The sequence below is a fragment of the Humulus lupulus genome, chromosome 6 (genome assembly GCF_963169125.1).
Source record: "Humulus lupulus chromosome 6, drHumLupu1.1, whole genome shotgun sequence".
Taxonomy (NCBI): Eukaryota; Viridiplantae; Streptophyta; class Magnoliopsida; order Rosales; family Cannabaceae; genus Humulus; species Humulus lupulus.
The window spans coordinates 99,866,277-99,938,365 of record NC_084798.1 but is presented as its reverse complement, the minus strand read 5'-3'; the positions used below and the strand labels follow the sequence as shown (position 1 = coordinate 99,938,365).

General features: G+C 41.6%; 2 protein-coding genes and 1 non-coding gene across 3 annotated transcripts; 2 read left to right on the top strand and 1 right to left on the bottom strand.

Annotated features, from left to right (window-relative positions):
- The first annotated feature begins 29,088 nt into the window (after nt 1-29,088).
- On the top strand, nt 29,089-30,687 carry LOC133785345 (uncharacterized). The gene is made up of 3 exons (XM_062224594.1): nt 29,089-29,605; nt 29,651-30,135; nt 30,259-30,687. The coding sequence occupies exons 1-3, from the start codon at nt 29,089-29,091 to the stop codon at nt 30,685-30,687; spliced, it is 1,431 nt and encodes a 476-aa protein (XP_062080578.1).
- LOC133787739 (small nucleolar RNA R71) lies at nt 29,656-29,762 on the bottom strand. Its single transcript, XR_009872741.1, has one exon. It is a non-coding gene; the product is annotated as a small nucleolar RNA R71 (small nucleolar RNA).
- Nucleotides 30,688-32,367: 1,680 nt separating the features above from the next.
- On the top strand, nt 32,368-36,417 carry LOC133785344 (uncharacterized). The gene is made up of 4 exons (XM_062224593.1): nt 32,368-32,694; nt 32,776-32,871; nt 32,961-33,554; nt 35,770-36,417. Exons 1-4 carry the CDS (start codon nt 32,368-32,370, stop codon nt 36,415-36,417), a joined length of 1,665 nt encoding a protein of 554 aa, XP_062080577.1.
- The last annotated feature ends 35,672 nt before the right edge of the window (nt 36,418-72,089 follow it).

Genomic DNA, 72,089 nt, shown 5'->3' with positions numbered 1-72,089 from the left:
ATTTTAACGAATAAAATGGGACTTTTAAAGAACCCTTAAGAACATATGGCTTTTCATTTATGGTTATTAAACACTTCATGGGTTATTTGAATTATGGAATAATTTTGAACAAACTTTGAATGTTATGGTTTAATAATTTTTTCTCTTGCAAACTCTAAATGGTGTGGATGTGGAATGTATGATAATTTTCACAAATATCTATCAAACCATTATGCGATTCATCCTCTCTTATGATTTTCTTTTGGTGCCTTAGAATCTCGTAATGTCAACAAGAGGAAGGGGAGGCAAGGGAAGAGGAGGAGGCCTAGGAAAGGGTGTGTCCACAAGATCTAAAGCCACAAAAATTCCTGCTGTAGGAATACCATCAACCCAACAAGCAGCCCCAGCTGCACCAACTGAGGATTTGGCAGCAAAGATAGAAAGGTTGAGGGAGAATCTAAGGAAGATTGATGAGGAGTTGGTTCAGGCCAGGCAAGTACCCTAAGTGCCCCAAGTACCAGTGGCACAACCTGAGCCTCTAGTACCACCACTTGCACCACTGCCTATGGCTTATGGAATTGAGCCAGTTTATGAGCGTTTCAGTAAGCAAGCCCCACCTACCTTCGAAGGGAACGTTGATCCTATAGTGGCAGAGGATTAGTTGAGATCAATTGAGGCCATCTTTGATCACATGGAGTTGAATGATCACCATAGAAATTCATGTGCAACCTACTTACTCAAGTTGGATGCAAGGATATGGTGGGTTGTGGTTAAACAGACTCATGACAAGAATACTATGACCTGGGTAAACTTTGTTCATGCATTTGGCAAAAAGTACTACAGTGCGGCTGTATCAACAACAAAGGTGGACGAGTTCATGACTTTGGTTCAGGGGAACCTCTCTGTCATTGACTATGCGAAGAAGTTCAATAGGTTGGCTAAATATTCTCCTGAAGTTGTACCAACTGAAGCCCTATGAATCTGAAGGTTTATGAGAGGACTCAGGCCAATGATTGCTAGGAACGTTAAGATGACCAGTGATGAGGTGGTCAATTATGCTAGCTAATGAAGGGAAAAACAGTGGCACCAAAAAGAGGCCTAGACCCCCGACCACAAAGAACAAAAATCACAACAGGCATAACCACCACAACAACCACAATACTCACAATAATGATCGAAACTGCAGGAATCACCAAAGTAACAAAGTTGAGCACCCCAGCTGTCTGAAATGCTCGCGACGACATATGGGAGAATGTCAGGCCAGTACCAACAAATGTTACAAGTGCGATCGGGCAGGACATCTGAGAAAAGATTGCCACAATGGAAAGATGGACATAATAGTAACAGCAACCTAGTGCCAGCAAGGGATTTTGCTTTGACTTAACAAGAAGTAACCAACAATAACACCGTGGTCACAAGTTAGCTCCCTATTTTTGGTATGATGCGTAGAGTCCTTATTGATTCTGGAGCGACTCACTCTTATATTGCTATGTATATGATTGTGTTGGTTTTTATTGATCAAATCAAACAACAATCATATTGTCAGATTAATCCCATAAGATTTCTAGATCTACTTCTTCACACTCATATATATATTGAATCAAGGACAAGAATAGAAAAATTACCTCAGGTCCTTCCAAGCTGCTATCTTTTCGTATGGCTGAATCCTTGAGATCTCACACCAAGATCTTCCAAAATGTTCTCAGTCACACAAAGAACGAGTGTGGGCTCGCTATACAAATAATAGGCAATAAACTATTTATAAGATGTTCTCAACACATGAGATCTGATAAAGTTTGGACCTAGGTTTTGTGAAGAACAATGACCTTTGTTTTTGTCACTGTTCTCTTTCTCTGAGAGAATCCTAGATATTTTTCTATCCCTGAAAACTTACGACTGTGAAAACTGATATCCAATATTTAATAATATCCAATATATTAAAATATTTGTTATTTTAAACAAATTCAAAATAACTGATCAGTTATCAGATTTTTGTTTAAATAATAATATTTTAATCATATTAAAATATCTCATTATTTATTTAATATTTAAATAACTAAAATTGTGGAATCAAGAGATGCAGTCCATCTCTTATGCGTGTAGCACAGTGCCTGTGCACGGTGCCACACGTGTACCACATGCATGTGCAGGCATGTAATTTTTCCCAATTTTTATTATTATTTAAATACCAATAATCCCAAAAATAAATTAATTCAAAATTAATTATATTTTTGTTAAATCAAATAATTAATTAATTAATTAATTACACATAATTAAACAATAATTATGTTTGATACATAGAAAAATATTTTACTTATCACATAAGTCCTTTTTGCCCATTTTTGTATTTGCCTTTGACAGTGATTGTTTGAGCCATTTTGGGGACCATGGACCTATAACATTAAGCTCCAATAAATTAAAACTAAATAATTAAACTCTTTAATTATAATAGTTAATTTATTATTTCTGATATTACTCCACTATAAATTCATAATTGCACTCTTTATGTTATAGATATACTTTTACAGAAATCTTTTTCTTAAGTCGTCCATTGATATAACCATCTTACAATAGTTCAACCCTCTAATTAATTAGTTCATAAATTAGAATGGAAGAATTACCATTTTACCTTTCTAATTTACTTCTTATTCCTTAAGTACCATTAATTCACTAGTGAATAATTAATCTATAATCTAATTATAGATTTGAGCTCAAAATCATTCAGTTCCAGAATTAACCCTTAAGGGAACTAATATACGATCCGTTAGGAAAGATTAGATTCTGTATTGTTGATACATGTTCCCAGCCATCCATGATATTAAATCTCCAAAACAAAAGTCATTAGCCTCATTCTTTGAAGAGACCTTAACGAATGAATCAAAAGATTTAATAAACATGAACAGGAGTTCATGAACACTCAGGATTTAGGTTGATCTATAAATGATCATCAGTTATGATATGAATTACAAGTCTTTATTGTTAAATGGTTTTTGGATAAAGACTTTAATTCATATCGGTCCATGTCATATATAATCATATTATATAAAGCACCTTTACCAAGATGTCTTACCACATCAATAATCCGAATCTAGATTATTTGTATCATTATGATACTCAGTAAACTGTACTTACAACTCCAATTAAAGAATTCTATAACTTTAATTTGTTGTTGTTGACTATTTTTATTCATTCATGTGATCTTAATTCTCTCGTACTAATACAAGATCACATCCTCAATAATGAATATGGAATTTTTTTGATATTTACAAAATTATTCAAACAATAATTTAACAATCTAAATATGAAAATAATAATAAACCATTGTATTTATTTATTCACAGAAAAAACAAATGTCTTTACATGCTTTTAGGACACACTCCTAACAGATTGATAGATTGGGTATGCCTTATAAACTGATTGAGCATAGTTTTAGTACAATGTTACCACCAGGAAACATGAGGTGGTTACATTCAGCACCTATAGCAATAGAGGGCAGGGAGTCCCCGACAGATCTTATAGAATTAAACATACCACACTATGATGCCATACTTGGCATGAAATGGTTATCCAAACATGGAGAAACGATTGACTGTCGGGAAAAGACCATGGAGTTCAGACCAGAAGAAGGAGAACTATTTTCTTTTAAGGGAGAAGTAGCGGGTTTTCGTACACCATAATATCGGCACTGGAAGCACGGAATATTATGCAGCATGGGTGTTCGACATATCTAGCTAGTGTGGTGGATAAATCTAAGGAGACAGAGTTGAAACTAGAGAATGTTCATATCATTTGTGAGTTTTCGGAAGTGTTTCACGAGGAATTACCAGGTTTACCCCTGGACAGAGAAATCGAATTCATGATCAAACTTGCACCTGAAAAAACACAAATATTAAAGCACCCTATCAAATGGCACCTGTAGAGTTGAAGGAACTCAAGACCCAGCTACAGGAGTTGTTTGATAAGGGGTTCATAAGACCTACTCATTCGCCATGGGGGGCACCAATCCTATTTGTGAAAAAGAAGGACGAGAGCATGAGAATGTGCATCGATTACCGATAACTCAATAAGGTCACCATTAAGAACAAATATCCTTTGCCTAGGATAGATGACCACTTTGATCAAATGCAAGGGGCAACAGTATTCTCAAAGACTAATTTGTGATCCGAGTACCATCATTTGAAAGTAAAGGAGGGAGACATTCCAAAGACGACCTTCAGAACTCGCTACGGGCACTATGAGTTCCTAGTTATGTCTGTTGGACTCACTATTTCCCCAACAACATTCATGGACATGATGAATAGGGTATTTAAGGACTATTTGGTTAAGTTTTTAGTAGTGTTTATAAACGATATCCTTATCTACTCGAAGACCAAGGAGGAGCACTTGAGGTTGACCCTAAAGACACTACGAGAATATTAGTTATACGCTAAGTTCTCTAAGTGTGAGTTTTGGTCGGAACAAGTAACTTCTCTAGGGCATATAGTATCCAAGAATGGAATAGTAGTGGATCCGTCAAAGATCGAGGCCATTAGAGACTGGCCTCAGCTGAAGAATTCCTTAGAGGTTCGAAGCTTCTTAGGGTTAGCAAGTTATTATTGAAAGTTTGTCTAGGCATTTTCAAAGATTGTCACACCCTTGACCAACTTGACCCACAAACACCAAAATCCACATGGACCGAGAAATGTGAAAAAAGCTTTCAGACTATGAAGGATAAGTTGATCTCTGCACCTATCCTTTGTGTTCCCATAGAGGGAAGAAAATTTATGGTGTATTGCGACACATCAAAGAACGACTTAAGGTGTGTGTTGATTGAGGATGGGAAGGTGGTAGCTTATGCTTCCAGAAAACTCAAGGACTATGAGAAACGGTATCCCACTCATGATCTTGAGTTAGCAGCAGTGGTGTTCGCACTAAAGATATGGAGACATCGCTTTTATGGGGATAAATGCAAAATTTATACCGACCACAAAAGTCTGAAATAATTCTTCACTCAGAAAGAACTGAATATGAGACAGTTGAGGTGGTTAAAACTAGTGAAAGACTACGATCGTGAAATCCTATACCACCCAGGCAAGGCCAATGTGGTTGCAGATGCATTAAGTAGGCGTGGACATGGGAGTGTCTCAGCTATGAGCACAATAGAGGTGCCTCTGCAGAAGGAGATTATAAACACTATATTGAGTTTGTGACAAGAGGCCTAGCAAAACTCACGTAACAATCCTCCCTACTGAAAAAAAAATTAGAGCAGGATAGGAAGTGGATGAAGCCCTAATGAAGCAAGAGGCTTTGGTATAGGAAAGTGGTAGTGGTGACTTCACTATGTCCAACGGTGGATTGCTGCGATATAAGGATAGGATTTGTGTGCCTAATAATGATGACATTAAGGAAAGTATTATGAAGGAGGCGCATACAACACCCTATTCCTTACATCCAGTGTCGACAAAGAAGTGCCAAGACCTTAAGGCGTTGTATTGGTGGCCTAGAATGAAGGACATTGCTGAATTTGTTGCTAGATGTTTGTCATGCCAGCAAGTCAAGGTAGAACACCAAAGGGCAGCAGGGTTACTTCAACCACTTTACGTTCCAAAATGGAAATGGGAAGATATAGCAATGGAATTTGTGGTAGGACTACCTAGGACCAAAAGACAACATGATTCTGCTTGGGTAATAGTGGATAGGCTCACTAAGTCAGCCCATTTTCTACAAGTTAAGACCACCTACTCGGCGGACCAATATGCAGAATTGTATGTGAGTGAGATAGTGAGACATCATGGGGTTCAAAAGTCGATTATTTATGATCAAGGATCAGTACTCACATCGAACTTTTGGAAGGGATTACAGAAAGCTATGGATACAAGGTTAAAGTTCGATACCGCATTCCTCCCCAGAACGATGGGCAGTCTGAGAGGACTATACAAATTCTAGAGGACATGTTGAGATGCTGTGCTTTGGACCTTTTAGAATCTTGGAGTCGATACCTACCTCTGATGGAGTTCTCCTATAATAATAGTTATCACTCAACTATTGGGATGGTTCCCTATGAGAAGGGGCGTGTAAGAGAGTGGGAAATGAGGGGTTTTCTTTCTTATTTGGTTTGGTCTTAGATTAATTGGATTGGATGACCATTAGATAAAATAGGAAAAGAGTTGTCATCTTTATGCACTCTTTATTTTCCTATTTTAAGAAAAAAATTAAATATAAAATAAGTAAATGAAAATAATTAAAAAGAGGAAACTTACCTATTTCCATTAGGAATAGTATTTTCTAGGATTGATTTAAAAGAAAGGAAAGAAAAGAAAGAGAGCATTTGATCTCTTGTGACTGACGTCCTAGAGAGAGAGGATAGAGAGTGAGCATGAGATAGAGAGAGAAAGAGAGAAAGAAAGAAGAAAAGAAGGAGGAGAAAGAAAAAGAGAATGAAGGATTCAGTCCTAGGGTATGTATATTTTTTTTTTTGAATTTATGGTTTGTAGATCCTCTCTACTTTTTGTTTCTTGAGTTTTGGTGAGTTATTAGTTGTGGTTTGGTAGTGTTCTTCTTTTCTTCATGTGGGTTCGAAACCCTAGGGCTTGAACAAGTGGTGGCTATAATTTTTTGGTTGGTCACTTTTGTGTTCTTGATTTTACAATCAAGAGACGTAATGAGATTTCTCTTCCTTTTGTTGTTATGATTTCTTGGGTTGTATTGGATGATTGATATTTTGGCTTTGAAGCATGAAGGGTTGGCCTAGGCCTGTGGCACTATGATTTCATGTGGTTTTCGTGTTAGACATCATTTTATTATTAGTCATGGGAAAAAAATTATGGTTAATCTATGAAATGGTTTTGTTTTTATTTGTATAAGATGAGATTTGATGCAAGATAAGGGTTACAAGCTTTACTATGGTATCGGTATTGGATTCGGCCTAAGGGAATTTTTAGGTTTATGATGGTTTGTGATTTTGAATATGGATTGATGTTGGCTATGAAACTATGTTGATCTCTTGTTATACGAATTGTTTAATCTTAGGATCTTGAGCATGGTGATATTTAATTTTGATCCACCAAATATGATGATCTTGGTATTTTATGTTTATGACCATGAGGTTTCGGCTTATAGGGTATTGATGCATGATTGTGTTTTTTTTTATTTTTCTTGTCACTTATACTTGTTAGGAGCATGCTAGGTTAATTGGTTAAATGAAGAGTTTGTCTTGAATCTTTCATAAATGATAAATTAGTGATACATGAAGGTTACGGTTGAGTTTCTTGAAAAACATGAATTAAAAAGATGAATTATGCTTGATGATTTTTGTGTATAATTGGTGAGTAAATTGGTAAGATAATGACTTAAATGAACAAGTGATGTCTCTAATCATATTTTGATTTTATGTAAATAAAAGGGTATTTTTATTTCACATTTAAATGGAGTTTTTATCAAATTAACACATGCTGATTTTATGAAGAAAATGTGATTTTAATCTATGTTTGTGATTTTTGAATGAAATATTAGTTGCTGAATTTTTTATTTAAAATTAAAAAATCTCTTTTAAATGAGATAAACAATGTTAGTATATTAAATTAATTTTTGCCCTAAGTTATGTATATGTAAAAATGATATTTTTTATGTAAACATAAATTTCCACAATATTATTTAAGTGCTTTTTATTTAAATGAGAAAATGTTTGGGCTTAATTTCACTTATGATTTTTAAACAAAATAAAGATTGCCGAAAGTTTATGTTATTAAGTTAAACTAAGTATTTTGTCTTAAATAAAATAAAAGAAAAATATATTTTTCCCTCACTTTAAATTATAATTTCTCTCACTTAATCTTGTAATTTTTATTAATTTCGAAAAATGTTATTTTCTAAAAGAAACATGAAATTTTATAAGCATTTCTAAATGACTGTAAGTTTTGTTATTTTCTAAGAAATTTAAAATAATAAATGAGGGTATTATTTTATGAGAAATGTAGAAAGGTTAGATAAATTAATTTTATGAATTAAAATAATGTGTTAAGTAGTTTAATCAAACCTTGGGATTTATGGACATAAAAAATGGTAAAGAGAATATGTTGTTGAATTTTATTTGAAATGATTAAAAATGTAGTTGCCAAAAAAAAATTTAGTTATTAATTTTTTTTTGTTTTATTTTATTTGATTGTTAAGTGTTGTGAATTATTTTATTTAATTGTTTGTTTGTTTAAATTAATTGTTAGAATTGTTTGGTAGAATTTTGTGAATTTAATTGTTAAATGTTATTTATTTATTTATTTTTAAAATCTAATTAATTGATTTTTGGTTGAATGCACTAAGGTGCATGGTAGGTAGTGATGCACCATAGTTATTGAGTGTGTGCATGTGAATGGTTACATGGTGAACATGTGTAGAATTTTCTACACACTTGTAGTTTCCTTTTATTTAGATTTAATTATTTATTTGAAAAAAAAATAAGGAATGGGAAAGGGGTTGGGACGTGTGGAGTATAGTGGGAAAGAGAAAATTATTTTCCTATTTTATTTGGGTGAATATTGGTTAAATAGAAGAGATGTTGTCATCTTTATTCCATACCAATTAAAAATAAAATCAATTAAAGAAGAAATAAGAGAAAATAATTAGGAATAGGAAACTTACCATTTGGTGTATTAGGTTATTTTGGACCACTTTAGAATAAAAAGGGAAGAGAGAAAATAGAGAGCATTATGCTCTTGGGCTGCTGAAACTAGAGAGAAGAAGAGAGAGAGAGAGAGAGAGAAAGGCGTGAGCTAGAGAGAGAAGGAGAAGAAGAAGAAGGGATCAATTTTAGGGTATGGCTCTTGATTTGGTTTTATGATTTGTTTTTCTTTTAATTCAAGTATGTTGATTAGAGTTGTTTTTAATTGTTGGTGTTCTTCTTCTTCTCCATCTTGAATTTTCGAAAAACCCTAGGGTTTGAACAAGGTGGTGGTTCTAGTTTGGGTTCTTGATTTCTATCAAGAGAGGTATTGAATTTCCTCCCTAAATCTTTTGGTTATTGATATTTTATGTTGATATTTTGGAGAGATTATGGCTGAAAGTGGGTTTGTGTTTTGGGTAGGATATTATGTTTGTGTTGATTGATATTGAGGGATGTTTTCAAGGAAATCATGTTTTGAAATAAAGCTAGTGTTTTGTTTATTTTTGGTCTTGATGAATGTGTTGTATTATGGTTATGATGGCTTGAAGGGAAGCATGTTAGGTGGTCATATATTTTGGATTCAAGAGCATGAAATCTCATATAGATCTCACCTAAAGCATGTGTAGATAATACTTGTGAAGTTTTGATTATGTTTCTTTTGATGTTTCTATGATTTTGGTCATGTTATTTGGAAAATAGAAACATGCTATGTTTAATGTAAAGGCATATATGATATTGGTGTTTTATGTTATTAATGCATGTGTTGTCTTTATTATTTTGTTGGGTGGCATGTTAGCTGTTATCTTTTGAATTATTTGAATGATAGAAGCATGTTAAGGTTTGTGATTAATTGTGTTAATTAAACATGCATGATTAATATATGAATTTGGTAAAACATGGTGAAAGTGATAAATATTATGATTTGAAGTACTTGCTGATTTTGTGTATAAAAGGTATCAAAATGATGAGAAAAAGTATTTTTGAATGCTTTAAGTAAATTTTGCAAGTGCTTTGATGTTTTAAGAAGTTAAATGGGAGATTTTAAGATGCCTTGAAATGATATTTTTGTGCAAATAATTACCTACAGTTTTTTTTTTATATTTTGATGAAAATATGAGTTTTTAAAAATAAAAATGGTGATTTTGAGGATATATTTAGTTGCTTTAATTTTAATAAAAAAATGTGAGGTTGTATTTTTAAATAAAAGAAATTTTGTGTGTATGTTGAAATAAATCAATACCCTAACCCATGAAATTATTTAAAGTAATGTTTTTAATATAACCATGAGTGTTCATTTTAATAGATATGATTTTTCATTATTTCAATTAAGAAAAATGTTGAATTTAATTCACTTGTGATTTTTAAATAATTAAAATCATGGCTGAAAGTTTGGTTAAATATTTATAAAAGTAATTATTGGATTTTCACATATGAATTTATTCCACTTAACATTAAGTCTTAAAATAATACAAGTAAAAAAAATATTTTTCCTCACCTAACAATTATATTTTTCTCACATCAAATTTTTAAATTTGATAATTGGATTATAATGTTATTTTCTAAGTAAACATGTTAAATTATAAGTATTTTACATAATTTTTAGTCTTTGTTATTTTATGGAATTTAAAAGTAAATAATGAGATTATTATATTTTAAATAGTTAAATAAATTATTGTATGAAATAAAAATAATGTCCTAAAGGGTTTAATCAACTTAGTGATTTTAAGAAGATAAATAATGGTAATCAAAGCATGTTACAAATTCATTATTTTTAAAACGATAGAAATAAAGCGCGTAGAAATTATTATTTTTAACGCCGCTTTATAATAACGTTCTCACATATGCATGTCGCATGCTAATACACTTTTACGTTCAAAAGTATGCCTTATATGCAACCATATGATTTTTATAGAAAGACCATGTATGTAATATAGGTATAATTTGCATTATTCTTTTGATGACATTATGTGTAATTATGTCTAGTTTGGATGTTGTGAGTAGTTATCACCATGTGTGCATGGCCCATGCACACATGGGTTATATGGGTGGGCAAGATAGAGTTTTATGCGATGCTAAATGATGTTATTTGGTTATGGTATAGGCTCGTTGTGACGTTGTCATTTTTGCTTTGCTTGGACCTGAGGTAAGGAAGTTAGATAGAAATTTTGTTTGTCTATCCTGTGAATGGTAAGATTGGCTTATATGAATAAGAATGTTATGATTGATGATACTTTCGTGATATGAATTATGAAATGTTATATTGTGCTGATATGACTGGATTTTACGTCATTTGAATGTTGTATGTTATGAATGGTTGTAGCGTGATGAACACGACTCAACAATAAAGGGGTTGCTAAGGAAGTGAAGACGTAACCCGAGTTACTAAGGATATGAAGACGTAACTCAAAGGGCGGACGTGCCGAGGTTATTCAAGGACTAGAGATCTTGTTTACCTCAAGAGGTGACGTGGACAAGTTAGCGGGCTATGTTCACAAAGATATGATGTTATGATGATGATGATGACGACTTTGTATATGATGCCAATGTTGTGATAATTATGTTTATGTTTATGATAATGATGCTATAATATATGACGATGTATGAATGTAAATATGTTTTGTTGTGTTTTACTTATGTGTTATTTGTACTTCCTTACTGGACTTTTAGCTCACCCCCTTACTTTCTCTTCCAGGTAGCAAATAGGTTTCTGTATGGCACGCGTGGTGATGTGGGGAGTTCTATCGTCATGGTGTGTATGGCGTGAGAGCATCCTATGGACGAGAAACGATAAGTTTAAACGCCATTTTTCTAAAAATAATGTTATGTTTATTTTGACATTCAGAACTTATTAGTGAGACTTGAACTTTGGTTATTTTTAAGAATATTGCATGAAAACTACTATTTTTCTTTTTAAACTATTGGGCCCAACTTGCATGTTTTAGAAAGTAACTACTGGAATTTTACAATAAGTGACTTTTTCTCCTATAAATTCATGAGTATGCAAATGTTTTACAAAGTATTAGATTATGGCGTTTTACAAAAAATGAGCAAGTAAGAATTGTCGTTTTAAACGTCACTTTTTAACAACTCTCGCACGTTTGCATGCCACATGCAAATGTACTTTTACATTCAAATATATGCCTTTTATTCAAACATATAATTTTTACTTTGCAACCATGAAGGCATAATAGGTAGAATTAGCATTATTATTTTGTGATTTTATGTGAAAATTTGTATGTTTGGAATTATTTGTTAACTGGCACCATATGTGCATGGCCCATGCACACATGGGGTATATGTGTTGGGCAAGAGTATTGACATGTGATTCTAAGAGGCAATGTTTGATTATGATCATAGGCTCATTGTGAAGTTTTTCTCATTTTTCTTTGCTCAGACCTGAGGTAAGATTGGTCTATTATGAGTGTACGCCTTAAATACCCACGAGTTATTAGCAAGCTGGAAAAGGGCATAATTCAATCCGCCACGTGGAAATCGTCTACTCGGAGCTGCTGTTACGAGTCTCCACCTCTTTAGCCCGAGCTAATCAAAGAGTTAGCAAGTACACTCGAAGGCAACAGGTCAGCAGTATGGATATCATGAGCTAGAGCTACATCGAGCTCGAGGTGCGGCATAGATCTGACACCCCCAACCATTTGTGAAGTCAACCACGCAATGTAAACGTGCGCATATCAGACATCACGTGTCTACTCCATTCCTGAATTCTCGGACACGCAGCATAAACGTGCGTGTTCAGGCACCCCACGACTTGTTTGGGCCATGCGGCCCATTATCCCCCTTACCTATTGATTAGACAATACTTCATTGTCAGGTTTTAGGAATTAATCATAAGTGTCAAAGAGATGACAAGATGGGTTAGAAGGTCACGGGATGACCCCCTTTACCAACACCCAGATATCCTCTCCCTATAAATATGGAGACCCTGGGCGTTGCAAGGGGTTGGCGTTTTGATTGTAAAGACACACTCTGTAAGGAATACTCGAGAAATATCAATAATATAGACTGGTGGACTAGAGGGATTTAAACCTTCGAACCACCTAAAAGGAAAGGAGTGATAACCTTCCCACCATACTAATTTCGCCAGTTTGGAATATAAATATTTACATATTACAGTTCACTATTCAGCACTAATCCATCCCGTTTATTTGTATAATTATCTGTTGGAGAAGAACCGCGTCAACAATTTGGTGTTTTCGTTCAGAGGATTTAGATTGGTGCTATTGTAGAAACCTGGCCATGGTGGTTACTCGTTCGAGGCATGGTAATGAAGCAGATCAACATGATGGGCAAGAGGCCCACCATGCCGCCATGTCCAATGAACTAAACCCCGAGGTTCAGCAGGGACCGGGAAAGCAGCCAATGGGCCAGGGCGACATCGGAAGTTTGGCTCCCCGGCCGCCTAATCCGAACTCGAATTTCTACACGGCGATAGAGATGGAAAACGCACTGTTGAGAAGTCAGCTGTCAAAAGCAAACAAGCAAATCAAAGAGGTCTTGGCCCGATTACCCCCTCTTACAACCGACGCTAAAGTCGGAAAGAGACATAGTGGGACTCATAAGTCCTGTCGAGATAACCGATCCAGGCCCATCCGGTCGGTCAGAACCTCGACTCCGAATTCTACTCCCACGTCGCACCACCACCAGGAAATTGTGTTTGAGGAACTTCCTAGGGTTGATCCGCAATTCAGCCGATCGGTCTGGACCTCAACTCCTTGCTCGATTCCACCATCGAGCACACCCAGAAGGACCCAAGGCATCTCGCGGACGAGATCTGGGGACGGCTCGCGACGACAGCCAGCCCCGGCCAGCTGTTCTGTACCACGATCAGACCGCCGAGCGCAGGACGCGGGGAATGGTAAAGCGGACCGGTCGCGAACTAGCTTAGTCTGCCCAGACGAGACTAGGATCGCATCACCAGTTAGGCATCCCCTGTCACCAATAAGATACCCATCTCCTCCCCATCCAGTCCGAGACATTCCGGCTCATGAGAGCAGCAGGAGAAATTCTCCTTCCATCGGTCCTTCGCGTCGCAGCCGAGTGCACGGGGAAATCCCGGATCCTCACCCTCAGCGGCGGGCTCCGAGTTTTTCAAACGGGAGTTACTGGACCAGGAGTCATCGAAGTGGCATGTCCGACGAAGACCTGCGCCACTGTTTGAGTTCGGCTCAAAGCCCTCGGGCCACCCCAAGGGCTGACCTTTGAGATTGCCTAAACTCTCAGAGAGGAGATCCAGCTAGAAATGGTAGTCGTGCTCACCAAGAGGAGGGTCTGTCGGAAGTACGTGACAGTGGGAATGTCCTGCCTAACTTAGCTCAAGCTTGGAGGGACAATAACCCACCTAACGCTTACAATGGAACTGGAGCTGTTGAACAACCCCAGAACAACCAAGGAAGTAAGGACCAAACCCTAGAGCATCTAGCTCAAATGGAGGAGTTAATGAAGAAGCTCTTATCGGAAAAGGAAAAAGATGAGTACGACTCGGGGGACGAACTCGAGCTCTTCGCCCCCAGCATAGCAGCCACGACATATCCACCTGGTTTTCGTATGCCCCACTTGTCAAAATTCGATGGAGACGGAGATCCGCTGGATCATTTGGGTATGTTCAACACCTTGATGATGGCCCACAACATCGGTCCCGAGCTAAGGTGTTTGTTATTTCCTTCCACCTTGATTGGGCCGGCTAGGCAATGGTTTAAGCAGAATAAAAAGCAGTCCATCAGCTCGTGGAAAACCTTTTATGCCGACTTCAAGAGGGCTTTCCGAGCTTCTCAGGCTACCCGCGTCAAAGCCGACACCCTAGCAAACGTAAAGCAGCAGCCTGAGGAACCTTTGAAAGCTTACCTGAGCAGATTCGCAAATGTCGAGGCTCGAACCAGGGACGCAGATGATAGTTCCAAGCTTATGGCCTTGAGGACTGGGATCCTCGTTGGAGGCGGACTCTGGAAAGAGATACAGAGAAAAGGTGTTAGTACCATCAACAAATTCCTAAATAAGGCCCAGGGATGGATAAACCTGGAGGAGGCGCGAGCATCGGTCGCGGGAACCAGCCAAGCCCCTCATCAGCCCGCTGGAGTGGGAATGGATGTTGTGAAAACGACTCAAACCATTACACAGAATAACCAATTGGGTTGAGGCAAGAGAAAAAGGAGCAGCGAAAGCGGCCAGCACAACCCAAAGAAGAACAAGCCCGTGGAAAAATTTAAGCCAGTCTACGCGACTTACACCGAGCTCACAAACACTAGGGAGAACATTTTCCTAGCAAACTCTGCCCACCTTCCCTGGAAGAAGCCGAAACCTTTGAAGCACCAGAAGGCGAAGCGGGACCCCTCCAAGTTTTGTCGATTTCACAATGACATTGGCCACAACACTGACGATTGTAGGCATTTGAAGGATGAGATCGAGACTCTCATCAGAGCCGGACCCTTGGCTCAATATGCGTGGAATAGAGTTCCAGCCGGTCAACCGGCTCCAGAAGCTCCAGTAAGTCAGCCTGGGCCCCAGATAAATCATGACACCCCTCCTCCTATGATAGGAGGAGAGATATCCATGATCTCTTGAGGCCCCCAGATGGTCCGCACAAGCAGGGGCGCCCAGAAAAGATATGTCAATGAGTTGAAGGCTCATAACGAAGTGGAGTTCGTTCCAGAGCAGCATCTGCCTAAACAAAAATGACTGGAGAGGCAACCAATCATATTCACCGAGGAAGATGCTAGTCATGTCATAGCCGCCCAGCTCTCCAACCGGAGAGTTAGGAGGATACTGGTTGATAATGGGAGTTCGGTGAACCTGCTGTTCCGGTCTACGCTGGAAAAGATGGGCTTATTTGTCACCAAGTTGAAAGCCACCTCCATGATATTATATGGATTTTCCGGAGAAGGGTCGGCAGCAATAGGAACAATCGAGCTAGTGATTACCTTGGGAGAGGGACCCCGGACTGTCTCAAAACTCCTCGAGATTGTGGTCATCGATTGTCCCGCTGCATACAATGCTATTCTGGGCCGGCCTACATTGATAGAATTTGAAGCCATAGCCTCCATCCGCCACCTCGCACTAAAATTCCCCTCTTCCTCGGGGATATGCACGGTCCGAGGTGATCAGCTCGCTGCCAGGGAATGCTATAGCATTTCCATGAAGGTAAAATCAAGACCCGGGCAGCAGATGATGACCATCCAGGGCGGGAGTGAGGAATCTCAGGAAATTGTACCTATTCCTGAGATAGAAAAACCTTAGAATGCCAGAGGGGAGAGTATCATCTTAAATAATGATATCGACCCCAGAATAGGCGAGGATAGATCCGAGCTCCAGGCCATCAAAGAGCTCGAGGAGGTGAATATCGACCCACAAGACCCCTCGAAGGTGGTAAAGCTCAGGAAAAACCTATGTAGCGAAAGGAAGGCGGAGCTGATTAGTTTTCTACAAGAAAATCTAGATGTGTTCGCCTGGTCTCATGGAGACATGGTAGGGATCAGCCCGAGCATCATCATGCACACCCTCCACTTGGATAAAAACGCGCCTGCAAAGTCCCAGAAACAAAGGCGCACTAGGAACTACCTGAGCTGAGGCCCTAGAGGAGGAGGTAGCCCGACTCTTAAAGTGCGGCTTTATCCATGAGGAAAAGTTCCCGATCTGGGTCGCCAATCCTGTGTTAGTCCCAAAGCCCAATGGGAAATGGCAGACATGCATCGACTTTTCTGATCTAAACAAAGCCTGCCCCAAAGATTGCTTCCCTTTGCCAAGGATTGACCAATTGGTAGATGCCACGGCGGGGCGCGAGCTCATGTCTTTTATGGATGCATACTCAGGCTATAACCAGATCGCCATGAATCCGGCAGATTAGGAACACACTAGCTTCATGACCCCAACTAACGTTTATTGTCACAAGGTCATGCCTTTCGGGCTGAAAAACGCAGGAGCTACGTACCAGAGGTCGTGAAAGAAGGAACCTTTAAGCTAGCTCGGCTTAATGGAGAAGTAGTCCCACGGACTTGGAACGCGATACACCTGAAGAAATATTATCAGTAATACTTTTGTAAGGCTTAATTAGAAAATCCACCCTTTGTTTATTAAGTAATGAGAGATAGTTTTTTTGCGTTGTCGTATATGTTTGTGGATGTAATGTTAAAAAAAAAGGGGGGGGGGGGGGGGGGGGCATATATCCTGGATACAACTAGGTCCAAAACTTTTAAGTTGATTCAAATATATTAATTAATGTTTTTCTTAAAAAGCACGAGATATCAGTAAAGGATTAACGTGAACTAAGTTTTCAAAGTTAATGTCCTGGATACGACCAGGTCCTAAAACTTAGAAGTTGATTCAAATTGATTAATCGATGTTTTTCTTAAAAAGCACGAGATATCAATAAAGGATTAACGCAAACTAAGTTTTTAAAGTTAATGACCTGGATACGACCAGGTCCTAAAACTTAGAAGTTGATTAAAATTGATTAATCGATGTTTTTCTTAAAAAGAATGAGATATCAATAAAGGATTAATGCGAACTAAGTTTTTAAAGTTAATGTCCTGGATACGACCAGGTCCTAAAACTTGGAAGTTGATTCAAATTGATTAATCGATGTTTTTCTTAAAAAGCACGAGATATCAGTAAAGGATTAACGCGAACTAAGTTTTTAAAGTTAATGTCCTGGATACGACCAGGTCCTAAAACTTAGAAGTTGATTCAAATTGATTAATCGATGTTTTTCTTAAAAAGCACGAGATATCAGTAAAGGATTAACGCGAACTAAGTTTTTAAAGTTAATGTCCTGGATACGACCAGGTCCTAAAACTTAGAAGTTGATTCAAATTGATTAATCGATGTTTTTCTTAAAAAGCACGAGATATCAATAAAGGATTAACGCGAACTAAGTTTTTAAAGTTAATGTCCTGGATACGACCAGGTCCTAGAACTTAGAAGTTAGGTTTAAATTGATTGACCGATATTTTTCTAAAAAAGAAAAGAGCACGAGATATCAATAAAAACACTAACAGAAACTAAGTTCTTACCAATCGCGTTGGAAATGAGTAACAATAAAGGTAAAAAACAGATTAAAGTGAAATCTGGGGAAACAAATTGTCTCCAGGAGAAAAAACCTCGTGGTAGAAGATTACAAATAAAAAATAAAAAAGAGAAAAGGATCAAAAGTCCTAGGCCCCTTCAGGCCGCTCTGACGAAGTCACCCCTTCGGCATCCTGCTCGGCTGTAGCGGAAGTCTCCCCAGTCTCAGAGGGGACCTCCTGTTGAAGTAGAGCCTTAAAATTCTCGAGGAAGGGCTCCCACACCTCCGGTGCCAGGAAGGAAAAATCACCATCCTGGTTGAAGGCCCAGCAGTGATAAAGCATGGCCTCCATGGAGGAGATGGAAGATGCCCTCTCTGCCACAAGGGCGGCCTTAGCCCGGTTTGCCTCCAGATCCGCCTGCGCAGCAACCAAGGCGACCTGCGTGACCTTCTCGCTTTCCCTGGCAGCCGTCAGGGCAGCCTTGGCATCTCGCTCTTGTTGTTGAGCAGATGCGAGAGCGACCTAAGCAGTCTGGAACTCACCCCTGACCTCGTCAAACCTGGCCTTGGACCGAGCTATGCTTCGGTGTAGAGCCAAAGCCGCCTGCAAGGTCAAAAGATGATAAGGCATGTGCTTTAGAAAAAGCAAAGAGAACCATTGATTAAGCAAACTTACCATGAGGGTCATCCCCATTGAAGACTCCATAACGTTCTCGGGGCTCCTCGTCTCAATCTCCCGCAAGTCCCTTGGGGTGGCATTGTAGCAATTATCCACCATATAGGTCGCGGTTTCATAAACCGTCCCTCAAAAGGCCTCAGGATTTTTTCCAGGGCCTAAGAGTTGACCGGGATGCGCACAGTGGGAGTCGGGGCTGGCAAGGTCCCAGTTGGTACCTCCAGTTCGCGGTTAGAGACTGGAGGTCACGGGGGAAGTGGGGAAGTGGGGGCATCTTCTCTGCGGCGGGAGGATCCTAGCCCTTCCCCTTGGCGGGAGACTTGGAGATGATCCCGGGAGGGGGAGTTTTCTTGGTCAGTCGGGGCTTCTTTACCAATGGTCCAGACAACCCGAAGGGAGGATTCCCCCCCTGGAAAATGGATCGCAGGATGTTGTCCCCAGGCTGTGACATCTCCTCGCCTAAAACAAAGACAAGGAAGCATTAGTATCCATGTAAAAATACTTGATCGCAAAAAATCTAAAGAATGTATTGAAAAAGTCCTACCCTCCGAGTTAGAGGAGGAATCTATTGCACGACCTCCGGCCGCGGAGCTTTTACGGGGGAGTCTAAGATTATAACTTCATGAATGAGAGGGGGCTCTGGTTCCGGATCCGCCTCAGGACTGGACTCCTCTACATACTGCCTAAGCCTCGGAGCTACTACACCCTCCAGAAGTGAGGGTCATGACCTAAGGTTGGTCCCATTCTCCTCAAAAGGGGCTGACCTAAAAGCCACGGTATTGTCTACTACTATAGTGCCCCTAGGGCGGCCCATGTCATGGTGCAACACTAGTTGATCAGCGCACTCGAGTAGAGTTGTGTTATGGTTTGGCTCATTTTGATGACGATGTACGAGTTGGCTGGGGTTAAACCTAGCAAGCCGTAGGTCTGTGACAACCCTGTCTAAGTCCTTAAACAAGTATGGGTTACCTTGGCCAGAGGGGCCAGCTGCTGCCCCGGACTGGATCCACTTCGGATCGACCCCTGGGCGATCTCAAGAGCCCGCTTCCGACGCACGAGTAGCACCTCGTCCTGCTCGTCATCATCCTCAGCACCCCTCTCGGGGATGGGCACCATTTCGCGAGATGCTGGGACGGTCCGCGTCCTCCTCAAGGCCAGGGTCTGGCCCAGAGAAATTAACTTACATGCCAGCATCGTCTCATCAGACATGAGCTGGCGGTAGTCTTTTTCGCTTGGAGGGAGCATCGCCAAAGTTTCATATTGACCCCCGAGGGTCACTGATTTATCCGTCCTCGCAAAAATAGATGCACGATGGTATTCAAGTTGATACGCATGGAAAGAAACAAGTCAGCGACAATTTTGCGAGCTGAGGATAGAAAGAACTTACGAGAACGATTGAAGTAGTGGTGTTCGCAGTTGCGAAACCCCGTCGACGTAAAGAACTGGTCCTTGAAGTCGTTGGGGTGGCTGAGCAGCTCGATGACTGCGGCAGAGTTGGGAAAACGGGTCAAGTAATAGAACTCGTCGCCTCACCCCCATTGATCCGGGCTGGCTTTGAGGTAGAAGAAATAGAGAATTTTCGCCGGTGTAGGGACCTCCCATTCCTGCTTCAGGAACAGATACCTCAGCCCCACTAACAGGCGGTAGGAGTTAAGGGGGAGTTGAAAGGGGGCCACCTTCACGAAGTTTAGGAAGTCTGTGAAGTACTGGTCCAGAGGAAGAAAGGCCCCAGCCTTGAGGTGTTCGTCGCTCCAGGCCGCGAACTCCTCGTCGAGCGGTGTTCAGCTCCGCTCGCCCTCGAGGGGAGGTCGGGCAACAAGAGGGCCTGTCCCTATTTCGATGTTGTGGGATAGTAGGATCTTGTTGACCTTCCCCTGAGTTGTAAACTTCAAGACAATCTTCTCGGCCTCAAAGAAGGCGTCAAGTCCCACCTCGACCTCTTTCTCCACGGTGGGACCGAAGTGGGGGATAGGGGATTCCGCTACCACCTCCTTCCCCTTGCTGGCCTGCTAAGATGACGAGTCGGCGTCGCTCTTTTTGGGCATATTCTTCCTGGGTCCCATCTGGTCGCCTAACGAACAAAGATGAAGAAATTTTAGAAAGGCGACCTAAAAATAGGAAAGGGAATCTAGCGTGAGAAATGATTTTCCTTACACGGGCTGAGGTAATCTCAGCCCGCGCTGCGTGAGGCCACGCGGTTCTATGAACACGCGCCTGTGTTCCCAACGGGTCCCCGATTGCTCGGGATCCGTGTGTCAGGAGGGTCAGGATAATGCTTGCCTTGGAGGGAAAGTTTCAAAAAGAAAAACCGACTGGGAAGTGTGACCCCTAAGCTACCCGGTTTTGCACCCCAGAAACCTATCACCTTCCCCTCTCCCAACAGGCATTCCAAAAACTTACCCAAAAAAGTCACCCCAGAATTATCTTGTCCTATGCATCACATTCCTGAGCATATTCTCATATGATCAATACCCCTAGGATAAAAACCTACGCACAAAACACCAGCCAAAAATAAAAAACAACCTACAGTGTGTGACTAAGAAAGAAGTTTACCTAAATAAGAGAAACGGAAACATCTAAACGTACAACAGGCAGAGGACTTACAGAGCTTTTGCTGTGTGAAAATCGCAAAAGGCGTAGGAGTAGTCCTGGTAGAGCCTTTAGAGCTGGATTCATGAAGAAACTTTTGTGTCTTGAACATAGAGACCTCTGGAACGATAACCGGAAGGAAAAAGGCTTCTGAGGCTAAGAATAGAGAAGATGAGGAAAAAATTTCAAATAAAGGGCTGCACATGCGAAAGATGGCCAGCCTTATATATACGTAAAAGGAAAAGGAGCAAGGACCGTTCAATGGCCTTAATGCGAGATACAAGGGTCAAAACTCGAAAGACGAAACGACGACCAAAGATAGGCTAGGCCATTTAATGCGATTCTCGGAAGCCGGACCGTCGCCAACCACGATGCTCCACGTGTCTGGTACCAGCGCAATGGGCAGGACATGAAGAGTCGAAAAAGAAGCCTAAACGCCCCCACTGTGGCCACATATGACGTCACGTGTCACGAACAGGGACTTGTGGGGCAAATGTATGCCCTAAATACCCACGAGTTATTAGCGAGCTGGAAAAGGGCATAAGTCAATCCGCCACATGGAAACCGTCTACCCGGAGCTGCTGTTATGAGTCTCCACCTCTTTAGCCCAAGCTAATCAAAGAGTTAGTTAGTATACTCGAAGGCAACGGGTCAGCTGTATGGATATCACGAGCTGGAGCTTCATCGAGCTCGAGGTACGACATAGATCTGATGCCCCCAACCATTTGTGAAGTCAACCACGCAATTTAAACATGCGCATATCAGACATCACATGTCTACTCCATTCCTGAATTCTCGGACACGCAGCATAAACGTGCGTGTTCAGGCACCCAACGACTGGTTTGGGCCATGCGGCCCATTATCCCCCTTACCTATTGATTAGACAATACTTCATTGTCAGGTTTTAGGAATTAATCATAAGTGTCACAGAGATGACGAGATGGGTAAGAAGGTCACAGGATGACCCCCTTTACCAACACCCAGATATCCTCTCCCTATAAATATGGAGACCCTGGGCGTTGCAAGGGGTTGGCGTTTTGATTGTAAAGAAACACTTTGTAAGGAATACTCGAGAAATATCAATAATATAGACTGGTGGACTAGAGGGAATTTAACCTTCGAACAACCTAAAAGGAAAGGAGTGATAACCTTCCCACCATACTAATTTCGCCAGTTGGGAATATAAATATTTACATATTACGGTTCACTATTCAGCACTAATCCATCCCGTTTATTTGTATAATTATCTGTTGGCGAAGAACCGCGTCAACAATGAGAATAAAGGTATGCTATGTATGATGAAAGACCATGAGATATGAAGTATGGAATTCTATCTTGAAATGCTATAATGAATATGAGTGCAACATGTGTTCTCCTTTGTGTTGTTTTGAAATGGATTTTATGTGTTTGTATGTTGTATGAAAAAGCAAATGGTTGTTAGCGTGTTGAACGCGTCACAAAAAAAGGGTTACTAAGAATATGACGGAACCCGAATTACTAAGGATATGATGTAACTCATAGGGCAGATGCAGCGATGGTATTCAAGGACCAGAGCCTCCTGTTTACCTCACAGAGGATGTCTTTCCAGTTTTATGCTTTTACTGGTTACCTCAAGATGTGGCATGGACATTAGTGGCATCATGTTCACAAAGAATATGATGATGATGTTTGATTATGATGTATGATGATGACATTTAATTGTGATGTATGATGATGTATGGTTATGACGCATGATTACGATATGTTATGAGCTTTACGATATGAATATGTTCTTATTGTGTTTTCCTTGAATGTTGTTGTATTTGTTTGTACTTCCTTACTGGATGTTTAGCTTACCCCCTTACTTTCCCTGTTTCAGGTAATAAATAGTGTTTCTCTTTGGCACGCACTATGATGTGAGTAGTTTTGACGTCTGGGTGTGTATGGCGTGGGGGTATCATATGAACGAATAAACGATCAACTTAAGAGACATATTTTAAAGAATGATGTTATGGAACTTAATGTTTTTTTTAAAACTTATCAGTGGGACTTAAACTTTAATTGTTTTAAATGTTGCATAAGTACACTTATTTTAAAAAAAAAAACTATTGGGCCAAACTTGCATTTTTTCTCAATGCCCCCACTGGATTTCATATGTTAAGTAGTATTCTTCTATTATTTATGAGTATTTAGATGTTTTACAAAGTAGTAGATTAAGGCGTTTTACAAATACAAGATCATATTTTCTTGAATGAATTGGGAATTTTCTTGATATTATTATATAATTAATTCAAACAATAATTATAATATTCAAATATAATAAAATTATACTTTTATTTAAAACCAATAAAAAGTCTTTACATGCTTTCAGGGCACTAATCCTAACAATCTCCCGCTTGCCATCAAAGCAAGTGAGGAATCTCGCTTAATTTCATATTGCGCACGTGACCTATGAATGACTTTGCAGGAAGTGAGTTGGTTAACGGGTCAGCCAGGTTCTGTTCCAACATTATCTTCATAATAGTCACATCACCTCGGTGTAGAATCTCTCTTACTAGTTGGTATTTCCTTTCTTTATGCCTCCCTCTCTTGTGGCTTCTAGGTTCTTTGGAATTAGCTTCTGCTCCACTGTTGTCACAGTACAAGACTAATGGCTTATCCATAAATGGAACAACATCCAGATTAGTGTAGAACATCCTAAACCAACCCCCCCCCCCCTTAGCTGCTTCACAAGTCGCTATGTATTCGGTTTCCATGGTTGAATCAGCTATGCTGGATTATTGTAACGACCCAAATTTACTAATAAGGCTTAAGGGCCTTGATTAGTGTGTCGAGAGGGCATAATTGGAATATATATGTGATTTAATGATTAAAAGCATGTTATATGGCTATTTGAAAATTTGAGATGCATGACTATGTGTATTAGTATGCATGTAGGCCCTGATTAGGTTAGAAAGGGCATAATTATAATTTTGCTCAGTTGAGGGCATAACTGTATATATATGTGATAATTGTTGAGACCACATTATTATGTGGATATATTTGTGATCTGTGATTCGAGACGATCCTAGTGAGCAGGTTAGCGAAAAAGTCACAGTGGGGATTTATACCCGGCCCGGGGTGAGCCTGGGAGTGTAAATGGGAATTTAGAGAATATATTGCGGTTAATTTTGACATTGAGGAATATAATTGGCGATTAATTAAGTATCGGGAAGTAAGCGGTAAATATTAGAGACACTTGAGGAATTAGCGGGAATTGGGTGAAATAACCAAAATACCCCTAGGTGGATTAAAAGAGTTAGAATTAAAGGGGAGGGTATTGTGGTCATTTGGGCTTATAGAGGATAGGCATAACTGAGGCTTGATGCTTAGTGGAGTTTGTAGAAGGAAATAGAAGTCTGAAGGAAAGAAAAGGAAAGAAAAGAAAGAGAAAGAAGGGAAAGAAAAGCAAGGTCAGTTTAGGCTCCTCTCCACTATTTTTCTTGAGGTTTCCTGGAGCAAAGCTCAGAGGAGGGCTAGATCAAGCTGAGCAATTAGGTTTCTGAGTTAAGCTTTAGGAATTGGCATAGCAACTCATTCAGTGGAGGTAAGATTTTGAGGTTTCTTCAGTTTCTGGTTCTTGGTATAGTTGTGGTTTTGAGCTGAGTTTTGATGGGGAATTCTAGGGAATTCAAGCTAAGGGTTTGAGGAGGAGGAAGCCAAGGAAGAGTAGAGGATATCCTAACATCAACTTTCCAATCAAAGGTGTGCGCTAAGGCTCAAGGGGGATCGTGCTCAAGGATCAAAGTGAACAATGCTAGCGAATTTAAAGGTAAGAAAACTGCACCCGGTTATATGTTTGTGATGGGACTAAGTGCTCCCGATATCTGTATAATGTAAATGATGGTATTATGCCATGGGACATGTGATAAATGGCCTAAGGGTGCCGTATAAAATATTTGCGCACAGAGCGCGGCTTGGCCACTGGTAGCCAAGGACAACTTAATATTCACTGAGCTCGGTTTAAGCGGGCCGGAGTCAGTGGAATAAACACAAGGTGCAGCCTAAGGGCGCTAACCCTAGTTATCATCTGTGAATTAATTATTGATATGTTTGGTATGCTGAATACTTGGTTATCATAAATGCTTAAACTGTTGAGAACATGGTTATGTGATATGAGATATTGGATTGTCTGTTGATTGTTTATGCTCTGTTATTGTGTTTTCTTACTAGGCCTTGGCTCACGGGTGCTATGTGGTGCAGGTAAAGGCAAAGGCAAGTTGGACCAGTCCTGAGATGGAGAGCTGCGGGGCTGAATGTACATAGTCAACTGTTCGGTCGCCACTGCTGAGGAGCGGATCAGGACAAGGAATGCCTGTCAGTCTGTTTTGCCTTAGAATGTCTAATTACAGTATTTAAACCTTTAATCATTGTAAATGGTTTTATCTTATTATTTTTGGGATCCCGTGTAAACAGAAAACGTTTATTTATAAGAAATGTGGCTTTTGAGACGAAAACCTTTTAACCTTAGTTCCACAATAGTTTCAATAACACGTTTTCAACGAAACGACTTGATTAGCAAGTCTAGCACTTTTATAAACACACAGTGTAACGGTCTTGGCTATCCAGGGCATTACAATTTTATTCTTCTTCAGACAAAAGCTCCTCCACCAATAGTGAGCACTAACCCAGATGTCAATTTTCGATTGTCTTTGTCTGATTGGAAATCAGGATTAGTGTATCCAGTAGGGTTTAGCTCACCCCATGAATATACCAGCATATAGTCTTTCGTTCTCCTAGTATACTTGAGAATGTGCTTTACTTCAATCCAGTGTTCCAAACTAGGATTTGATTGATAATGACTTACAATCCCAACTGTATAACATATGTCGGGCCCAGTACACAACATAGCGTACATCAGACTCCCAACTGCTGAAGCATAGGGATACTTTCTCATATCCTCTTCCTCCTGAGGTGTCTTGGGATATTGTTCCTTGGAGAGAGCGATTCTATGTCTGGTCGATAATTGATCTTTCTTGGAATTATCCATAGAGAATCTTTCAAGCACCCTATCTATATAATTAGCCAGAGAAAGTGCCAAGAGCTTGTTCTTCCTATCCCTAGGGATTTGTATTCGCAGAACATGGCTTGCCTCGCTCGAATCTTTCATTTGAAACTTTTCAGTTAACCACTTCTTTACGTTTGACAATATCTCTATATTGTTCCCAATGAGAAAAATGTCATCGATGTAAAGAACTAAGAAAACCACCAGCTTTTCTTTGATGTATTTATACACACACGCTTCGTCGACATTTTGTTCGAAGCCATATGTTTTAATTGTTTCATCATAAGCGATATTCCAAGATCTAGATGCTTGCTTTAATCCATTAATGGATTTTAGCAACTTGCACACCTTTTGATCTTCCCCTTTCTTAATGAACCCTACTAGTTGTACCATATAGATACTTTCATCAAGATAACCATTTAGAAATGTTGTCTTGACATCCATTTTCCATATCTCATAATCATTGGCAGCCGCTATGGATAAGTGGATATGAATGGATTTGAGCATGGGCACAGGTGAAAATGTTTCTTCATAATCAACACCTTCTCTCTGAGTGTAACCTTTGGCTACAAGCCTTAATTTTAAAGTCTCTACTTTCCAATCTTCACCCATTTTCTTCTTGTATATCCACTTACACCTTATGGGACTAACATCTTCAGGTGGATCCAAAAGATCCTAGATAGAATTAGAATACATCGATTCTATTTCTTGGTTCATGGCTTCTTGCCATTTCTCCTTTTCTGGAACATCCATTTCCTCTTTAAAGGTTAAATGATCGTCCTTGTATCTATCAAAAACAAAGACATGTGCCGCATGTTCGTAGAAAACATGTTTTCTCACAATCCTCCCACTACGACGTTGCACTGGGGTTTCTTTTCCAGGAATCATGGTTTCCTTAATTTGTCATTTATCATTTAATGATGAAGATGATTATGATGGAATCATATAAGCTGTGAGTTCCTCCAATACTACCTTGCTCCGCGGTTTATAGTTATTCGTATAGTCATGTTCAAGGAAGGTCGCATTTGTGGAAACAAATACCTTTTGATCCTTGGGACTATAGAAATAACCACCTCTTGTTTTTGGAGCATAGCCAACAAAAATGCACACTTCCGACCTTGATTCAAGTTTCCCCGATTTAGGTCTAAGAACATGAGCAGGACAGGCCCAAATGCAGAAATAGTGCAAACTAGGTTTGTTTCCATTCCACAGTTCCAGTGACGTTCTACTACTGGTCACAGATGGGCTACATTCAAAATGTACGTCGTCGTTTGAAGTGCATATCCCCAGAATGAGAGAGGAAGTGAAGAGTATCTTAACATAAACCTAACCATGTCCAACAAGATCATGTTTCTTCTTTTAGAAACACCATTTTGTTGTGGCATTCCTGGTGCTGTGAGTTGGGATAGAATACCATGTTCCAGCAAGAAATCTTTGAATTATGATTCCATATATTCTCCACCTCAATCAGATCAAAATTTCTTTAGAGTCTTACCTAATTGCTTATCAGCCTCAGCTTTGAATTCTTGAAACTTACCAAAGGTTTCAGATTTCCTAAGCATTAAGTAAGTATGACTATATCTAGAGTAATTGATAAGGACATTTTTGTATTAATATTTGTTAAGTTTTTCTATGCTTGGATGGTGTTATGATAGAATTTTTAATAGTTTTAACTTAGTTTCGTGATTCTACAACATATTTTCTACATTGCATTTTATGATGATAAATCTGACATTTTGATGGCAAGTGTAGTTAAAATAAAGTTTTAGGAGTATTCCAAGCTTTCGGGATTGAAATGTTGAAGTGGCGGCAACGTACAAGCTATCTAAGATCAAGAATTGAAGAAATTGAAGGTATGCTGCGGCTCATAACTCAGGCTGCAACACTTTAAATGGAATTGGAGTTTCAGAATTTTTTTTCCAAACAGGCCGCTGCTCAGTTTTTTCAGCCCGTTGCCTAAGTGACCAATTTATGCAAAGATTTTGTTCTAGGACGCAGCTCACATTTTCAGGCCGCGGCTTGCGACGTCGTTTTCATATTTTTTATTACTTTTTAATTAGAATTTAATTGAGACTATAAAGGATTGTTAGGGTTAATTTTAGAGAGGATTTTTATGACAATTTAGGAGAGAAAAAGACTCAGAAAAGGCTGAAGAGAAGATTACAAGACGACATTACTTTTGTTCATCAATCTAGTTTCTTTTCTTCCCTTAATCTCTTTAATCTTAATTATAATTATGTTTGTGATTATGATTACTATTATGGAGTAGGTTCTTTTTAGGTTAAGGGTTAATTCAAAACCCAAGACATGAATTCTTGATTGTTGATAATGAATATTATTCTTTAATTTCTCTCAATATTAAATTGTTTCTATTTTTCTAATTGAATGTTATGAATTGTGTGATTTCTTGTTAGGTGGCCAACTAATTAAGGCTTTACAGTATTCAATTGTCATCTTAGAATTACTACTCACCTAATAGTTTAGGATTCTAAGTGTATGTGATAAATTGCAATTGATAGTTATGTCAAAAGAATTGTTGATTGTGATGAAAAATAGAACATAGGTTAAATGAATTATATGCTTCATTAATTATTGCCTATATTAACTTATTTGCATAGGAATTTATGCTTTATCTAAGTTAAATAGATTGTATGCATCATAGATTTATTGCTTAGATAAAAGAGTTAATTATTGAGCGCTTCACCTTTATTACTTATAATAGGGAGACTGAGATAATTGTCTGCTTCAGCATTATCTGCGGGGTTAATAGTTTAATTGTGAAATTGGAATAATATTTATTATTAGTGATTATGAATGATTGTTAAGGGTGGAGATTAACCTTTAACTGTTTCTTAATATCGTAATATCAATCTTTATTTGCTTTCTAGTTTATGTTATTTAATTTTGAGTTAAAAATTAAAATCCCCTTATAAGTTTTAGTGTTAATTATTGAATAATAAAGTGAACGATAGTCCTCGTGGGTTCGACCTGTGCTTGCTATTATACTGAAATAATTAGAAGTATTGAAAGAAAAATCATTGTTAAATTTGTTGTGGTATACGACAGCCATCAAATTTTTGGCGCCGTTGCCAGGGGCTATTGTTATTCTCTTTATTATTCAAATTTATTTATTTGTGACTAATTAGTTTTTACTGTGGAATTGTCAGGTGTATATGTCTGGTAAAGACGATACCCAAGAAAGGTTATTTGGGCATAAACAATATCTTGAGTCATCGTCAGCTTCTCGTTCTTCAAGGACTATCACCGATAATCCACTCTTTCAACGTCTTGCTCCAAAAGTCAATCCTATTAAAGTGCCATTACCGTTTGACAACGAATCTGATTCTGACGATTCAGTTCGATCCTATAGAACAATGGCTCAACAAAGGACATTGAAAGAGTTGGCAGTGCCAAATCTTGACCAACAACCACTTTGCATCCACTATCCACCGTTGGATGTAAACTTTGAGCTGAAGCCGGGCCTCATCCCTTTATTGCCTTCTTTCCATGGGCTGCCTGGTGAGGATCTGAATAAACATTTGAAGGAGTTTCATATTGTCTGTTCTAGTATGAAACCTGTTGCAGTGACTGAAGATAAAATTAAGCTGCGAGCTTTTCCTTTCTCCCTAAAGGATGCAGCTAAACAGTGGTTGTACTATCTTCCACCTGGTACTGTTGAAACCTGGAATGGTATGAAGACTATGTTCCTGGAATGATATTTTCCAACATCTAAAGTTGGAAGCATCAAGAAAGAGATCTGTGGTATAAGGAAATATACAGGAGAGTCTTTGTATGAATATTGGGAGAGATTTAAGCGGTTGTGTGCTAGTTGCCCTCATCATCAGATAAGTGAACAGCTCCCCATTCAGTACTTTTATGAAGGATTACAATCACTGGATAGGAGTATGATTGATGCAGCCAGTGGAGGTGCACTAGTTGATAAGAATCCTGTTGTAGACAGGAGCTTGATTTCTAATATGGCTGCTAACTCACAACAGTTTGGCATTCTCCAAGATCCAATTCCACCACCCAAATCAGCTAATGAAGTGAGCACCTCTAATGCTAATCAGCTGGGTCAACAATTGGCTCAATTAACTGCAATGGTACAACAACTAGCTTTAGGCCAACAGGTGAGGCCATGTGGAATCTGTCAAGTTGTGGGGCATGCTACTGATACTTGCCCTACTCTATTTGAGGGAGAAACTGAGGGTGTTAACGCTGTAGGAAATTTTCCTTGTCAATTACGTCAGATGTATTATGAACCCTTTTCATAAACTTATAATACTGGTTGGCGTGATCATCCAAATCTTCGTTATGGGAATCAACAACAAGTTGCTCCACAGTCTACATCTACGAGACCACCTGGTTTCACTTTGCAACAACGGTCTCAAAATAATTTTGTACCTAGACCATCACAAGCACCGCAAGCTGCTCCACCACCAAGTGCCAAACCCTCTATTGAGGATTTAATCAATGCACTTGCTACAAATACTCTTCAGTTTCAGCAAACCACCCAAGCTTCAATCAAAAGTTTGGAGAATGAGGTGGGACAATTAGCAGCATCATATAACAGGTTGGAAGCTCATCTGTCTAATAAATTTCCTTCACAACTTGAGATGAATCCCAAGGAGAATGCTAGTGCAATAACTTTGCGAAGTGGGACGCAATATGATCCACCTAGTCCTCCAATGCCCAGTAAATTTTCATCGAAGCCACAAGTTGATTGCACAGTTAATGAAGATGTTCCTTCAAAACCAACCACCCCTACATAACTAAACCCTAAGCCTACTTTTGTCATCCCACCTCCATTCCCAAGCAGACTAAAGAAGACTAAAAAGGAAGAGGTTGACAAGGAAATTCTTGATACATTCCAAAAGGTTGAAGTGAATATTCCTCTTCTTGACGCTATTAAACAAGTGTCGTGCTATGCCAAGTTTTTGAAAGAGTTGTGCACTAATAAGCGTAAGTTGAGGGGTAATGAAAAATTTAGTGTGGGGGAGAATGTTTCTGCAGTTCTTCAAAAGAAGCTTCCACCAAAGTGTAAGGATCCTGGTACTTTTACTATCCCTTGCACTATTGGTAATAAAAGAATTTAGCGTTGTATGTTGGATTTGGGAGCCTCTATCAATGTCATGCCATTCTCCATTTATGCTTCATTGAATCTCGGTCCACTTGAAGAAACAGGGGTCATTATTCAACTTGATGATAGGTCGAATGCTTATCCCGGGGGTGTAATAGAAGATGTTTTAGTTTAAGTGAATGAATTGGTGTTTTCGGCTGATTTTTTTGTTCTTGATATGGAAGATGAATCTATTCCATGCTCCACTCCAATTTTGTTGGGGAGACCATTCATGAAAACTACGAGAACTAAGATTGATGTGCATGACGGTACATTGACCATGGAATTTGATGGGGAGACAATTAGATTTAATATTTTTTAGGCTATGAGGTATCCAAGTGATGTACATGTTGTTTACTCTCTTGATGTGTTGGATATCCTTTCTCAACGAGTTTTAGATTTGCATAGTGAAGATTGTTTGGAGGTTGCGTTGAGAGAGCATCTTGTGTTGACCGATTAAGATTTTTCTCATGAGATCATGGATGTCATAACCACACTCAATAGTGGTTTTGACAAGACTTTAAAGAAGGTTGCATTTCTTAATTTACCGATTTCTAATGAGAAATTGCAGCCATCAATTGTTCAAGCTCCTACTCTTGAATTGAAGCCACTTCCGGAGCATCTCAAATATGTTTACTTGGGGAAGAACGAGACACTTCTAGTTATAATTGCAAGAAATCTTAACCATGTCCAAGAAGAAAAATTAATGAGAGTATTCCAAGAATATAAAACAGCCATTGGTTGGTCTATTGCTGATATTAAGGGGATAAGCCCTTCTATGTGCATGCACCGAATTTTACTTAAAGAAGGGTCTACACCAACACGTGAGGCGCAACGGAGATTAAATCCACCTATGATGGAGGTTGTGAAAAAGGAGATACTGAAGCTCCTTAGTGTGGGTATTATTTACCCAATTTCAGACAGTCAATGGGTGAGTCCAGTTCAGGTAGTGCCAAAGAATTCTGGAATCACAATGGTAAAGAACGATGAAAACGAGTTAGTACCAAAAAGAATGCAAACCGGGTGGCGAGTTTGTATAGACTACCGAAAGTTGAATGCAGCAACCCATAAAGATCACTTTCCATTACCTTTCATTGATCAGATGCTTGAGAGGTTAGCGGGTCATCCTTATTATTGTTTTCTTGACGGTTATTCGGGATATAATCAGATTGTTATAGCTCATGAAGATCAAGAGAAGACAACCTTGACATGCCCTTTTGGTACATTCGCTTTCCGACGTATGCCGTTTGGGTTATGTAATGCTCCTGCCACTTTTCAGTGATGTATGATGAGCATTTTTTTAGAATATATTGAAAACATCATTGAGGTTTTTATGGATGATTTTAGTGTTTATGGTGACTCATTTGATCGCTGCCTTCATAATCTCACTTTGGTACTCCAGTGGTGTATTGAAACTAACCTTGTGCTTAATTGGGAAAAATGCCATTTTATGGTAAACCAAGGTATAGTTTTGGGTCATGTGATTTCAGTCAAGGGAATAGAGGTTGATAAGGCAAAGATTGATTTAATTCGTTCTCTACCATCTCCGACTAGTTTGAAAGAAGTGAGATCATTCCTTGGGCATGCTGGGTTCTATCGGAGATTTATCAAGGATTTCTCTAAAATTTCCACACCACTATGCAACCTTCTTCAAAAAGATGTAAAGTTCGAGTTTAATGAAAAGTGTTTAGTGGCTTTCAACTTATTAAAAGAGTATTTGACTACAGCTCCTATAATTTAGCCACCAAATTGGGAGATACCTTTTGAACTCATGTGTGATGCAAGTGACTATGTCGTGGGTGCTGTTCTTGGGCAGCGAGTTGACAAGCTTTCTCATGTTATGCTTCTCGCACTCTTAATGATGCTCAACTTAATTATTCCACCACTGAGAAAGAGCTCTTGGTGGTCATTTTTGCCTTGGAAAAGTTTCTATCATACTTGATTGCAACTAAAGTGATTGTTTATACCGATCATGCTGCTCTTCGCTATCTATTGGCAAATAAAGAAGCCAAGCCTCGGCTGATTCGGTGGATTCTACTTCTTCAAGAGTTTGATTTGGAGATAAAAGATAAAAAGGGTTCTGAGAATATGGTGGCGGACCACCTGAGTCGTCTTATCCGGGATGAAGATAATTTTCCCATAGAAGAAAAATTTCCGGATGAGCAACTCCTCGCCATGCAAGAAGTTATTCCTTGGTATGCCGACATTGTAAACTACCTTTCTTCAAAGGAGTTACCAAGTGATCTCACACAAGCACAATGGAACAAGATAAAGCATGATGCTTGCCACTACATATGGGATGAACCTTATCTTTGGAAGCATTGTACTGATCAAATCATTCAAAGGTGTGTACCTGAATCTGAATTTCATTCCATCCTTGCTTTTTGTCATGCTTATGCTTGTGGTGGACACTTTGGACCTAAGAGGACAGCTCATAAGATATTCAACAGCGGTTTCTATTGGCCCACAATTTTCAAAGATTCTTATGCTTATTGTAAGGCATGTGATCATTGTCAACGAGTTAGTAACATAACGACCAAGGATCAAATGCCTCAAACTCCTATTTTAATTCTTGAGATTTTTTATGTTTGGGGTATGGATTTCATGGGACTGTTCCCATCCTCTTTCAGCTATGAATATATTCTTTTGGCAATGGAATACGTGTCTAAATGGGTGGAAGCAATTGCTGTTAGGAACGAGTTTTCTAATACACAGCGGAATGGTGGTGGGGTTGGCCCAATGTACAACAAAAATTTTGTAACATATTTAAACTACCTTTAAATATGCGGATCAATTAATATACATACATTAATCATAAGCAAGATAATAATAGAAATCATACCTCTTGAAGCCTATCAAGTGGCCTTGCTATCTATTCGTATTTAGAACGATCTTCCTATCCAAGCCGCTCCCACGTACTCACACCAATATCTTCCAAAGCGTTCTCTACACCTCGAGAAGTGTGTGGGCACTTAGAGAATGGAGGATAGTTTATTTGTGATTCTACTTGATGTACTCATCACATGAGATCAAGAGAATAGGCCTGAGAATTGGTTCTTTATTTTTCAGGGAGAGAAAACTATCGTTCTATTTTTCACAGAGCGAATAGACTGAGTTGTCTTACTTATCTGAATATTTTTCTGATTAGTCCTACTTAAAAGAAAATATTCAAATTTAAAAATAAATTTGTAACCATTTTACAATTTACTTTTTAATTAATTAATTATTCTATTAATGAAAAAATCCAAAATCCAATTTTTTTAATTATCCATTAATTAATTAATTAATTAAAAATGAAAATCCTATCCCTGAAATTTGCCCTACACGCCACACACAGTCCATGAACTGTGTGTGCACGTGTAGGCTCCCTATTTTTAGGGATGTTGATTTTTCAATTTTTAGTTAATTATTTATTCAAACTACTTTGTCAGATAAGATCTAACAACCTGATAACTAATTCAAATTTGAACTCAAATTTAAATTAATTATATTTTTAATTAATTATCAAATATAATTAATTATTTGAATAAATATTAATCTTTTAAATTCAAATACAATTTGAACTTATCAGATTATTATCTCCCACTCAAATAAAGATATTTAATTAATACTACCAATTAATTAAATCCAATACTTTCAAAAATAAATATTTAATTTATTATAATTTCGAAAATTATAATTAATTAATTATTTAATAAAATTTCGAAATTAATTTATTTATTTAATATAATTTTGAAAATTATACAATAATTAAATATTAATTCATTTTGTTAACTACAACTAATTTGTAATTAATTAATTAATCGCTATTATCATATAATTGCATATTTGGCCTGAAGAACAAATTTCTTCTTAAATATGTCTTTAAACTATTTTTCCTTTCATTTCAACTCTTACCTTGAACAGTGTTTATAGAGCCGCTATGGGGGCCTATGGACCTATAATTCCAAGCTCCAATAAATTTGAGATTATTACTTAAACTCTTTAATTAAATAATCTTAATTTATTAATCTCAGGATTATTCCACCATAAATATGAGACTGCACTCTTGTAATTATAGACATTTCTTTTACTGAGTACTTTATAATCATAAAGCGTCCATTGATATAATCATTGCATACAACTTGACCCTCTAATAATGGTTCATAATTAATCGGGAATAAAATTACCGTTTTACCCTTTTAATTATCTCTTGTTTCCTTAAGTACCATTGACTTTACTAGTGAAGGTTAATTCATAACTAAATTATGAATTTCAGCTCAATAACCTTTCAATCCCAAAAGTCAACCCTTAAGAGAACCATCATTCAATCTCTTGCGAGAAGGCATAGATTCCATATCTGTATACTATGTCCCCAGCCATCTACATTAATGAGTTCCCAAAACAAAAGTTTCTAGCCTGATCATTCTGACAGACCCTAACAAGTGAATCAAAGAACTCATATAACATAAACAGGAGTTCATAGTAACTTCAGGATTAAGATCTATTTGTATATGATCATCAGTTGATATATTTAATTAATACTTCGAAACGGTATTTAACTAAGTATTAATAAACATATTTGGTCCAGTTCTATATATTCTCTAATATATAAAGCACATCCACTAAAGTGTCCTACCACACCAGTGATCCGGATCTAGATCACATGTATTCATAATACTAGCGGACAGTACTTGCAATAATTAATCTAAAGATTCCATAACTTTATTTTACTGCGAACTACATATGCTTTCAGGGCACATCTCCAACAATTGCAACTAGAAAAGATAATTCAAAAATAGTAGTGGATTTCATTCACTGCAACATTTTTGTGCGTTTTGGTACACCTAAGGCTATACTTAGTGATCGAGGCACTCATTTTTGTAACACGAGTATAGAAGCATTATTTCGACGCTATAGTGTAACTCACAAGGTGACAGTTGCTTATCATCCACAAACCAACGGGCAAGCGGAGGTTTCTAATCGTGAAATCAAATTGATTCTTGAGAAAACTATAAATCCAAACCAGAAAGATTGGAGTACGAGGCTTGATGATGCCTTGTGGGCGTATCATACGGCATATAAAACACCTATCGGTATGTCACCATATCGATTGGTGTATGGGAAGCCTTGCCATCTACCGGTAGAGCTAGAGCATAAGGCTTGGTGGGCTGTAAATAAGTGTAACATGGACATGGTTGCTGTAGGACAACAACGAATGCTTCAATTGCATGAGCTAGAAGAAATACACAAGGAAGCATATGAGAGCTCGAGAATCTACAAGGAGAAAACCAAAGTTTTTCATGACAAACATATTCTTCGAAAGAGTTTTATGGAAGGTCAAAAAGTTCTCATTGATCACTCTCGCCTTATACTTTTTCCTGGGAAGTTGAAGTCTCGCTAGTTAGGTCCGTTCACTGTCACCAAGGTTTTTCCTCATGGAGCGGTCGAAGTTGTAAGTCCAAGTACCGAAAAGTCATTCAAGGTGAATGGTTAGAGATTAAAGCTATATTACGAATCAATGGAGAAAGAACAAGCTGCTGTGATTTACCTCATTGACCCAGTATATGTTGATGAATGAAGCATTAAGTCGAGCTAGCAACGATAAACTTAGCTACTTTGTAAATTAGTTTATTTTCATTATTATTTTCTTTATTTAAATTGAACATTATGTTTTTATTTTTGTTTTTATTGAGGTAATTTTAGTTTAATTTATGTAATTAGAATCGTGAAAATCGTGAAAAAAAAATGAAAAAGTTTGGAAAAAAAGAGACTCAGGCTGCAGCACATTTTTCCGTGGCCGCGGCCCTTTTACGAGAAAAAAGAAAAAAAAAATGCATCATGAGACTTCGTAGGCCACGACATGTATTTCTTAGGCCGCGACCCTTTTCTGAAAAAATGCTTCAGGAGTTCGCAGGCTGCGACACACACTTTGCAAGCCGCAGCCCTTTTCCAGAAAATAACGTTAGATTTGTGCGTAGGCCGCGGCACACATTTTGCAAGCCACGACCTACGAACGGTATTTCAACACATTTTCAATTTATAAACTCCATTTCATCATTCCTTTAAAAATCACAAAGAAACCCCCATTCCTCTTTCTTCTTTTTCCCATAATTCTCATCACAAAACCCACACCAATTCCTCCATTTTCCCTTGTTTTCTTTATTTTTTTTCCATCACCATCACCCTAATTCATTCTACCCATTTCTTTCTTTCTTCCTCCATTACTCCATAAACACATCTCCACCTTTATTCTCCCATACTAATCCGAAATTCACACATCCCATTTTGTTTTCTACATTTCTTATACATTTCATATATATAAACTAAGGAGGTTTGCATTCACATTCATTACTCTCATCAAGTAAGTTTTTCTTTGATCAATTTTTTCAAATTGTGAAAAGTATTAGTTTTGTCAATTAAATAATTTAAATGTGGTATATTTTGGAAACATTTGTGTGGTTGTTTATTTTGGTAATCAATGTCTCTTGCATTACTTTGATTATTAATTCATGCACAATATGATTTTTGGGAAGTTTTACTTCATGGTCTATAATTTGTTGGAGATGGTATTTTTCTGCACTCTATGTGTTTGATAAAAAGCTTGTGAGGAATGGAGTATATGGTTGGTGTATGAGTGTTCTTGGGGTGAGTTAGAATTTGTTATGTAGGAGTTGAGTTGATGCATTGTGTCACTTTGACCCCGAAATTAGGGGCATTTAAACTTTGGTATGGATCAAAGGCACGGAAATCAACTTATCCTTCATGGTCTGAAAACTCTCTTCACATTTTTCTGTCCATGCGAACTTCTGATGTTTCCAGGTTAAGTTGGTCAATGGGGTGGCGATCTTTGAGAAATCCTCGACAAACTTCCTATAATAACCTGCCAACCCTAAGAAACTCCGTACTTCTGAGGCATTCTTTGGCTAGGGCCAGTCTCTAATGGCCTCGATCTTCGATGGGTCTACTGGAATTGTAACGACCCGAATTTGCTAATCGTGCCTAGGGCCTTGATTAGTGTGCTTGGAGTGCAATAAGTGATTTAGTATGCTTATATGTGGATTTATATGAATATATGATTATGATGCATGTTTCATTGAGTTAAATGCGCATGTGGGCCCCGTCTGGATATTAGGGGCATAAGTGTGATAAATATGATAAATGTTGTATATATGTGATATATCTGTGTAGCACGGACCGAGACAGTCCTGGTGAGCGGTTAGTCAGAAGGTCACAACAGGGTTGAGATTCGGGCTCAGGGCGAGTCGAGGGGTAATTTGGGTACTAGGTGTTATGGGATTATCGGGACATGGAAATAAATATTTGGAGATATATTCGAGGACAGAATGTCTAGGCGGGAATATTGGGGAAATTTACCATTTTGCCCTCGGCGACGTTTTGGTACCCCGAGCCTTGAGGTAACCCTTTAGACTTAAGTCAAGTAAAACAAAATAGAGGAATACTTTAAAAACTTTAGAAACCGACTCATACTTCCTCCCAACTGAAGATAGTTCTTACTTCTCTCTCTTTCACTCTCTAAGGAAAACTCAAGGGAAACCTAAGGGAAATCAACTTAAAGCTAAAGGTTTTCAGTTGGGGAAATCTAAGGGAACTTGAAGCTTGAAGATTGAGGCATAGGGGGAACTGGTTCAGAAGCTTAATTCAGTAAGAGGTAAGTTCTAATTATTAAGATTTGGTCTTGAATTTCTGCTGGTTTTGAGGATTGCATGTTGGTCAAGCTTGGTCTACTTTTGGGTGCCTTAGCTGAGTTTTGGAGTAGGATTCAATGGGGTTTTAGGGTTGTTATTGAGATGGAATGATGGTGCTAATTATCTAGGATTGTTAGTTTGGTTTTGGTGAGGATTGGCTTGAAGAAAAGGTAGAGAACTGATGAGGAATTCTTGGTTCGGAGGTGAGAGCCGCGGCCCTAGGAGGGGTGCACCGCGGCCCATGTGTGCACGCGGCCATGGGTGGCCGAGAGGTTCATGCGCGTCGCAGCGCTTGGTGGGCGTGCCGCAGCCGTGTGGGGGTCAGTGAGGTGCTAGCCTCTGTTTCGAGGCTAGCCGCGACTCTTGTGGGTGGGGTCGTGGCCCTTAGTGCCAATCTAAGATTTTAAAGGGTATTTAGGCTTGGGAACTTAATGGGTAAGGCTCGGGATGGATTTTATCACCCAGATTGATAGAATTCAAGGTCCCAGAGGTTGGGGTTATGGCTCAAAGTTATTTATTGGATTAGAATTTGATGGATGGACATTGTTAATGTGTTGTGACTACGGTTTCTGTGGGGCTCACGTTAGAGGACTGTGCTCGGGGCGTCGGAGCTCAGAAAGCTCGGAACTCGGGTAAGAAAACCCTTGTTCCCATAGATCTTGTGTGCAGGGATGAGCCCAATGTGTTTGAATGGAATCGATATGCAGGGCCGAGCCTAATATGTTAGAACTGCAGGGCGTAGCCCTTTAACTGAATATGCTAGAATTCTATACTTGCTTGTTATGCTATGTGTATTATGATGTGAATGGTCGGCTAGAGCTGGGAACGGTGTAGAACGAGAGCAACGAAGGGCTGGGAACGGCATTGGGCACGTTGAGTGCAAGGCCGAGAACGGCAAGGGGCTGAGAGTAGCGTTGAGCACGTAGAGTGCGAGTTGCCAGGGTGAGTCCCTAGAAGGGTACCTGGGATATCCTCATGGTGTGGTCCACGAACCCAGGGCTTGGTAAACGCCTGGGACGGCTAGGCCGTACGTGTTTAGCCATTGGTGGCCTGTTTATATGCTTGATATATGTGTTGCATATGTTGTTTGTCTGTAAGGAAGTAGGGCGTTACAACTTAGTATTAGAGCAAGCCAAGGTTATTGGTTCTGGAGATTGACCGAACATGTACACACGCAGTCAGTGACAGGCTTAACTCAAGGTTGGTTGGTAAGATTGGCTGATATGTCCGAATATGTGTTTGAATGCCATGTTTGCCTGCTTATTTTGTATAGAGCATGATGAATGAATTAACATATGCATGATGCTAGGGCAAGACCCGTTGTGTGTTATATGCTTTATGAGTTATTATGTGTGGATTACTGATGTGTCTGGGAGGTGGTTTTGGATGTTGTTATCATGCCTAATGAGCGGCGTCGTTGGTTGCAGGCATATTTGTTGAGATGCCTCGACAATCAGCTAGACTCCGCGGCAGTAGGACCGAGGATGACAATCATGGTCAGGACCCTCCACCTGCCCCACAGAACTGGCAGCGGATATTGGCCGAGATGGAGGCTAGACTGCAGAGAACAGAGGAAGAACTCCGTCAGATGAGGCAGCAGGCCCCGCCTCAGGTTACTGGGCTGCCAGTGCAGCAGGTTGCAGCGCCGGTGCCAGTTCAGTCTGCTTTGGAGAATAAGTGGGAACCTTTGTATGAGAGGTTCAGGAAGCAACAACCTCCTACCTTTAAGGGTGGTTTGGACCCACTGCTGGCGGAGCAATGGATGAACATGATTTCCTTGATCTTAGACTTTATGAGGGTTGAAGGAAGTGAAAGGGTTGCTTGTGCGAGCTATATGCTTAGGGAGGATGCCCGCATCTGGTGGGATGTGGTGAGTCAGTGGAGGAATGTTGTAGTCATGACATGGGAGGAATTTAAGAGTATCTTTAATGAGAAATACTACAACATAGCAGTTCGAGCTGCGAAGGTTGATGAGTTTATCAACTTGACTCAGAACAGGTTATCATTTACTGAGTACGCCTTGAGATTCGAAAGACTGGCGAAGTTTGTGCCAAACTTAGTGCCGACGGATGCGACCAGGAGAGATAGATTTATACGGGGGTTGAATGTGATGATCGCCCGAGATGTGAATATTACATTGATTCCAGAGACTACTACCTATGCCCAAGCGATGGATAAGGCCCTTACTGCAGAGATGGCTGAGGATCAGATATGGAAAGACAGCGCTATTAGGCGCGATGCCAGGAGGACGGTGCCTCCTTTAGTTGGGACTAGTCGGGGCAGTGGCCCCAGTGAGCAGAAAAGAAGAGTTCTAGATTCATTTACTCCTCCTAATTCTGATAGGAGAGTGCGGGGAGCTTCTGTTGGCCGTCAAGGTAGCAGTGATAATTGGAGGAGTTTTCCTATGTTCCACGGTGCAGGTATCGACACCAGGGTGAGTGCAGGATCAGGGCCTGCTTTGCTTGTGGAAGTGCCAGCCATCTGAAGAGGAATTTTCCTCAAGTTAAGAAGGAGGACCAGAAGCAGAGTGACAGTCTTGCTCCTACCAGGGTATTCACTTTGACACAGACTGAGGTGGAGGCTAGACCCTCAGTTGTGACAGGTCAGATCTCTAGTGCTGGTTCTTTGTATACTGCATTGTTTGATTCAGGGGCTACCCATTCATTTGTATCTACTAAGGTGATAGATCAGCTTTGTAGACCTAGTGGTGTGTATGCTAGGGGATTTCAGACCTTGTTGCCAACAGGAGAATTGGTAGTTTCTAGGAAGTGGATTAGAGCATTTCCTATGGAGGTAGATGGTATGGAATTTTTTGTTGATCTGATTGAGTTGGTGATGGATGATTTTGACATAATTTTGGGAATGGATTGGCTATCCAAATATGGGGCAACGATTGACTACAGGCGCAGAATGGTGACTTTTGAACCAGAAGGGGAGGTACCCTTTGTGTTTGTGGGGTCAGTTAATGGACCGCGTGTACCAATGATTTCAGCCCCAAGGGCTAGAGACTTGATGCAGGAAGGTTGCATAGGATTCCTGGCAAGCATTGTGGATACTTCTAGGGTGGTGCCGGTTGGACCGGGTGAGACAAGGGTGGTGTGTGAGTTTCCGGATTTGTTTCCAGCGGATTTTCCAGGGTTGCCGCCGCAGAGGGAGATTGACTTTGTTATAGAGTTACTACAAGGAGCGGAGCTAGTATCTAGGATACCTTATAGAATGGCTCCGGCGGAGCTAAAGGAATTGAAGATTTTGCTGCAAGAGTTACTTGACTTAGGGTTCATTAGACCGAGTTTCTCGCCATGGGGTGCACCAGTGTTGTTCGTTAAGAAGAAGGATGGGTCCCTTAGGATGTGTATTGATTATAGGGAGCTGAACAAGTTAACCATTAAGAACAAGTATCCACTGCCTAGGATCGACGATTTATTCGATCAGCTACAGGGAAGAACAGTGTTTTCCAAGATAGATCTCCGATCAGGTTACCATCAGTTAAGGATTAAAGAGGAGGACATACCAAAGACAGTTTTTCGAACGAGGTATGGACACTATGAATTCCTGGTTATCTCCTTTGGATTAACTAATGCCCCAACAGCTTTTATGGACATGATGAATAGGGTTTTCAAGGATTATCTGGATAAGTTTGTGATCGTATTCATCGACGACATCCTAGTGTACTCCCAGTCAGAGGTAGAGCATGAGCAGCATCTGCAGTTAGTATTACAGTGATAGAGGGAGCATAAGTTATATGCTAAGTTCAGTAAGTGTGAGTTTTGGTTGCCACAAATTACATATCTGGGCCATATCGTCAGTAAGGAAGGGATTCTGGTTGACCCAAGTAAGATTGAGGCGGTCAAAGATTGGCCTAGACCGAGCAACGTTCCTGAAGTGAGAAGCTTCTTGGGTCTAGCAGGGTATTATCGGCGATTTGTTGAAGGGTTCTCCAGAATAGCTACGCCATTGACAGAGTTGACAAAGAAGAAGACCAGGTATTTTTGGACGGATAGATGTGAGAATAGTTTTAAGGAACTAAAGCGGTGATTGATTACTGCGCCAGTACTTAGCTTGCCGACAGAGAATGAAAATTTTGTGGTCTACTGTGATGCATCCAGGTAGGGTTTGGGGTGCGTGTTGATGCAAGCTGGCAAGGTGATAGCCTATGCATCGAGACAGTTGAAGGAATATGAACAAAGATATCCTACGCATGACCTGGAGTTGGCAGCAGTGGTGTTTGCACTTAAGATTTGGAGGCATTATCTTTATGGTGAGAAGTGCGAGATATACACCGACCATAAGAGCCTAAAGTATTTCTTTACCCAAAAGGACTTGAATATGCGCCAGAGGCGGTGGCTGGAGTTGGTTAAGGATTATGATTGTGATATCCTTTACCATCTTGGGAAGGCTAATGTAGTGGTTGATGCATTGAGTCGGAAGGGCCCAGGATGGTTGTTTAGCTCGAGGCAGATATCTGATAAGTTAGCTGAGGAGATGACCAGAGCCGGTATAGAGTTGGTGGTTGGTCAGTTGGCCAGCATCACTCTTCAGTCTACGCTCCTTTAGAGGATCAAGGATGCGCAAGGGAAGGATTCTCAATTGAGAGGACATAGGGAGAATGCCTTAGTCGGAGCGACAAAGGACTTCTCCATTTCAGAGATGGGATTACTGAAGTATAAGGGTCGGATCTGTGTTCCGATGGATTCTGATATTCGGCGAGAGATCTTGGATGAATCGCATACCACTCCCTATTCTTTGCACCTGGGTATGACGAAGATGTACCAGTACTTGAGAACTCTGTATTGGTGGTCGGGCATGAAGAGGGATGTGGTGGATTATGTGGCTAAGTGCTTAACTTGTCAACAGGTTAAAGCTAAGCACCAGAGGCCAGCGGGGTTATTGCAGCCTTTGGGGATTCCAAAATCGAAATGGGAAGATATTACTATGGATTTGGTAGTTGGTTTACCAAGAACTGTGGGACAGCATGACTCAGTGTGGGTGATTGTGGATAGGTATACCAAGTCCGCCCACTTTTTGCCTGTTAGAACAACTTATACTGTGGAGCAGTACGCTGAGTTGTATGTGAAGGAGATTGTTCGACTTCATGGGGCTCCGAGGTCAATAGTGTCGGACAGAGACCCCACCTTCACCTCCAAGTTTTGGGAGAGTCTGCAGAAGGCTATGGGCACGCAGTTACGGTTTAGTACCACTTATCATCCTCAGATGGATGGGCAGTCTGAGAGGACGATTCAGGTGTTGGAGGATTTGCTGCGAGCCTGTGTTCTTGACTTTGGGGGATCGTGGAGTAAGTATCTCCCTTTGATCGAGTTCTCGTACAACAACAGTTATCAAGCAACCATTGGGGTGGCTCCGTACGAGATGCTTTATGGAAGAAAGTGTAGATCACCTATTCATTGGGATGAGGCAGGTGAGAGGAGGTACTTGGGTCCAGAGATGGTTCAGAGGACCAATGAAGCAATTGAGAAGATTAGAGCGCGTATGCTCGCTTCCCAGAGTCGACAGAAAAGTTATTCAAAGCTAAAACGCACGAGCGTGGAGTTTCAGGTTGGTGATCATGTGTTCCTTAGGGTTTCACCCATGAGGGGTGTGAAACGGTTTGGTGTTCAGGGTAAGTTGAGCTCCAGGTAAATTGGCCCCTTCGAGATTCTGGAATGGGTTGGAGAGGTAGCTTACAGATTAGCGATGCCTCCAGCTTTATCAGGGGTTCATGATGTATTCCATGTATCCATGCTCTAGAAGTATATGTCAGATTCAAAGCATGTTTTAAGTTTTGAGAATTTGGAGCTTGATCAGGTTTTATCCTATGAGGAGAAGCTGGTTCAAATTCTTGACGGAAAAGATAAAGTCTTGAGGAACAAGACCATCGCCTTGGTGAAAGTGCTGTGGGGAAACAGCAAGGTTAAGGAGGCGACGTGGGAACTTGAGTCAGAGATGAGGGAGCGGTACCCCGAGTTGTTCAGGTAATTTTGAGGACAAAATTTCTGTAACGAGGGGATAGTTGTAACGACCCGAATTTGCTAATCAGGCCTAGGGCCTTGATTAGTGTGATTGGAGGGCAATAAGTGATTTAGTATGCTTATATGTGGATTTATGTGAATATATGATTATGATGCATGTTTAATTGAGTAAAATGTGCATGTGGGCCCTGTCTGGATATTAGGGGCATAAGTGTGATAAATATGATAAATGTTGTATATATGTGATATATCTGTGTAGCACGGACCGAGACAATCCTGGTGAGCGGTTAGTCAGAAGGTCACAACAGGGTTGAGATTCGGGCTCGGTGCGAGTCGAGGGGTAATTTGGGTACTAGGTGTGTTATGGGATTATCAGGACATGGAAATAAATATTTGGAGATATATTCGAGGACAGAATGTCTAGGCGGGAATATTGGGGAAATTTACCATTTTGCCCTCGGCGACGTTTTGGTACCCCGAGCCTTGAGGTAACCCTTTAGACTTAAGTCAAGTAAAACAAAATAGAGGAATACTTTAGAAACTTTAGAAACCGACTCATACTTCCTCCCAACTGAAGATAGTTCTTACTTCTCTCTCTTTCACTCTCTAAGGAAAACTCAAGGGAAACCTACGGGAAATCAACTTAAAGCTAAAGGTTTTCAACTGGGGAAATCTAAGGGAACTTGAAGCTTGAGGCATAGGGGGAACTGGTTCAGAAGCTTAATTCAGTAAGAGGTAAGTTCTAATTATTAAGATTTTGTCTTGAATTTCTGCTGGTTTTGAGGATTGCATGTTGGTCAAGCTTGGTCTACTTTTGGGTGCCTTAGCTGAGTTTTGGAGTAGGATTCAATGGGGTTTTAGTGCTGTTATTGAGATGGAATGATGGCACTAATTATCTAGGATTGTTAGTTTGGTTTTGGTGAGGATTGGCTTGAAGAAAAGGTAGAGAACTGATGAGGAATTCTTGGTTCGGAGGTGAGAGCCGCGGCCCTAGGAGGGGTGCACCGCGGCCATGGGTGGCCGAGAGGTTCATGCGTGCCGCGGCGCTTGGTGGGCACGCCGCGGCCGTGTGGGGGTCAGTGAGGTGCTAGCCTCTGTTTCAAGGCTAGCCGCGACTCTTGTGGGTGGGGCCGCGGTCCTTAGTGCAAATTTGAGTTTTTAAAGGGTATTTAGGCTTGGAACTTAATGGGTAAGGCTCGGGAGAGATTTTATCACCCGGATTGATAGAATTCAAGGTCTCGGAGGTTGGGGTTATGGCTCGAAGTTATTTATTGGATTAGAATTTGATGGATGGACATTGTTAATGTGTTGTGACTAGGGTTTCGGTGGGGCTCATATTAGAGGACTGTGCTCAGAAAGCTCGGAACTCAGGTAAGAAAACCCTTGTTCCCATAGAGCTTGTGTGCAGGGCTGAGCCCATTGTGTTTGAATGGAATTGATATGCAGGGTCGAGACCAATACGTTAGAACTGCGGGGAGTAGCCCTTTAACTGAATATGCTAGAATTCTATACTTGCTTGTTATGCTATGTGTATTATGATGTGAATGGTCGGCTAGAGCCGGGAACGGTGTAGACCGAGAGCGGTGAAGGGTAGGGAATGGCATTGGGCACGTTGAGTGCAAGGCCGAGAACGGCAAGGGGCCGAGAGCAGCGTTGAGCACGTAGAGTGCGAGTTGCCAGGGCAAGTCCCTAGAAGGGTACCTGGGATATCCTCACTGCATGGTACGCGAACCCAGGGCTTGGTAAACGCCTGGGACGGCTAGGCCGTACGTGTTTAGCCATTCGTGGCCTATTTATATGCTTGATATATGTGTTGCATATGTTGTCTGTTTGTGGGTTTTCTTGCTGGGCTTTGGCTCACAGATGCTCTGTGGTGCAGTTAAGGGTAAAGAGAAGATCAACCAACCATGAGTACAGCAGGCGTGAGGCGGCAATACATGTTTGGCCAGCCTGTCTGCCACAGGTAGAGGATTTTGGGAGATGTTTGTAAATGAATCTAGATTTTGTCGTTTAGCCGACTTAGTACAGTTTTTATGTTGTAAATATTTCTAAACTGTATTTTGGGATCCCAAGTGTAAAACTTTTATGATTTACTATGAAAGACTACTACTTCTAATGTTTTATCTTTGTTTACGGCCTAATTACACTGTTTGACTTAAAACCTCGATTAGTGAGTTAAAAGCACGTTTTAAACTCACTTAGTAACGGCTCTAAGAAAGTAGGGCGTTACAGGAATCCCATCCTAAGAGACTATGTGCCCTAAGAAGGTTACATGGTCCAGGAAAAACTTGCATTTAGAGAACTTGGCGTATAACCGATGTTCCCATAATCTGTTTGGAGTCAATCTCAAATGCTCGTTGTGCTCCTCCTTGGTCTTTCAGTAGATGAGGATATCATCAATGACCACTACTACAAACTTGTCCAAAAAAATCCTTAAATACCCTATTCATCATATCCATAAAGGTTGCTGGGGCATTGGTGAGTCCAAAGGACATCATTAAGAATTCATAGTGCCCATAGCGAGTTCTTAAGGCCATTTTTGGAATGTCTCCCTCTTTCACTTTCAACTGATGATACCCAAATCGCAGATTAATCTTCGAGAACACTGAAGCCCCTTGTAGCTGATCAAAATGGTCGTCTATCCTAGGCAAAGGATACGTATTCTTAATGGTGACCTTATTGAGCTCTCGGAAATCAATGCACATTCTCATACTCCCGTCCTTCTTCTTCACAAATAGGACTGGTGCTCCCCACGGTGAATGGCTAGGTCTTATGAATCCGTTGTCCAACAACTCCCGTAGTTGGTTCTTAAGTTCCTTTAACTCTACCGGCGCCATTCGATAAGGTGCTTTAGAGATCGGTGCGGTTTCAGGTGCAAGCTCGACTACAAACTCGACTTCTCTGTCCAAGGGTAGTCCTGGTAATTCCTCGGGAAACACCTCCGGGAATTCACAAACAATATGCACATTTCTGGCTTTAGTTCTGACTCCTTGGACTTATCAACTACACTGGCAAGGAACGCCGAACATCCATGTTGCATCATATTCCGTGCTTCCAGTGCAGATATTATGGGTGTTCGAAAGCCTGCTACTTCGCCCCTAATGGAGAAAACCTCTCCTTCTTTTGGCCTGAACTCTACTGTCTTCTCTCGACAGTCTATCGTAGCCCCATGTTTGGATAACCAATCCATACCGAGTATAACATCATAATCTGGTATACTCAGTTCTATGAGATCTGTTGGGCACTCTCTACCCTCTACCGTTACAGGTGTTGACGGTAACCACTTGTTTGACAACATCATATCTCCCGATGGCAACAATGTACTAAAGTTATGTTCAAACATCTTATAAGGCATATTCAGTCTATCAATCACATTCATGAAAACATAAGAATGAGTCGCTCCAGAATCAATTAAGACTCTACACATTGGAGCAGATATAGGGAGCTGACCTGTAACCACAGTGTTGCTATTGGCCGCTTCGTTCTGGGTTAAGGCGAAATCTCTTGCTGGCACTTGATTGCTATTATTATTATATCCCGCCTTCCATTGTGGGCAATTCTACCGCAAGTGTCTTGCCTGGCCGCACTTGAAGCATTTGTTGGAACCGGCCTAGCATTCTCCTAGGTGTTTCTTCGTGCATTTAGGGCAGGTAGGATACTCGACTCGGATGCCTTGTTGGTTCCCACGGTTCCGGTCATTGGAGCGGTTGCAATGGTTCTGAGAGTTGTGATTGTTGCTGTTCGTGACTGGAGGTCTAGGTCTTTTATCAACCCCACTATTCTGCCCTTTGTTAGCCTTTCTCTTGTTGCTCTCATGGAAGCTCTTGTTGCGGTGGTTCTCTCTTCTAGAGGCATTATCCTTAGCAACCCATTTGATGTGTCGCGTTCATCACGCTAACATCCATTCATAAACATATCATATTCATACAAGCCACATATCATCACATTATGGCATTCATAATTCATAACAATTCATTCATACAACAGTCTTACCATTCATAGCATAAAATCATAGAAACTATCTAACTTCCTTACCTCAGGTCCGAGCTAAGAAATTTCACACCCTCTCAACGAGCCTATACCATAACCAAAACAACATTTCTTGGGTTCATAAAATAAATATTTTGCCCTTTCATACAACTCGTGTGTGCATGGGTCATGCACACATAATAAGAGTTACACATAACATGCAATTATTCTTAACTACACATAAAGCCATAAAAGAATAATGTTCATTTTACCTATTTTACATGCATGATCTTTCTATAAAAAAACCACATGGTTGAATAATAGACATAATTTTGGACGTAAAAGTGGATTTGCATGTAACATGCATACGTGGGAACATTGCGTAATTGTGACGTTTTGAAAACCATAATTCTACATGTCTTACTTCTATAGTTTTAAAAAAAATTAATAGACTTATAACATGCTTTATTTTTCTTAAAATTTCTAGGTTGATTAAATTTCTCAAAACATTATTTTATTTTATAAAATAATTTTATTTAGCTTTAAAAAATAAAATATGTGACAATTTCATTTATTATTCTCAAATTACAAAGAATTAACAAAAAGCTTGAAATTTAATTAAAATACCTATGATTAATATGTTTCTTTAGATAAATAAATTTTAATATTGGTTAATTGTGTTACATAAATTATGTGAGAAAAATATATTTTAAGTGTGGGAAAATATATTTTATTTAAATTATTTAAGACGTAGTTTTATGTAACATAAATCCATATGTGACAATTAAATAATTATTTTTAAACTTTTTAAACCAAACTTTCAGCCACTATTTAATTTCTTTAAAAAAAATCAGAAATAGATTAAATTTAAATATCTTTCTCAATCAAAATAAAGAAAAATCATAACTTATCAAAATATGCATTCATACCATATTAAAATACCATTTTTAATATTACCATAATTTAGGGTATTCATTTTTATTTCAAATACTCATCAAATTCATTTTATTGAAACACTTCACATTTTTTTTACAAAAATTCCAGCAACCATTTTTATCTTTAAAAATCACCTTATTCAATTTAAAACCTCGTATTTTTCTAAAAATACAATAAAAATTCTGTAGTTATTTATTTGAGTAAAATATCATTTTTTTTGTGACTAAAAATACCCTTTTAAATTTCATAAAATCAACATAACATCAAGGACATTACTTATGCATGCAAATCATTTTTTTTATCAAACTTTTACCCAATTATTTACAAAATCAGCAAGCTTAATTTATCATGAAATTCATCCTTTATCTCAAAAATTTCACATAAAATCATACATGTCCAAAATCTCATCATGCTCTTATTATTAAATAATTCTAAGAGTATTACTAACACATATTCACATGCAATCTTATAAAAAACCATTTTTCTATTCCATTGAATCTTCACATGAAATCCAACAAAACACTAACAATCACAATAACATACATTAATTCATAAACACCATATTTCATACATGCCTTTATAATAATCCTAACATGTTTCTATCATATTTTTCCTTTTATGCATATCATGATTCATTGGTACATAAAATCATATACATATTATCATATTTTTTACAATCATCATTATTTCATAACATACAAGAAAACAAACATGATTGAACTTTTTACCCATAGGCTTAAACATTTAAGATCCACCATAAAACATCACAAAAATTCTCATCTACCTTCACATAAAACCTAGTATGCATCTATCATCATTTTTGCAATTTTACATAAATCAATGATCTAAAATAATCATAGCAACATAAACATAAAATATAATCCTCATATAAATCCCATCAAATCCATTTTCCTCAATCATTCCCATGAGCCCTTTTAACAAAACATATTTCTTAAAAATACAAATCATAATCACCTCATCACCAACCTACAATAATCAAACCATTAACACCACCATAAACTACCTCAAAGATAAACCCATCAAAAGTAATATATACGCTAAGAAAAACCATTACCTCTCTTGATTGTTGAATCAAGAACACTCTAGCAAAAAAACCTTGTCACCTGTATGCCCTGATTTTCCCACGGGCTGATTAGCGAGCTGAGCTGCGGCCTAATCATGATTATCTCGTGCACATCCCCAAGACCGGAGCTTCCGTCATAAGGTCATACCTCCTTAGATCGAGATAACCCAAAGGTTCACCAAGATTGCCTAAGACTTGAGTCCGGACTTTGAAGGCCGTACTACGAGCTGAATATGGAGGCTACGACCCCTTTGTAAAGTCAACACACGCAAGGTAAACGTGCATATATCAGACATCACGTGTCTGATATGCCCCTGACTTCTCGGACACGAAGCAGGTACGTGCGTATTCAGACACCCACGACTGGGTTGGGCTGTGCGGCCCATTATCTCCTTAGCTATTGATTTGACCACACTCATGTGTCAGGTTTAGGAATTAATCATGAATGTCAAAGAGTTGATACGATAGGTAAGAAGGTCACGGGATAACCTTCTTACCAACTCCCAGGTGCCTTCTCCTATAAATATGGAGACCCTGGGAATAAATAAGGGTTGGATTCTCTCTTGTAAGAAATATCCTGTAATCATATACCCAGAATAGAGCAATAATAGTGACTAGTGGAGTAGAAGGATTTTAACCTTTGAACCACTTAAAAAATGTGTCTTGAGTCACCATTTCTATTTTCCAAGATCACATATCTATTTCGGTTCATCATTAGCACTAATCCCTTTCTCTTCTTTTCTTAAATTACCTGTTGCCGAAGAACCGCGTCAACAGTTTGGTGCTTTCATTGAGAGCAAGCTTGGTTAGTGTTGTCGCAAGCACCCAACTATGGTGACTACTCGATCCAGGCACGGTAACGAGACAGAACAACATGATGGGCAGGGGCTCATCATACTGCCGTCCCTGGTGAACAAGTTCCGGAGGCCCAGCAGCGGCCAGGAAAGCAGCCGGTGGGCCAAGATGACACCGGAAGTTCGGCCCCCCAGCCACCTAATCCAAACCCTTGTTATTACACAGCGGTGGAGATAGAGAACGCTCAGTTGCGGAGCCAGCTAGCAATAGCTAACCAGGAGATCAAGAATGTGCTAGCCCGACTACCCCCTCTCACAACCGACACTAACATAGGAGAGAGGCAAGGCGAGGCTCCTAAGTCTCGCCGGGGTAACCGGTCCAGGCATAGCCGCTCGGATAGACTTCCGACAGCCAACTCCACTCCCTCATCACACCATCGAGAGGCAAGCTTCGAAGAAGTGCCTGGAGCCAGGCAACAGCAATACAGTCGCTCGGTCAGAACGTCTACTCCTAGCTCCCAGCCATCCTCAAGAGCGCCCAGGGGAGCTCGAGGAAATTCCCGAAGGAGATCCGGGGAGGGCTCGCAGCATCAGTCCATCCCCAACAACCGTCCTACGCCTCGTCCAGATCGTCAGACGCGGGACCAGCAGGTTGGCAGGGCCGAAAGGCCGCCACCAAACTTGATCTGTCCTGACGGAACTAGGATCGCCTCTCCAATCAGGCATCCTCCTTCCCCAATCAGGTATCCGTCTCCTCCTCGGCCCGTCCGAGATATCCCAGCCTATGGGAGTAGTAGGAGAAACCCGCCATCAGCTGGACCTTCCCGGCGTAGCAGGGCGCCAAGATAAAGCTCAGATCCTCACCACCAGAGACGGACTCCAAGCCTATCTAGCAGGAGCCACTAGACCGGCAGTCATCGGAGTGATCTCTCTGGGGGAGACTTGCGTCAGCGTTTGAGTTCGGCACAAAGTCATCAAACCACGCAGGGAGGCGACCTGCGAGATCGCCTCAACTCTCATAGAGGGGAACAAGCAGGAGGAGATGGCCATGCTCGCTCAGGGGGGGCTCTGTCCAAAGTACGTAATGGAGGGAATGTCCCAAATAACCTATCTCAAGATAGGAGGGGCAATAACCCACCAAATATGTACAATGGATCCAGAGTTGTTGAACAGCCCTGGAATAACCAAGGACATCAGGACCAAACCCTCGAGCGCCTGACTCAGATGGAGGAGCTGATGAGGAAGCTCCTGTCAGAAAAGGAAAAAGACGAATATGATTCAAGGGACGAGATGGAACTCTTCGCCCCCAGTATAGCAGCAACGGCGTACCCATCTGGTTTTCGTATGCCTCACTTGTCAAAGTTCAATGGGGATGGAGACCCATCGGACCATCTAGGGATGTTCAACACACTAATGATGGCCCACAACATTGGCCCCGAGCTGAGATGTTTAATCTTCCCTTCCACACTGACTGGACCTGCCAGGCAGTGGTTCAAGCAAAGTAAAAGACAGTTAATCAGCTCCTGGAAGACTTTCTTGGTAGATTTCAAAAGGGCATTCCGAGCCTCCCAGGCCGCCCGTGTCCAAGCTGACTCCCTGGCTAACGTGAGGCAACAGCCAGGTGAGACTCTGAAGACCTACCTGAGCAGATTTGCGAACGTCGCTGCTCGAGCTAGAGACGCGGATGATAGTTCCAAGCTCATGGCCATGAGATTTGGAATCCTCGTCGAAGGAGATCTCTGGAAGGATATACAAAGGAAGGGAGTCAGCTAGGTTAACAAATTCCTTAACAGGGCCCAAGAATGGATTAACTTGGAGGAAGGCGAAGCCTCTGCTGCGGGAACCAGCCAGGTCCCCGAACAGACCGCTGGAGTGGGGACGGAGGTCGTGGTAGCGAGCCAAAACGTCTCACAGAACAACCAGCCCGGTGGAGGCAAGAGAAAGGGGAATGGCGAAAACGGTCAGCACGGCCAAAAGAAGAATAAGTCCGTAGACAAAGTCAATCCCGTCTTCGCGACATATACAGAGCTCACCCAGTCTAGGGAGAACATCTTCCTAGCCAACTCTACTCGAGTCCCCTGGAAGAGGCTGGAGCCATTAAAACACCACAAGGGGAAGAGAGACACCTCCAAGTTTTGTCGTTTTCATAACGATGTTGGCCACAATACCGACGATTGTAGGCATCTAAAAGATGAGATCGAGACTCTCATCCGAGCCAGCCCCTTGGCTCAATACGTGCGAAACAGGGTTCCAGCAAGTCGACCTGCTCCAGAAGTCCCGGCTAGTCAGCTCGGGCCGAGGGTAGATCAGGACGTCCCTCCTCCCGTGGTTGGAGGAGAGATGTCCACCATATCTGGGGGTCCGCACAATGCCGGCACGAGTAGGGGAGCCCAGAAGTGATACGTGAATGAACTAAAGGCTCATAACGGAGTAGTGTTCGTCCCGGAGCAGCGCCAATCAAAACAGCAGCGATTGGAGAGACAACCGATCATTTTCACGGAGGAAGATGCGGGCCATGTCCAATTCCCTCACAATGACCCTTTGGTCGTGGCAGTTCAGTTCGCCAATTGGAGAGTGAGGAGGGTGACGGTCGACAACGGGAGCTCGGTTAACCTCCTGTTCCGATCCACGTTAGAAAAGATGGGTTTAACCGTCGCTGAGTTGAAGGCAAACTCCATGATGCTGTATGGTTTTTCAGGAGAGGGATCAGCAGCAATAGGGAAGATCGAGCTGGTGATCACCCTAGGAGAAGGATCACGGACAGTCTCCAAGCTCCTCGAATTCGTGGTCATCGACTGCTCCGCGGTATACAACGCGATCTTGGGGCGACCTACGCTCATGACGTTTGAGGCCGTCACTTCCATTCGCCACCTCGCGATGAAATTCCCTACTTCCACGGGAATATGCACTGTTCAGGGCGATCAGCTCGCTGCCAGGGAATGCTATAGCATTTCTATGAAGGGAAAATCTAAACCCGGGCAGCTGGCAATGGCCATTCAAGGTGGTGGAGAGGAATCTCAGGAACCCTTAGCTAATCCTGAGATTGGAAAACCTCAAAGCGCCGAAAGGGAAAATGTCGTCTTAAGTGAGGATATTGACCCCCGAATAGGCGAGGACAGATCCGAGCTCCAGGCGATTGAGGAGCTCGAGAAAGTGAACATTGATCCGCAGAACCCATCACGGATGGTCAAGCTCGGGAAAAACCTCGATAGCAAGAGGAAGGCGGAGTTGACTAAATTTCTGCGGGATAACCTGGACGTGTTTGCATGGTCCCATGAGGACATGGTGGGAATCAGCCCGAGTGTCATCATGCATACACTTCATCTGGATAAAGCATTCCCACCAAGTCCCAGAAGCAAAGACGCCTAGGAATAGCTCGAGCTGAAGCCTTGAAGGAAGAGGTGGCCCAACTCAAAAAATGCGGCTTTATCCGTGAAGCCAAGTTTCCAACATGGGTCGCAACCCCATGCTAGTCCCGAAGCCCAACGGAAAATGGTGGACCTGCATAGACTTCTCCGACCTGAATAAAGCCTGCCCCAAGGATTGTTTTCCACTGCCAAGGATTGACCAGCAAGTAGATGCCACGATGGGGCACGAGCTCGTGTCCTTTATGGACGCGTACTCAGGCTACAATCAGATCGCAATGAATCCGGCGGACCAGGAACACACCAACTTCATGACCCTGACTAACGTTTATTGTTACAAGGTCATGCCGTTCAGTCTAGAGAACGCCAGAGCTACCTACCAAAGGTTAGTAAACAAAATGTTCACAGAACAGATCGGAAAAAACATGGAAGTGTACGTTGATGACATGCTATTCAAGTCAAAGACTGTCGATAACCATGTTTCCGACCTGGAAGAGTGTTTTAAGATACTGCGGGAATATGGCCTGAGGCTCAATCCACAAAAGTGCACTTTTGGAGTCGCGTCGGGGAAATTCCTGGGGTACATAGTCAATACACGAGGAATCGAGGCAAACCCCGACAAGATCAGATCACTGCTCGAGCTTCCTTCGCCCAGGTCGCGAAAAGATGTCCAAGGCCTGACAGGAAGAGTGGCAGCCCTCAACAGGTTTATTTCCAAGTCCACTGACAAGTGTTTGCCATTCTACAACCTGCTCTGAGGAAACAAGAAGTTTGAATGGACAGTAGAGTGCGAAAGCGCATTCCTCGACCTGAAGGCACATCTGGCCAAGCCGCCCGTACTATCCAAACCCAAGGCAGGAGAGCCTCTTTTTCTCTACCTGGCTGTCACTGAGGACGCAGCTAGTGCCGTATTGGTACGAGAAGAGGAACGAGTTTAGAAGCCAGTCTACTACATCAGCAAGAGACTTCTCAGGGCTGAATCCTGATACCCGCTGATGGAGAAATTGGCGTTCTGCCTTATCACGGCTTCGCAAAAGCTCAGGCCGTACTTCCAGTCCCACTCAATACACGTCATGACCGATCAACCTTTAAGGAAGGTTTTGCAAAAACCTGAAGCATCGGGACGTTTGGTTAAATGGGCAATCGAACTCAGTCAATTCGAGATTTTTTACACTCCCTGAACTGCTATAAAAAGTCAGGCCCTGGCCAATTTTATGGCAGAGTGCACGGGATTCCATGAGGATCCCGTAGAAGACTCACCCCAAATCAGCTCGCCCCAAGCTTCGTGGAGGATCTTTGTAGATGGTTCGTCCAACGAGAACGGCTCCGGAGCTGGAATCATTTTGATATCCCCCGAGGGACATAGATTCCACTCGGCGCTGAGATTCGTATTCAAAGCCTCCAACAACGAGGTCGAATACGAAGCTTTGCTGGCCGGGCTGAGGGTAGCCCATGAGTTGAAGGCGAGCTCCATCCAGTGCTTCAGTGACTCCTAGCTCGTGGTAAACCAGGTTCTGGGCGAGTATCAAGCACGGGGACCCAAGATGGTCGCCTATCTGGCAAAGGTAAAAGCTGAGCTGTCCGCGTTTGAGCGAGGCTCGATCGAACAAATACCTCGGGAGCAGAACGCTAATGCAGATGCTCTTGCCAAGCTCGCCACCTCTGGCCAGACAGAGACCTTGGGGTTAGTACCAATAGAATTCTTGGAAAAACCAAGCATAGAAGATGTCAGGACGGAGGTCGAGATGATCGATGCCAGGCCGACGTGGATGACCCCCATCCTTGAGTATCTCGTCGAGGGAAAGCTGGCTGAAGGGCGTAATGATGCACGACGAGTCCTCTATCAAGCTCCCAGGTATACGATAGTAGATGGGATGTTATACCGGGGTGGGCACTCCCTGCCTCTCCTGCGATGTGTTCTTCCAGATAAAGCAAAGGCCATCTTGCAGGAGGTGCATGAGGGTTTTTGTGGAGACCACGCTAGGGGGCAGAGCTTAGCCTTAAAGGTCCTGAGACAGGGGTATTACTGGCCAACTCTGTCCAAGGAATCGATTTCATACGTGAAGAAATGCGACAAGTGCCAACGGTTCGCCATAGTTATCCGAGCTTCTCCAGTCGAGCTAAAGATGATCTCGTCCCCATGGTCGTTTGCTGTTTAGGGGATAGACTTGATTGGCGCCCTCCCCACCGGAAAAGGCGGGGTCTGTTACGCCGTGGTAGCCATCGACTACTTTACGAAGTGGGCTGAGGCAAAACCCTTGGCAACGATAACGTCCAAAAAATTACTTGACTTCATGGTTAAAAGCATTATCTGTCGATTCGGCCTGCCCAAGAAGATTGTCTCCAATAATGGTACTCAGTTCGACAACGACCTGTTCACCGAGTTTTGTGAAAGGTACGGAATTGTGAAAAGTTTCTCCTCCGTGGCCTATCCTCAGGCTAATGGCCAGGTCGAAGCTGTCAACAAAACTCTAAAGGCGAGCCTCAAGAAGAGGTTAGATGAAGCGAAGGGGGTCTGGCCAGAACAGCTCCCCCAGGTCCTATGGGCATACCGGACCTCGCATCGGACTCCTACGGGCCATACTACTTTTTCCCTAACCTTTGGGAGTGAGGCAGTCCTCCCCGTGGAGGTTAAAGTGCTTTCGCATAGGATCCGATCTTACGACCAGGACCGAAACCACGAGCTACTGTGCAATTCCCTTGACCTAGTTGATGAAAGGCGAGAAGATTCGCAACTCCAGCTCGCCCATTATCAGCAGAAAATCACTCGCTACTTCAACACCAAAGTCAAAAAGCGCGCCTTTTATGTTGGCGACTTGGTGCTAAGGAGAGTTTTCCTGGCCGGGAAAGATCCCAAAGATGGAGTCTTGGGACCAAGCTGGGAAGGACCGTACCAGGTCATCGAAATCATTAAGGAGGGAACTTATAAGTTAGCTCGGCTTGATGGAGGGGAGGTCCCGCGGACTTGGAACGCCATCCACTTAAAGAAATATTATCAATGATTCACTTGTAAGGCCTAGAAGGCCATTTTTTATGTATTAATGAAGATTAGCTTTTATACATGTTTGCAAGTGTAATCTAAAGTGACCACGAAAGACCCTTTCCCAGTTACTTGGGGGGCATATGGTACCTGGATATAACCAGGTCTCCTTAATGACTTAGAAGTTGATTCATATCGATTGACCGTTGTTTTTTCTTAAAAAACGCAAGATATTGATAAGGATTAAACGCTAACCAAGTCCTATCCTGGATATAACCAGGTCATAAAACTTAGAAGTTGATTTAAATCTATTGATCGTTGTTCTTCCTAAAGAGCTCGAGATATGGATAAAAGTTAACGCGAACTAAGTTTTCAAAATAAGTTCCTGGTCATAACCGAGTCATAAAACTTAGAAGTTGATTTAAATTTATTGATCGTTGTTCTTCCTAAAGAGCTCGAGATATGGATAAAAGTTAACGCGAACTAAGTTTTCAAAATAAGTTCCTGGTCATAACCGGCTCATAAAACTTAGAAGTTGATTTAAATCTATTGATCGTTGTTCTTCCTAAAGAGCTCGAGATATAGATAAAAGTTAACACGAACTAAGTTTTCAAACTAAGTTCCTGGTCATAACCGGCTCATAAAACTTAGAAGTTGATTTAATTCTATTGATCGTTGTTCTTCCTAAAGAGCTCGAGATATAGATAAAAGTTAACACGAACTAAGTTTTCAAAATAAGTTCCTGGTCATAACCGGCTCATAAAACTTAGAAGTTGATTTAAATCTATTGACCGTTGTTCTTCCTAAAGAGCTCGAGATATGGATAAAAGTTAACGCGAACTAAGTTTTCAAAATAAGTTCCTGGTCATAACCAGCTCATAAAACTTAGAAGTTGATTTAAATCTATTGATCGTTTGTAACGACCCAAATTCGCTAATAAGGCTTAAGGGCCTTGATTAGTGTGCCAGGAGGGCAGGTTGGGATTTATGAGTGATTTTATGAATTAAATGCATGATTATGATTTAAATCATGGTGTTTGGCTATTTGTTTAACTGAGATGCATGGCTATGTTTACTAGTATGCATGTAGGCCCGGATCGTGTTAGAAGGGCATAATTGTAATTTTGGCCATGTTGGGCATAACTGTATTGATATGTGATAATTGTATTCTGTGAATTGTACCACGTGGGTGTGGTTGTATTATTGTGATGCACGTGCCGAGACGGTCCTAGAGAGCTAGTTAACTCAAGAGTCACAACGGGATTTCTATACCCGGCTCGGGAGGAGCCTAGGGGTACCTCGGGACTTTATGGTTAAGTTGAGATTTAGCGGGTAATGGTTATTGGAGATTTAGTAACCTGGGTAACCATTAGTTACTGCTGAGAGTAACAAGTTTTAGAAAGAAAATGGTAGAAATGAAATAGAAATGAAAGGACTTAAGTGCCCTTGAGGTTTAAGTAGGAAAGGATAGGCAAGGAGGGGCAAATTGGTCATTTGGTTGGGAAATAGATAAATGGCAGCTGGGATTTGGGGGTATACGGTTTGGGGCATTTATGCCACTTGAGGCTTGATAGAAATTTAAGAGAAGAAAGAGAAGGAGAAAGAAGGTTAGGGCAAGAAGAAGAAGAGAAGGAGAAGTGGGAGTCTAGGAGGAGATCAAGGACTTTGTGTGGGTTCTCCATTTGAGGTAAGGTTTTTAGACACATCTAAGTTTTGATTTCTGTTTTGATTGGTAAAATCTAGAGCTTGAGTTGTTTTTGTTGAGTTTTGAGTTAGTTGTTTGAGTTTTGGTTTGGGTGGCTGAAAATAGGAATCAAGGGGGGATTCTTGGGTGTGTTGATGTTTTGATCTTGTATATAGTGCCTATAGGTTGTTAAGTTGTTCATATGAAGCTTGGAATTGGTTTTTGGGGTTTGGGTATTGGTTTGGTATGATTTGGGAAGGTTTAAGCTCGGAGAAAACGCAGGAGAAAACCCAGAATTCTGGGTCTGCGATGGTGTGCCGCGACACAGGTTTTTCGTGCTGCGGCAAGGGAGCCCCTGACTGATGGGTGCCGCGGCACAAGGCAAATTTCAGGTTGACATTTTTGGCAATTTTAGGCCTTTGCTCCGGGGGTTCGGGGGATGTCTCCGAGGTGTTGTTTTAAGGTTTTAGAGGTCCCGGGAGTGTGGGATTGGTCCCGGGAAGTGGTTTTGGGTTGATTAGTAATGAGGGATGTTTCTTGTGTGTTGTGGCTAGGTTCTTGGAGAGGCTCGTGCTAGAGGACCGTGCTCGCGGCTTTAGTGCATCAGGAGGCTCGGAATGCAGGTAAGAAAACCGTAACACCCGAGAATAGGGCATGGCCCCACTGTGTGATTGCAGGGCAGGGCCCCAGATTGTACTATGTGCAAATGTTTAATCTTAAATGAATCATGATGTGTGTGATTGATTATTTCGAATGTACTATATGTGTGATTATGATGAATTGAACGGCAAGGGCCGAGTACGGCGTAGGCCGGGGCGGCCGTGGGGCCGAGTACGGCGTAGGCCGGGGCGGCCGTGGGGCCGGGTACGGCGTAGGCCGGGGCGGCCGTGGGGCCGAAAGTAACACACAGCACATGGGATGCTTATATTCAGGGTGGGACCCAAGGGATACATGAGTTATCCTCACGATGAGAACCGAAACTCCAGGCTTTGGTAAGGGCTTGGGGGCGGCATGGCCGTACTTGTTTATTATGATGGTTTTTCCTATGTGTCAGTGAATTATGCCAGCCATTTGATTTGCATACGTTATGTTCTGCATGAGTTTTCTTGCTGGGCTTCGGCTCACGGGTGCTCTGTGTTGCAGGTAAGGGCAATGGCTGAGTCAACCAACCATGAGTACGGAGAGCGTGAAGCGACGTGTACATGTTTGGCCTGCCCGACTGCTTTGGTTGGGGGTTTATTCAAAAATGGCTGTAATAACCTATGATTTTATGATTTCTCAACTGCAACCTTATTTCAAGATGTAATTAGTTTTCAAACCTTATTTTGGGATCCCAAATGTTTAATAATAGAAGTTTTAATGAAACGACGCATTTTCAGAGATTACAGCCTTAACTTTTAACTAGTCACACTTTTGTTTCAAAACCTCGGTTAGCGAGTTCATTGCACACTGTTTTGTCTTAAAAACTCACTTAGTAACGGCTCTAAGGAAGTAGGGCGTTACATCGTTGTTCTTCCTAAAGAGCTCGAGATATGGATAAAAGTTAACGCGAACTAAGTTTTCAAAATAAGTTCCTGGTCATAACTGGGTCATAAAACTTAGAAGTTGATTTAAATCTATTGATCGTTGTTCTTCCTAAAGAGCTCGAGATCTGGATAAAAGTTAATGCGGACTAAGTTTTTCAAAAAGTTGTAACCAAAATGCGTAAGGGCAAGAAAGAGGATCAATTAAAGACGTTAAATCAAATTGTCTCGAGGTGGAAGCACCTCATGCAAAGGTTACACAAAAAATATTAAAAAATAGTGAAGGGCACAAGAGAAGAAACGCCCTAGGCTCTGCCAGGTGGCCCCTTGGAGGTCGCCGTCTCACCTTGCTCAGCTGCGCCAGAACCTTCCCCGGCCTCAGAGGGCACTTCCTTATCAAGGCAAGCTTGGAACTTCACCAGCAAGCACTCCCAGAGGCTCGATGACAGGAAGGAGAAGTCAGCGTCTGGATTGTGGGCCCAACAATGGTAGAAAAGGTCTTCCAGGGACTTTTCCGAAGTTGTCTGCTCGGCCTTTAGGGCGGCCTAAGCCTTAGCCTTCGCGGCATCTAGGTCTGTCCGCGAGGTGGTGAGGGAGGTCTCGAGCTCTTGGACCTTCGAGCGGCTTTTTTCCAACTCGGCCTGCGAGGCCGCCAAGGCATCCTTAGCCGCCTGCAGGGTAGTCTAGTGCTCGCTCCTCATGTCCTCGAGCTGAGTTTTGGTCCTGGCGATGCTCCAGTGAAGGGCAACAGCGCTCTGCGAAGGTGAAAAGACAATTTCCTTAGTAATAAGAGAGAAAAAACAGGGCAAAGTGAAGTAATAAAAAGCCATAAAGGGGTAAAGTCAGCTTACCGTTAGGGTCATGCCCAGTGAAGACTCCAGCACACCCACCAGGCTCATTGTCTCGATGGCCTGGAGCTCATTCTCGTTGAACTTGTATATGTGGCTGATGACATAGTTCACCGACTCATACACCGTTCCTTGGAAGGCCTCTGGGATCTTCTCCAGGTCCTGGGGATTGGCTGGGATGCGTACCTCGGAGGGCACAATCTTCGAGGTCCCGAGCTCCGCTCCTGCGTCCCGGGTGGTGGCAGGAGCTCGCGGAGGAGGTGGATGCATGTTGCTTTCCCCTGCAGCAGGAGGGACCACTCCCACGACCTGAGCAGCTGGGGCTTGCTCCTTCTCCTTTGCAGGAGACTTGGTGGGGGTCCCGGCGGCGTGCTTGGACGTCCGGAGCCTCTTCATTTTTGGCCTAGCTGCCCCTGCTGGGGGGTTCCCCCCGAAGAACACACCTCCCAGGCTCTCCTCGGGCTGAGACATCTCTTCTGTCAAAGCAAAGACATGATTAGTACAAGTTAGCAATCACACAAACAAAAACAAGGGGGGAAAAAGAAAAATTCAAGTATGTGTATACTAAAGGGAATCCTACCCCCCGGGCTAGAAGAAGAATCTAAGTTGATTACTTCCCGAGCTGGCGCAAGTTCTGGGTCCGAGGCTGACTCAGGGCTAGATTCCTCTACATATTGCCTAAACCCCGGAGCTACGACACCACTCCGGAGTGATGGCCATGACCGAAGGTTGGTCCCATACTCCTCGAAAAGGATCGACCTAAAGGCTAGGGTGTTATCTACTACTACGGTACCCCTAGGCCGGCTATGTTGGTAGTCCAGCACGAGCCGGTCAACACAGTGGAGCAGGGTTGTGTTCAGGTCTGGATCTCTTCGGTGACGGTGGACGAGCTGCCTAGGATTTAACCTAGCCAGCCGGGGGTCTGCTATGGCCCTATCTAAACTCCTAAACATGTAAGGGTTACCTTGGTCAGAAGGACCCGCGGCTGCTCCGGATTGGATTCTCTCCTCGCCCGTCCTCTGGGCGACCTCCAAAGCCCGATTCCTATTCCTCACGAGGGGAACTTCATCACCCTCATCCTCCTCATCTTCATCTCCCGCGACCTCCTCCACGATGATGGTTCTGGTGTCGCGAGCTGGGGGAAGCCCCCGGGGCCTCCTGAGGTTCAAAGTCTAATTTGGGAAAATCAGCTTGCAGGCTACCATCATCTCGTCTGTTACGAGCATGCGATAATCTTTCTCACTGGGGGGCAAGCCCGCCAGCTTCTCGTATTGGGCCCAGAGGGTCACAGATTTCTCTGTCCTCGCGAAGATGGCTGCAGAATTAGTCTAAGTCAGAAAGGGATATGGGAGGAGCTGTAACGACACTTAACTTACGAGCTAAGGATGAAAAACACTTACGAGGACGATTGAAGTAGTGGAGCTCGCAGTTCCTGAACCCCGTCGACATGAAGAATTGATCCTTAAAGTCGTTGGGGTGGCTGGGCAGCTCGATGACCGCAGCCGTGTTGGGAAATCGAGTCAAGTAATAAAACCCGTCGCCTCGCCCCCGCTGATCCGGGCTGGCCTTGAGGCAGAAGAAGTACAAAATGTCCGTTGGAGTGGGGACCTCCCACTCGTGCTTCAAAATTAAATATCTCAGCCCCGCCAACAACCGATAAGAATTGGGGGGGAGCTGGAATAGGGCCAACTTCACATAATTTAGGAAGTCAGTGAAGTACTGGTCCAGCGGGAGGAATGCCCTCGCCTTGAAATGCTCGCCGCTCCAGGCCGCGAACGATTCGTCGAGCGGCGCACTGCTCCGCTCGCCTTCCGCGGGAGGTCGGGCAATCACTGACGTCCTCCCCAGCGCGATGTTGTGGGAGAGGAATATCTTATTGATCTTCGTCTGGTCGGTGATCTTTGAGACAATCCTCTCCGCCTCAAAGAAGGCATCAGGAGCGACCTCGACCTCCTGCTCCACGGCCGGCCCAAAGTTGGGGATCGGGGAATCCGGCATCACCGCCTTTCCCTTGTCTTGCTGAGAGGCCGAACTTCCGACGGTCTTCTTTGGAGCGCTCCTCTTTGGTGCCATCTGGTCGCCTAACGAACAAAAGAAAATATTTCAGAAAAGGCGACCCAAGCGTGAGGAAAAATCAAATGTTATTTGCACGAGCTAAGGTAAGCCTAGCCCGTGGAGAGTGGGACCACGCGGTTCAATGAACACGAGCCTATGCTCCCAACAGATCCCCGATTACTCGGAATTCGTGTGTCAGGAGGGTCAGGATAGAATTTGCCTTGGGGGGAAAGTTTCAGTAGGCAAAGATTGCAAAACCACCTGTGAAGCATGTCCCCTAAGCTACCCGGTTTTGCACCCAAAATTCCAAAACTCCTACCCATAAATTTTCCCCAGAAAATGCATCCTATAAACCATACTCCTAAACGATTCCCTACAACAAAAAATACCCTAACCTAAAAGGCTTTCACCCTTCATACCCACAAAAACCAGTAAACCCTTGCATGTGGCTACAGTAAACATTTACTTAAGCTACAGTGGAAAATATTTTCAAAACACGCATGGTCAGGAGACTTACAATGTTTGGTTGGGAGGTGAATGAAGGTGTCGCCTAGGTTGGAGCTTCGTAGGAGTTGCTGTCTCCAAAGATTCGAAGGATTCCTCACGCCTGAGCTTCTTGAACACTGAGAATGGCGGTCGCAGAAAGGAGGGTTTCTTTTTCTTCTGAAATGAAGAGGGAAGAAGGAGAGAAGTTCTGAGAAATTTCAAATGAAAGGGTGGCCCATGCGTAGGGTGGCCACCCCTTTTATATATAAAAAGGATCAGGTGTAGAGGGCCGTTGGATGGCCCTGATGTGGGATCCAAGGCCCTCCACTCGAAATACGAAACGACGGCAGGGCATAGGCTAGGCCATTAAATGCGGTTCTCGTAAGACGTACCGTCACCAACCACGATGTTCCACGTATCAGGCACCTGCGTTAGATGTGGAATGTGAAGAGATCATGGAGAAGCCTAAAAGCCCCTACTGTGGCCTTATACGGCGTCGTATACCACGAGGAGGGGCTTGGGGGGAAGATGTACGCCCTGATTTTCCCACGGGCTGATTAGCGAGCTTAGCTGCGGCCTAATCATGATTATCTCATGGACATCCCCAAGACCGGAGCTTCCGTCATAAGGTCGTACCTCCTTAGATCTAGATAACCCAAAGGTTCGCCAAGATTGCCTAAGACTTGAGTCCGGACTTTGAAGGCTGTACCACGAGCTGAATATGGAGGCTACGACCCCTTTGTAAAGTCAACACACGCAAGGTAAACGTGCATATATCAGACATCACGTGTCTGATATGCCCCTGACTTCTCGGACACGCAGCAGGAACGTGCGTATTTAGACACCCACGACTGGGTTGGGCCGTGCGGCCCATTATCTCCTTACCTATTGATTTGACCACACTCATGTGTCAGGTTTAGGAATTAATTATGAATGTCAAAGAGTTGATACGATAGGTAAGAAGGTCACGGGATGACCTTCTTACCAACTCCCAGGTGCCTTCTCCTATAAATATGGAGACCCTGGGAATAAATAAGGGTTGGATTCTCTCTTGTAAGAAATATCCTGTAATCATATACCTAGAATAGAGCAATAATAGTGACTAGTGGAGTAGAAGGATTTTAACCTTTGAACCACTTAAAAAACGTGTCTTGAGTCACCATTTCTATTTTCCAAGATCACATATCTGTTTCGGTTCATCATTAGCACTAATCCCTTTCTCTTCTTTTCTTAAATTACCTGTTGGCAAAGAACCGCATCAACATCACCTATAGGGGATTTTTCAAACACCATACATCCAAAGAATGAAACCACGAAATAATCCTTAGATTAGAGAAAAGGAGAAGATTCAAATTCAAATATATGAAACACTAATAGATAGAACATACCTAGGGTTCAAAACCCTCTTCTTCTTCTCCTTCTCTCTACAAAATATGGCAGCCCTTCCTTTCTCTCTCTCTAGCTCGCCACCCTCTCTTTCTCTTCCCAACTTTCATTCCCTTCTTAACCTAATCCCCTCATAAAGCCTCTCCAAAAAGAAATGGTAAGTTTCCTTTCTCCTTTATTTTCTTTTAATTTCTTTTATTTTTCTTTTATTATAATAGATTGGAGATAAATGGTGATTTCCCAAAATGACCATCCTCATCCAATTTAAATTTATTCTCCTTAAAAATAATGAAAAAGAAAATCAATCAATCCCCACTAATAGCTACACGTCCACACTACTTGCCCTTTTCTTTTATTATATTTATTTTTCTATCATTTAAATAAAACTACTCAATTATATCAAATAAATGGCAATTATAAAATGTGTAGAAAATCCACACATGTGCATCTTATTACCATATACTTGCACACACTAAATCACTAGGGTGCATAACTATCTACCATGCACCTTAGTGCATTACCCTAAATCTCACATAATCACATCATTTGTCACACTTATTTAAAATGTAACACTAATAGTAAAATAAACATGTTACACAATTATTCACATATTAAAATAAATAACCGAACAAACAATTAACAAATTTAAATTCAAAAAGATTATACCAAACATTTCTAACAATTAAATAAAATAACAAACAATCAAATAAAACAAACAACAACTAAATAAAATAAACAACATTTAAATAAGGCTATTTAGGTTTTTTACCCCCCGAACTATTACATATGCATATCGTGCCCCCCGAATTTTTCAGGCAGTTAAAAAATCCCCCCGATCTATTCACAGTCATGTAAATTAGGACTTCCATCCAATTCCGTTCATTTTTTGCAATGGGAGGATGATGTGGCCTGTTTTTTACATAATTTGGGATGACACGTGGGACTCTAAAGTGTACAAAAAGAATTAAATAATTAATTAACAATCCCTCTCTACATATAAATTTATATATATATATATTTATTTATTTTCACTCTTATAACAAAGTTTACATGATTAGTTAACATTACACATGCCCCAAACAAAGTTTTCAATCTTGAACATCATCCTCCTGTTACAAAAAATGAACGAAATTGGATGGAAGTCCTAATTTACATGACTGTGAATAGATCGAGGGGATTTTTTAACGGCCTAAAAAATCGGGGGGCACGATAATGCACATGTAATAGTTCGGGGGGTAAAAATCCTAAATAGCCTTTAAATAAAACAATTCATCACACTTAATATTTAAATAAAATATATCACAAAATTTTAATAATAAAAAAAAATTTGGTGCACTACATTATACCCTCCTTAAAAGGAATTTCGTCTCGAAATTCTTTCTTACCAAAAAATCCAGGGTATCTTGCTTTCATGTCTTCCTCCAACTCCCATGTCCCTTCTCGTTCCGTACTATTCTTCCACAGGTTCTTAACTAGCGAAATCCTTTTGGATCTCAATTCCTTGATTCCCTTTTCTATAATGCACTCAGGCTGTTCATCATAACTCAGGTCCTGCCTCAGCTGTAACGGCTCGTAACTCAACACATGAGAGGGGTCTGACACATACTTACGCAACATCGAGATGTGAAAGACGTTATGCGTTTCAACTAATACTGGGGGCAGTGCCAAACGGTACGCAACATGCCCTACTCTGTCCAATATCTCAAATGGACCAATATATCTAGGGCTTAACTTCCCTTTCTTTCCAAAACGCATCACACCTTTCATCGGCGAGACTTTCAAGAAAACAAACTCGCCCACTGAAACTCGATGTCCCTTCTCTTGAGGTAAATCAGCTTCTCCCCAACTTCATCCCAGTGCAAAGGAGATCTACATTTATGCCCATAAAGTATCTCATAGGGAGCCATCCCTATGGTAGATTGGTAACTATTATTGTATGAGAACTCCATTAGGGGTAGATATCGGTTCCAAGACTCTGAAAAGTCCAAAGCACAGCACCTCAACATGTCTTCCAATATCTATATAGTCCACTCAGACTGGCCATCGGTCTGAGGATGAAAAGGGGTGCTAAACTTTAGTCTTGATCCCATAGCTCTCCGTAGCCCTTTCCAAAAGTTCGATGTGAAAATTGACCCACGATCAGAAATTATCGATTTTGGCACCCCATGAAGTCTCACTATTTCACTAACAAACAAGTCAGCATATTGATCCGCCGAGTATGTCGTCTTAACTGGCAGAAAATGGGCAAACTTAGTGAGTCTATCTACTATCACCCACACTGAGTCGTGCTGCTTGGTGGTTCTAGGAAACCCTACCACAAAATTCATCATGATATCCTCCCATTTCCATTCAGGAATGTGGAGTGGTTAAAGCAACCCTGCTGGCCTCTGGTGTTCCGCTTTGACTTACTGGCATGTCAAACATCTAGCAACAAACTCAGCAATGTCCCTCTTCATTTCATGCCACCGATATAATGCCTTAAGGACTTGGTACATTTTTGTGGACCCTGGGTGCAAGGAATAAGGCGTTGTGTGCACTTCTTTCATAATATTTTCCTTAATTTCAGCATTGTCAGGCATGCAAATCCTATCCTTGTATCTTAGCAATCCACCATTAGACATTGTGAAATCGCTGCTGTGACCTTCTTGTACCAAAGCCTCTTGTTTCACCAAGGCTTCATCCAATTTCTGTCCTTCTCGGATTTGTTCTAGTAGGGAGGATTGCAATGTGAGGTTCGCCAAACTTCCCATCACAATTTCGATGCCGGCATTTATGATCTCTTTCTGAAGAGGCCTCTCTATTGTATGTAATGCTGAGACACTCCCATGTCCCCGCCTGCTCAAAGCATCAGCAACTACGTTGGCCTTGCCAGGGTGGTATAGAATCTCACAGTCGTAGTCCTTTACTAAATCAAACCACCTTCGATGCCTCATGTTCAGTTCCTTTTGTGTGAAAAAGTATCTCAAACTTTTGTTGTCGGTGTATATCTCACACTTGTCTCCGTACAAGTGATGTCTCCATATCTTGAGTGCGAACACTACTGCTGCCAATTCAAGGTCTTGAGTGGGATATCGCTGATCATAATCCTTGAGTTGTCTGGAAGCATAGGCTACCACCTTCCCTTCTTGCATGAACACGCATCCCAAGTCGTTCTTTGATGCATCACAATACACCACAAATTGTCCGCCCTCAGTGGGAACACAAAGGATAGGCGCGGAAATCAACTTATCCTTCATGGTCTAAAAACTCTCTTCACATTTTTCTGTCCATGCGAACTTCTGATGTTTCTGGGTTAAGTTGGTCAACGGGGTGGCGATCTTTGAGAAACCCTAGACAAACTTCCTATAATAACCCGCCAACCCTAAGAAACTCGTACTTCTGAGGCATTCTTTGGCTGGGGCCAGTCTCTAATGGCCTCAATCTTCGATGGGTCTACTGCAATCCCATCCTTAGATACTATGTGCCCTAAGGAGGTTACCTGTTCCAGCCAAAACTCGCATTTAGAGAACTTGGCGTATAACCGATGTTCCCATAATCTGTTCAGAGCCAATCTCAAATGCTCTTCGTGCTCCTCCTTGGTCTTTGAGTAGATGAGGATATCATCAATGAACACTACTACGAACTTGTCTAAGAAATCCTTAAATACCCTTTTCATCATATCCATAAAGGCTGCTGGGGCATTGGTGAGTCCAAAGGACATCACTAAGAATTCATAGTGCCCATAGCGAGTTCTGACAGTCGTTTTTTGAATGTCTCCCTCTTTCACTTTCAACTGATGATACCCAGATCGCAGATCAATCTTCGAGAACACTGAAGCCCCTTATAGCTGATGAAAAAGGTCGTATATCCTAGGCAAAGGATACTTATTCTTAATGGTGACCTTATTGAGCTCTCAGTAATCAATGTACATTCTCATACTGCCGTCCTTCTTCTTCACAAAATGGACTGGTGCTCCCCATGGTGAATGGCTAGGTCATATGAACCCGTTGTCCAACAACTCCTGTAGTTGGTTCTTAAGTTCCTTTAACTCTACCGGTGCCATTCGATAAGGTGCTTTAGAGATCGGTGCGGTTTCAGGTGCAAGCTCGATTACAAACTCGATTTCTCTGTCCGGGGGTAGTCCTGGTAATTCCTCGAGAAACACCTCCGGGAATTCACAAACAATATGTACATTTTCTGGCTTTAGTTCTAACTCCTTGGACTTATCCACTACACTGACAAGGAACACCGAACATCCATGTTGCATCATATTCCGTGCTTCCAGTGCAGATATTATGGGTGTTTGAAAGCCTGCTACTTCGCCCCTAAATGAGGAAACCTCTCCTTCTTTTGGCCTGAACTCTACTGTCTTCTCTCGACAGTCTATCGTAACCCCATGTTTGGATAACCAATCCATGCCCAGTATAACATCATAATCCGGTATACTCAGTTCTATGAGATCTGTTGGGCACTCTCTACCCTCTACCGTTACAGGTGTTGACGGTAACCACTTGTTTGACAACATCATATCTCTCGATGGCAACAATGTACTAAAGTTATGTTCAAACATCTTATAAGGCATATTCAGTCTATCAATCACATTCATGGAAACATAAGAATGAGTCGCTCCAGAATCAATTAAGACTCTACACATTGTACCAGATATAGGGAGCTGACCTGTAACCACGGTGTTGCTATTGGCCGCTTCGTTCTGGGTTAAGGCGAAATCTCTTGCTGGCACCAAATTGCTATTATTATTCTACCCTGCCTTCCATTGTGGGCAATTCTTCCGCAAGTGTCCTGCTTGGCCGCACTTGAAGCATTTGTTGGAACCGGCCTGGCACTCTCCTAGGTGTTTCTTCGTGCATTTAGGGCAGGTAGGATACTCGACTCGGTTGCCTTGTTGGTTCCCACGGTTCCAGTCATTGGAGCGGTTTCTATGGTTCTGAGAGTTGTGATTGTTGCTGTTCGTGACTGGAGGTCTAGGTCTTTTATCCACCCCACTATTCTGCCATTTGTTAGCCTTTCTCTTGTTGCTCTCATGGAAGCTCTTGTTGCGGTGGTTCTCTCTTCTAGAGGCATTATCCTTCCATATTCGTTCTTCCAAATATTCAGCTTTAAGAGCTCTATCCAGTACCTCTGCATAACTGACTACCTCAGCACTGGTCATCCTAACGTCCCTCGCAATCATTGGTTTGAGTCCCCTTACAAACCTCTGGACTCGCAATGCATCAGTCGGCACCAGTTCAAGGGAAAACTTGGCTAATCGATCGAACTTCTATTCATAGTCAGTGACCGAAAGATTCCCTTGTACCAGAGTTATAAATTCATTAACCTTAGTTGCTAGCACAGCTGGACTGTAATACTTCTTACTGAATGCCTGGACAAACTCTGCCCAAGTCATGGTATTTGGATCACAGGTCTGTTTAGTCACATCCCACCAAATCCGTGCATCCATCTTAAGTAGATAAGCTGCGCAGGAAACCCTCTGGCGATCAACTAACTCCATATGATCAAAAACACCCCCAACCGACCTTAACCAATCTTCTGCCACCATTGGATCTACTTTCCCTTCAAACGTTGGTGGGGCTTGTATCCTGAAGCGTTCGTATATTGGTTCGAACCCATAGGCTACTGGTAGTGGTGCGAGCGGTGGTACTAGCGGCTGAGGTTGCGCCACTGGTACTTGAGGTATCAGGTGTGTTTGGGATGTCTGTGGTGCTTGTCTAGCTTATGCTTGTTCCTCATCTCTTTGTCTCAACTATTCTCTTAACCTTGCTACCTCTGCAATCAGGTCCACAGTTGGTACTGCTGGAGCTGCAGGTTGAACAGATGGCACTTCAACGTCAGGGGTGGCCGTAGTTTCAGACCTTGTGGAGGCACCCTTTCCTCTGCCTCTACCTCTTCCCCTTCCTCCTCTTCCTCTGGTTGACATGATGAAGTTCTAAGGCAATCACAGGAAAAATCATAAGGAAGGAACATTGCATATTGATGGATATTTGTAAATTATGCATTCACATCACATCACTTAAAATTTGTAATAAAATATCCATAGCATTCAAAACGTTTAAATTATACCAAAATTAAAGAATCCCAAAAAGTGTTTAATTAACTAAAGCATATATCCTTTAAGGTCTTAGAAAATTATTATTATTCCATCTTATTTATTGGCACCCCCATGCGACGATTACGAAATGGACTCTAGTCCTCGACGGTGGACTCGTCCTCTGAATTGTAATCAAAGACGTTTTCAGGGATGTGGAAATAGCCAGGAGCGCTCGCCATAATCTCCATCCTCGCGGTCAGACGCGGT

What these genes read in the sequence shown, in the direction of transcription:
- LOC133785345 (XM_062224594.1), top strand. Translation starts at nt 29,089, where the DNA reads ATGTCTGGTAAAGACGATACCCAAGAAAGGTTATTTGGGCATAAACAA. An exon ending in TACTGTTGAAACCTGGAATG is followed by an intron (nt 29,606 to 29,650) that starts GTATGAAGACTA and finishes CAACATCTAAAG; the next exon opens with TTGGAAGCATCAAGAAAGAG. An exon ending in AAACTGAGGGTGTTAACGCT is followed by an intron (nt 30,136 to 30,258) that starts GTAGGAAATTTT and finishes GTTGCTCCACAG; the next exon opens with TCTACATCTACGAGACCACC.
- LOC133785344 (XM_062224593.1), top strand. Translation starts at nt 32,368, where the DNA reads ATGGATGATTTTAGTGTTTATGGTGACTCATTTGATCGCTGCCTTCAT. An exon ending in GAGTTGACAAGCTTTCTCAT is followed by an intron (nt 32,872 to 32,960) that starts GTTATGCTTCTC and finishes GCCTTGGAAAAG; the next exon opens with TTTCTATCATACTTGATTGC. An exon ending in CATGTGATCATTGTCAACGA is followed by an intron (nt 33,555 to 35,769) that starts GTTAGTAACATA and finishes ATATGCTTTCAG; the next exon opens with GGCACATCTCCAACAATTGC.